The 72,089-nt window shown below is 41.4% G+C and overlaps 3 protein-coding genes across 8 annotated transcripts in view; 2 read left to right on the top strand and 1 right to left on the bottom strand.

Moving 5' to 3' along the window:
• The first annotated feature begins 1,644 nt into the window (after positions 1-1,644).
• Positions 1,645-31,191, top strand: LOC139572282 (nuclear GTPase SLIP-GC-like). 4 transcript variants are annotated; one of them, XM_071394942.1, is made up of 20 exons: positions 1,645-1,718; positions 5,555-5,630; positions 5,889-6,016; positions 6,375-6,426; positions 7,185-7,256; positions 7,439-7,541; positions 7,657-7,876; positions 8,624-8,860; positions 15,753-15,947; positions 16,076-16,251; positions 16,362-16,449; positions 16,538-16,631; positions 20,409-20,530; positions 20,631-20,807; positions 20,928-21,103; positions 22,394-22,511; positions 23,105-23,213; positions 23,394-23,566; positions 25,519-25,603; positions 29,986-31,191. In XM_071394942.1, exons 2-20 carry the CDS (start codon positions 5,564-5,566, stop codon positions 30,066-30,068), a joined length of 2,475 nt encoding a protein of 824 aa, XP_071251043.1. In that variant the 5' UTR covers positions 1,645-1,718; positions 5,555-5,563; the 3' UTR covers positions 30,069-31,191. The 4 variants fall into 4 exon arrangements, with proteins under 4 accessions (XP_071251043.1, XP_071251038.1, XP_071251050.1 ...); XM_071394937.1 differs by lacking the exon at positions 1,645-1,718 and adding an exon at positions 4,871-5,015; XM_071394949.1 differs by lacking the exon at positions 1,645-1,718 and adding an exon at positions 4,871-5,015 and having other exon boundaries at positions 23,394-23,527.
• Positions 31,192-31,218: 27 nt separating this feature from the next.
• Positions 31,219-60,118, bottom strand: LOC139572266 (centriolar coiled-coil protein of 110 kDa-like). Of its 3 annotated transcripts, none has more exons than XM_071394931.1 (16): positions 59,933-60,118; positions 59,757-59,792; positions 59,368-59,517; positions 54,120-54,310; positions 51,914-52,042; positions 49,146-50,418; positions 48,757-48,878; positions 48,175-48,325; positions 47,648-47,757; positions 47,311-47,427; positions 47,006-47,107; positions 46,731-46,847; positions 44,627-44,697; positions 44,399-44,464; positions 33,610-33,650; positions 31,219-33,430 (listed from the first exon to the last, which is right to left on the bottom strand). In XM_071394931.1, exons 3-16 carry the CDS (start codon positions 59,393-59,395, stop codon positions 33,384-33,386), a joined length of 2,565 nt encoding a protein of 854 aa, XP_071251032.1. In that variant the 5' UTR covers positions 59,396-59,517; positions 59,757-59,792; positions 59,933-60,118; the 3' UTR covers positions 31,219-33,383. The 3 variants fall into 3 exon arrangements, with proteins under 3 accessions (XP_071251032.1, XP_071251014.1, XP_071251023.1); XM_071394913.1 differs by having other exon boundaries at positions 33,591-33,650; positions 59,933-60,114; XM_071394922.1 differs by lacking the exons at positions 59,368-59,517; positions 59,757-59,792; positions 59,933-60,118 and adding an exon at positions 55,232-55,510 and having other exon boundaries at positions 33,591-33,650.
• Positions 60,119-67,680: 7,562 nt separating this feature from the next.
• LOC139572331 (SUN domain-containing protein 1-like) overlaps positions 67,681-72,089 on the top strand; it is a 39,386-nt gene continuing 34,977 nt past the window's right edge. The window contains 2 exon segments of the mRNA XM_071395033.1: positions 67,681-68,174; positions 68,664-68,758. Of these exon segments, the coding sequence (XP_071251134.1) occupies positions 67,734-68,174; positions 68,664-68,758 (536 nt within the window). The 5' untranslated portion in view covers positions 67,681-67,733.

A 72,089-nucleotide genomic window follows, 5' to 3' on the forward strand; every position in this document is an offset into this window, starting at 1 on the left:
GTAGGTACAGTTAAAGTGACTATGCATAGATAAACAGAGAGTAGCAGCAGCGTAAAATAGGGGGGGGGGGGCAATGCTGTTCAGGAGTCTTATGGCTTGAGGGTAGAAGCTATTAAGAAGTCTTTTGGACCTAGACTTGGCGCTCCGGTACCGCTTGCTGTGCGGTAACAGAGAGAACAGTCTATGACTAGGGTGGCTGGGGTCTTTGACAATTTTAGGGCTGTCCTCTGACACCACCTGGTATAGAGGTCCTGAATGGCAGGAAGCTTGGCCCCAGCGATGTACTGGGCTGACACACTACCCTCTGTAGTGCCTTGCGGTCGGAGGCTGAGCAGTTGCCATACCAGGCAGTGATGCAACCAGTCAGGATGCCTCGATGGTGCAGCTGTATAACTTTTTGAGGATCTGAGGACCCATGCCAACTCTTTTCAGTCTCCTGAGGGGGAATAGGCTTTGTCGTGCCCTCTTCACGACTTTTGGACCATGAACTTGAAGCTCTCAACCTGCTCCACTACAGCCCCGTCGATGAGAATGGGGGCGTGCTCGGTCCTCCTTTTCCTGTAGTCCACAATAATCTCCTTTTTCTTGATCATGTTGAGGGAGAGGTTGTTGTTCTAGCACCACACGGCCAGGTCTCTGACCTCCTCCCTATAGGCTGTCTCATCTTTGTAGGTGATCAGGCCTACTACTGTTGTGTCATCAGCAAACGTAATGATGGTGTTGGAGTCATGCCTGACCATGCAGTCATGAGTGAACAGGGAGTACAAGAGGGGACTGAGAAAGCACTCCTAAGGGGCCCCTGTGTTGAGGATCAGCGTGGCGGATGTGTTGTTACCTACCCTTACCACCTGGGGTTGGCCCGTTAGGAATTTCAGGATCCAGTTGCAGAGGGAGGTGTTTAGTACCAGGGTCCTTAGCTTTTTGATGAGCTTTGAGGTTACGATGGTGTTGAATGATGAGCTGTAGTCAATGAATAGCATTCTCACATAAGTGTTCCTTTTGTCCAGGTGGGAAAGGGCAGTGTCGAGTGCAATAGAGATTGCATCATCTGTGGATCTGTTGGGGCTGTATGCAAATTGAAGTGAGTCTAGGGTTTCTGGGATAATGGTGTTGATGTGAGCCATGGCCAGCCTTTCAAAGCACTTCATGGCTACAGAAGTGAGTGCTACGGGTCGGCAGTCATTTCAGCAGAGAATTGTAAGGGAATTCTGCCCTATGTGCACAAGTGACTACAGGAAACTTCTTTGATCAGAGGTTAATTTGTTTAATAAGGATTGCAACCTGGAGTATACACTTACAGTAATTTGTAAGCTAGACACTCAGCACAAAATATGGTGTTTTCCCTTTTTATCCCCTATGGTTCACTCCGCCCAGGGTGATGTCCGTTAACTTTACTACCATATAAGCTCATAATTAATAGTTGCTAATACAAAGATGTCTCTGCTAGGCGGAGTTCAGCTTATTGTTATTTGCAGTTAGTTTCCCAATCCTTCCTCCTATATCTACCATGTGCTAGCAGAAGTAAAACTGGAACATAGTGTAATATTTGTGTTGTGGAGAAATGATCAGGCAGGAGACGGGAGTACAGTTAGTTTTCGTTTAGTCAAAACCTCTCGTGCTCTACAGTTCCCTAACGTTAACTATTCTTTTCACCTCAATCCAACTAGACCTGAATCAAACAAGATGTAACCAGCAGCTAAACAATTGAATACTGATATGTGAGTTTTTATTAGAGTCAGTATATAGTAATGTAACGATATTGATCTGTCAGTTTCCCCCCAGCTAATTCCCTACTTTTACACTGACCACAATAAACAGCACGACAGGCTTCGCTGTCATTGTGCACAGTACACAAAACTATGCTCATCTTGTCTTAGCAGGATTTAACCCAATCAGTAAAAAGTACTATATTTTCTTAAGGAATGTAGTGAAGTAAGAGCAAAAGTAGTCAAAAATATAAATAGTAAAGTCAACTACAGATACCTAAAAAAAACGACTTAAGTAGTACTTGTATTTAAGTAGTACTTGTAATGTATTTTTACTTAAGTACTTTACACCACTGATGGTGACAGGTGTCCCAGCAGGGTCAGACAGCCAGGGAAGACCAGTCTACAGAGCTCAGGTGAATGTATCACTTGTCACAATATATGGATACAAAGTTTCTTCTTGATGATGTTTGGTATGGTTACATAAGACAGAAGGTTATGTAACCATGGTTGGTCAGATGGATGGGTTGACGTATAACACAAACATCTAGTTACTTAGCATTTTAGCTAATTAGCAACTTTGCAACTACTTAGCATGTTAGCTAACCCTTCCGCTAACCTTAAATACACTAAACCTTTTCTAGCATGAGAGCTACTTTCAAACAATGAAATATGTCTCGAACTACAGATTTCTTTCTAGCTTTCAAATAGGAACATTTTTATCTTATCCTCTCCCCTGGGTCCTTAGTGAACAAGAGAACGTTGTGCACTATGTTTTCTGTCAATATACCTGGTAAAATAATTAATAAACAACTCTAGGGTGGCCCTATAAAATCAGTGATTTTACCACCAAAATTCTGTTTTATATTGCCCCCCAGTTGTATTTTTCCTGGTTTTAGATTACAATTGTTCATAGAGAAACAATAACATTGGATGTCATGTTCTGAGTCCATGTCAACTCTTAAATCCTATTGCGCATCTGGCCCTTTAATTGCACATCTAGCAAGTGAGGAACTGGCTACACACGGAGTGAGAAACGCGCACCACACAGACAGACAGGGGAGATATTGCTGGAAATGAATGTTCAGATATTGTGTTAGGTTTTGCTTTTTAAGCCGATAGTGGCTAACCAGGGATAGGGTAAAGTCAATGTTGCGTTTATTACATAGTAGCTGGGAGCTTGCGGGTTCTGATACTTTGTTAGATTTGTTTAACACAGTTTGTGGTGCATAACGTGAAAATTGCATGTACTTCGAGAATTGTTTGGCGAGCTACAGTACTGTAGTGTACCAGTTGGCTGTAGTGTACTTGTACAGATATTGCAATGTTTTGACCAATTGGTAGGCTATATTTTATAGGTCACATTAAGAAGATAACAATCCATCATTAGTTTTTTTCTGTGTTCAACCAATGTGGTAGAATAGAAGGAGTGAGTACAACTAAAGTATGACGTTTGAGCGTTTTTGTTCTGTAAAACAATCCAGAGAGAAAATGTTGCTGTTTTATAGCTCATTTCCTCCAATTCTACACATATTGCCATGGGGAAGAAAGAAAAATGTCATTTTTTAACAAACTACATGCTGTTTTACACATTTCGCAATGAGGCTAAGAGAATTTTACATTTTTAAGCTTATTTCCTGCAATTCTGACTCATAGCCCTTCTAGACGTATATTTAGAACAAAAAGTAAACAAACATGCCCACAGTCATCAAGCTAAGTAAGAGATCATTATTAAATATGTTTAACCCAATCAGTCCCACCGTAACGCCGGCACATTTTTTAAAACTTTTAACACATTGTGAACATTGAGTGTTTGAGCTACAGATTTCTGGGTTGAACCATTAGATGTGTCTATTTCTTCCGTAGATACCAACCATTAGTCTGTGTGATTAACGGAGGCTGAGCTAGAGCGGGATTTGTGAAACAAGGGCGGATCCCAAAAGGGACTATGATGCCAAATACTGTCCCCGTGTCACAATGGGATCCGAGAAGCTATTAGCGTCCGTTTCTTATATTAACAGTGTGATAACCTAATGCGTTGAGTTTATTACAAAAACGTCCGTAGAGTCCAAATGGTTTGAGCTATAAAATATTAAAAGATATATATGATAAATATGAGACTCTCATAAACATGTTTTGCTCTGACACGCACAAGCTATACAAGTCATAGTGATGGGTCGTTCGCGAACGAGTCGGCTCCGGCTCTTGTAGGTGAACTCCGGCTCGCATATCAAAAGAGCCGAATCTATTTATAAAAATATAAAAGCATTTAATAAATGAATCATCAAACGATTTAAATGAATATAATTAACTCGTTCAAAAAACGAAAAAATAAATAAAATAATATAGGCCTAAATGCTCAAGCGCACACATTCGTTCTGACTGTCTGCTCAGACTAACGGCCTCACCTGTTGTTCCTGTCAATCAGACACACAGTGTCAACCAATGAACCAAAGATGCGCGAGGGAGGGCCGACCAACTCACTCACAGTCACACACTTAGCAGCCGGGGAGAGACGGGAAGGACAGCTGTGAAACTACAGCTGGAAAATGAGTCGGAAGCACAGTAGCATTTGGATGCATTTTAATAATGTAGACAATGTTAGAGCACAGTGTAGAATTTGCCAAAACAAAATCTCATATAAAGCCGGTTCCATGCACAACCTACACCGGCATATGCCAACTGTCCACAGGTGTTTATATACAGTCCTGTCCAAAAGTTTTGAGAATGACACAAATATTCATTTTCACAAAGTCTGCTGCCTCAGTTTGTATGATGGCAATTTGCATATACTCTAGAATGTTATGAAGAGTGATCAGATTAATTGCAATTAATTGCAAAGTCCCTCTTTGCCATGCAAATGAACTGAATCCCCAAAAAACATGTCCACTGCATTTCAGCCCTGCCACAAAAGGACCAGCTGACATCATGTCAGTGATTCTCTTGTTAACACAGGTGTGAGTGTTGACGAGGACAAGGCTGGAGATCACTCTGTCATGCTGATTGAGTTCGAATAACAGACTGGAAGCGTCAAAAGGAGGGTGGTGTATTTTTACTGGTTTTAGATTACAATTGTTCATAGAGAAACAATAACATTGGATGTCATGTTCTGAGTCCATGTCAACTCTTAAATCCTATTGCGCATCTGGCCCTTTAATTGCACATCTAGCAAGTGAGGAATGTGCAGTCTAATGTGCCAGTCTAGTGATGGTTCTGTTCTGCTGCATTTCCTGCTAATTTCATGGCAAAGTTTGCAATAACAAATAATCGATACAAATGATATACTTCCTCATTTTATAATTCTGCCAGGTAAGCCTACTCTGCAATTAACATTTAATTGAGAAGGTTTTGGGAAAGTATTTCTGTCAACACACAGGATGGTTGTCTTAACTCCCCAAATGTGCTCAGGAAAGGCGAAGGTCGAGTCATGCATACTCCGAAACATGACCCGCGAAGCTGTGCTGCTTCTTAACACCCGCTTGCTTAACCCAAAAGCCAGCTGCACCAACGTGTTGGAGGAAACACGTTCAACTGACGACCAAACTCAGCTTGCAGGCGCCCTGCCCGTGCGATGAGTCGAGTAAAGCTCCCCGGCCAAACCCTCCCCTAACCCGGACTACGTTGGGCCAATTGTGTGCTGCCCTATGGGACCTCGGTTACGGCCAGCTGTGACACAGCCTGGGATCAAACCCCAGACTCTAGTGACGTCTCGACACTGTGATGCAGTGCCTTAGACCACTGCGCCACTCAGGAGTCAATCTTGAGCAATCCGGATTGATTTATAGCTCTTTAACTAATTTGTCTTATTTAATTTAACAGTAATTTCTTGTTTCATTTACTATTCATAGGGTAGTGTCATGGACGACTATGTGAAAAGGAAGTTACAAGAATGGGTACTCAGTGAGTACATTGACAACTTTAAAGGTAAGGTAATTGGATATCACATAATAAATATAGGCTTCAAAATATGCACTTCAAATAAAGCGGGACCCACATAATAAATACCCTCTTCTAATACATAGCCAATCAAAACATGATAAACACACAACTGTTTAATAGTTCTGGCCATGTAAGCCTACTCACCATTCCAAACTAACTGCATTCCAAGTGCACCCCTGTCTGCCCTAATTAGACTGCAGACTCCTATTTTATTATGATTCCATTTTATAATTGTACTTTTAGGTCAACAAATTTCAGAAACAAATTTCAAGCTCCTACTTGGTGAAGAAAAAGCACAGGAGGCCTTGATTCCACCTTGGGGACCAAGGCTTATATTCAAAAAGAAACTTGAAGAATTATGTAACAACCAGGTATGTAACAAGCTATTTTATAGATTTAAGATGGCATAAGATGGCTTTGTTGAGCCTATAGGACCAAGTATTTTAAGGGATATGAATTAGTTATTTAAGTAATTTTTGTAATTTCTGTTAAGTTAAATTTGTGCAAACTACAAGGGTTAATGCAAGATTTTGGTAATTAAGCCCCAAGTTTTGCGAAACATTTCTAAGTAACATTAGTGCAATGACTGGAAGTCTACCGGAAAATGCTATCTTTAACAATTTTCCCAAATACAGTAGCATACACATCTCAAACTAAAGATTTCTATGACAAAACTATTTGAAGGTATTTTAATTAACCTGTTGATGATTATATTTGGTTGTTTTTCAGATTGAGCCCTCAACCAGCAAGATGCTATCTCCCTGTGCTACCTCTACTCCAGGTACAAAAGCTATTCAGCACATATATTGTGAATATATGTGTTTGTTTATCATTGTTTTGTATTATTATTAAATATATATATAATTGTGCCTTGTGTGTGATATAGCCCTTTACAAATTAAATAAATGTATATTATTATTGTTATTAATATTATTACTATTATTATCATTATTATATTGCTTAATATGATTAACTATTACAAATATAAAACATATTTGAATTAGATAAAATTGTAAAATCCTATTTCCCATGTAAATTAGCCTTCGAGTGATCAAAACATTACCCCTAATATATTTTCCCAATTAGAATGCTCAGAATTGGAGTGTACCCTTTCTCTCGTCTTTAACCATTAGTAAGGCTGTTGGACAGACTGCATGGGCAGGGGGATAATATTCATAAACTCTCCTAGGTTGTGATTGACAATAAGATGCTGTGATGTTGCATCTTGCCCCAATAAGCCAATAGTTAGCTGGCTGAACTCAGATTTTTGACACAGAGGAGGAAGCCAGTCATTTTCTAATCTAACTTTATTAATGTACAAGCAACAGTCATTTTTCATATTTTGATCACCCCTTGAACTGTTTCATCTAAACATCATCCAATTTGATGTAAAACAATGGTTTTGACTGTTGAGGACCTTAAATGCATGCCAATACTGAATAATACCAATATTATTGGCATAGCAACTACTGCACACACATACTGTACACACACACAATATTTAATCCATGTCAATATTGATGAACTGCTGATTTTCAGGCAAAAGGAACACTGATGAGGCTAATCCACCAATAACCAAACGGCTTTGTGGCACTTCATTGGGAAGAGCAGGTAGGAGGCTAATAATAATTTGCATATTAAATGTTGAAGTACCACACCATTTTTAGGTATTGTCTTACATTCTAAGCTTCAAGAGTACCTTTTTCCAGTGTGGTATTTCTCCTACTTTTAGAGTAATCTATTTTTGGTTCCATTAGAAGGTTTGTAATGTGTGTTTACTCTGCCTGGAATAGATGGCTTGACAAAGGAAAAACAGATCATGAAACGGGTCAAAGGCAAACTCCAAAGCAAACCTGCCGATCAGCAAAGTTCATTGAAGTTCAAAGAATTCCTTAGGCAAGTATTTCTAGTGGGGAGCAGTGAATTGCATGTAGAGATACAGTATATTACCTAAATCACTTCAATTATTTAAATTGAGGAGAACAATAACATTTTCTTTCACTTCTAACAGCCATAAAATCAAAGTGTTGGAGACTGACAAAAAAGAGGTAGTGGGTGTATTTGGGAAGACTGGGGCTGGCAAAAGCTCTTTGATTAACAGCATCTTGGATAAGGGAAATTTACTGCCCTCTGGAGACGTCAGTGCATGCACCTCAGTCATGATTCAGGTGGAGGCTAACATGACCAGGGACGGAAAATACACTGCAGAGATTGAGTTCATTACGCACGAGGTAATAATCTGTGTTTCATATGCCTTTATTTAAAGGTTGAGTACATCATTTTAGAAGCTTGCAGGATGCATTGCCTACCAACAACAGCTGCAAATCCCCCAAAACGTTTTGAAGTTTACTTTCCTTGCTTTGTCTAACTACACTATCTTGAATCTAGCAAATCATTTTTGTGGTGTGGTATTTATGTATTTATTTTTTCATAGCACAAACATTTGCTAGCAAGTTCCTCACATAGGCTTTAACCATAGGGGGAGCAGGAGGGGAGGCAACATTGGCACAGCGGGACAAATTCCCATGATTCTATGCTAGATTCCGACCAAACAATTAGTATGACAGCTAAAATGGCTTGTATGACAGCAAAAAAAAACATTTTCTACATTATGTCATTCCCTAATTATAAACTATTTACATATAATAGGAATTTGGGTACATTTGTAGACAAAATATCCTATTTACACGACTTTAAATCTCTTAATGGACACCTTGAATGTTTTATGCAGGTCCGGCCTTAGCTTTTTGGGGGACATAAGCAAGATTTGGTTGGGGGCAAAACATTTGAATTTCTATCCTGGGTCTTTAAACATGCCATTTTATAGGTTAAACATAATGTTCAAAGTGTTTTTGTTTTTCTCCCAATGAATTCCCTGTGTACTTTAGATTTTCTAGACATGAAGGGACATATTCACGTCTTAGATATAGCTTTTGTGAAGAAAGCATTTTTTCATGTATTTTACTTATATTCACTAGGAATGGGAAGAGGAGCTTCAGTCCATCTTAGCAGAGAGAAAATCAGAAGAGGGAAATGATGACGAGAAGGAGGACAGTGGTGGCGACACAGATGAATATGATGATGCTGATAAGATCTATGCATTGTACAGAGAAGATGGAAATGAGGCATCTGTGAACAATCTGATGGACAGCAGGCACTTCAAATCAATTCCAGAGTTTCTCTTAGGAAAAAAGAAAGAATTTAAAACATCTCAGGTAGGCATATTAGATTGTAATTATATAAAACCATACATCTTTGCAAGGAAGATAACACAAAATGCCTTAAAAGTAATTTTTTCACAGGTACCAGCTTGTGACCAGTCTTCGCTAAAGGACTTGTTGCACTTCCCTGCGCTGTAAAATTAGGCTTAGCACACATTTTCGTTAGCATATCGCTGGTACAAGAAAATTAGTATACTCTGGGGTCTGAAATTATTGACACCCTTGATAAAGATGAGCAAAAATGACTATAAAATGACTAATTCAAATACTGAGATATATTGTATGCTCAAACAAATTGGGAAATTATATTATTTTATACTAATACAATTGCTCAGAGAAATGTTTTTTCTCAAAAATTGTTTTATGAATTGGAGAACACATTGGGTGGGTTCATAGACCAATGCTTTCAAATCCTTGATATTCTTTGTCTGCGAAGTACAGTTGAAGTCGGAAGTTTACATACACCTTAGCCAAATACATTTTAACTCAGTTTTTCACAATTCCTGACATTTAATCGTAGTAAAAATAGGATCACCACTTTATTTTAAGAATGTGAAATGTCAAAATAATAGTAGAGAGAATTATTTCTTTCAGTTTTAATTTCTTTCATCACATTCCCAGTGGGTCAGAAGTTTACATACACTCAATTAGTATTTGGTAGCATTGCCTTTAAATTGTTTAACTTGGGTCAAACGTTTCAGGTAGCGTTCCACAAGCTTCCCACAATAAGTTGGGTGAATTTTGGCCCATTCCTCCTGACAGAGCTGGTGTAACTGAGTCAGGTTTGTAGGCCTCCTTGCTCGCACACGCTTTTTCAGTTCTGCCCACAAATGTTCTATAGGATTGAGGTCAGGGCTTTGTGATGGCCACTTCAATACCTTGACTTTGTTGTCCTTAAGCCATTTTGCCACAACTTTGGAAGTATGCTTGGGGTCATTGTCCATTTGGAAGACCCATTTGCTTTAACTTCCTGACTGATGTCTTGAGATGTTGCTTCAATATATCCACATAATTTTCCTACCTCATGATGCACCAGACCCTCCTGCAGCAAAGCACCTCCACAACATGATGCTGCCACCTCCGTGCTTCACGGTTGGGATGGTGTTCTTCGGCTTGCAAGCGTCTCCCTTTTTCCTCCAAACATAACGATGGTCATTATGGCCAAACAGTTCTATTTTTGTTAAATCAGACCAGCGGTTTTAGAGCAGTGGCTTCATCCTTGCTGAGCGGCCTTTCAGGTTATGTCGATATAGGACTCGTTTTACTGTGGATATAGATACTTTTGTACCTATTTCCTCCAGCATCTTCACAAGGTCCTTTGCTGTTCTGGGATTGATTTACACTTTTCGCACCAAAGTACGTTCATCTCTAGGAGACAGAACGCGTCTCCTTCCTGAGCGGTATGATGGCTGCGTGGTCCCATGGTGTTTATATGTTTGTACAGATGAACGTGATACCTTTTTTATTTCACCTTTATTTAACCAGGTAGGCTAGTTGAGAACAAGTTCTCATTTGCAACTGCGACCTGGCCAAGATAAAGCATAGCAATTCAACACATACAACAACACAGTTACACATGGAATAAACAAAACATACAGTCAATAATACAGTAGAAAAAAAGAAAACAAAAAGTCTATATACAGTGAGTGCAAATGAGGTAAGATAAGCGAGTTAAGGCAATAAATAGACCATGGTGGTGAAGTAATTACAATATGGCAATTAAACACTGGAATGGTAGATGTGCAGAAGATGAATGTGCAAGTAGAGATACTGGGGCGCAAAGGAGCAAGATAAATAAATAAATACAGTATGGGGATGAGGTAGATAGATGGGCTGTTTACAGATGGGCTATGTACAGGTGCAGTGATCTGTGAGCTGCTCTGACAGCTGGTGCTTAAAGCTAGTGAGGGAGATATGAGTCTCCAGCTTCAGTGATTTTTGCAGTTCATTCCAGTCATTGGCAGCAGAGAACTGTAAGGAAAGGCGACCAAAGGAGGAATTAGGCTTTGGGGGTGACCAGTGAGATATACCTGCTGGAGCGCGTGCTACGAGTGGTGCTGCTATGGTGACCAGTGAGCTGAGATAAGGCGGGGCTTCACCTAGCAGAGACTTGTACATAACCTGTAGCCAGTGGGTTTGGCGACGAGTATGAAGCGAGGGCCAACCAACGAGAGCGTACAGGTCACAGTGGTGGGTAGTATATGGGGCTTTGGTGACAAAACGGATGGCACTGTGATAGACTGCATCCAATTTGTTGAGTAGAGTGTTGGAGACTATTTTATAGATGACATCGCCGAAGTCGAGGATCGGTAGGATGGTCAGTTTTACGAGGGTATGTTTGGCAGCATGAGTGAAGGATGCTTTGTTGCGATATAGGAAGCCGATTGTAGATTTCATTTTGGATTGGAGATGCTTAATGTGAGTCTGGAAGGAGAGTTTACAGTCTAACCAGACACCTAGGTATTTGTAGTTGTCCACGTATTCTAAGTCAGAGCCTGCTGGACGGGCGGGCAGGTGCGGGCAGTCATCGATTGAATAGCTTGCATTTAGTTTTACTTGCATTTAAGAGCAGTAGGAGGCCACGGAAGGAGAGTTGTATGGCATTGAAGCTCGTCTGGAGGTTAGTTAACACAGTGTCCAAAGAGGGGCCAGAAGTATACAGAATGGTGTCGTCTGCGTAGAGGTGGATCAGAGAATCACCAACAGCAAGAGCGACATCATTGATGTATACAGGGAAGAGAGTCGGCCCGAGAATTGAACCCTGTGGCAACCCCATAGAGACAGCCAGAGGTCCGGACAACAGGCCCTCCGAATTGACACACTGAACTCTATCTGAGAAGTAGTTGGTGAACCAGGCGAGGCAATCATTTGAGAAACCAAGGCTGTCGAGTCTGCCAATAAGAATGTGGTGATTGACAGAGTCGAAAGCCTTGGCCAGGTCGATGAATACGGCTGCACAGTAATGTCTCTTATCGATGGCGGTTATGATATCGTTTAGGACCTTGAGCGTGGCTGAGGTGCACCCATGACCAGCTCTGAAACCAGATTGCATAGCGGAGAAGGTACGGTGGGATTTGAAATGGTCGGTAATCTGTTTGTTAACTTGGCTTTCGAAGAACTTAGAAAGACAGGGTAGGATAGATATAGGTCTGTAGCAGTTTGGGTCTAGAAGTGTCACCCCCTTTGAAGAGGGGGATGACCGCGTGGGAATCTCAGACGATACGAAAGAGAGGTTGAACATGCTAGTAATAGGGGTTGCAACAATTTCGGCAGATACTTTTAGAAAGAGAGGGTCCAGATTGTCGAGCCCGGCTGATTTGTAGGGGTCCAGATTTTGCAGCTCTTTCAGAACATCAGCTATCTGGATTTGGGTGAAGGAGAAATGGTTGGGGCTTGGGCTGGTTGCTGTGGAGGGTGCCGGGCAGTTGACCGGAGTAGGGGTAGCCAGATGGAAAGCATGGCCAGCTGTAGAGAAATGCTTATTGAAATTCTCAATTATGGTGGATTTATCGGTGGTAACAGTGTTTCCTAGCCTCAGAGCAGTGGGCAGCTGGGAGGAGGTGCTCTTATTCTCCATGGACTTTACAGTGTCCCAGAACTTTTTTGAGTTTACTGTCGTGGAAAATTTCAAGATGATGTTTTAATGCTTATAAGATTGTTATAATGCTTGTATTACATTATAATAGTTGTTACATTCGACAGAATAGAGTATTGTGTGTGTGTTCCACTGAGGATGGGCCTCTATGAGATAGCACTGACAGAGGAGATTTACGATGTCTTTGGGTGATAAAACCTAAAGAGCATTCCAGATAACATGAGGTAATGGTTCTGTGCTATGAAGTACCAGGAATGAGATTAGAACCTCGTCTTGGGGACCAAACTGAACGATAATTTATAGCGAATGCTATCTGGCTATGGGATACTCCTCTGTCTCAAGTAAAAGTCTTTCTTTGTGAACAGTTCCTAAGATCTGTGGTTCGTCATGTAAGTTGAGAGGGGTGTATCTTGGCTATAAAATATCTTTGTACTTTACTGTAGTCGCTTCTCAACGGGCCATTAGAGATAGCGCATCGTTGAAAATCAAAGGGCTATTGCAAAGCTCTTATTAAAAAATATGTAATTTAAGTAGAACTCTGACTGGTGTGTAGATTGTAACTCCTCATTTGGTAAAGCAGAAAAATGCCACCACAGTACTACAAGATGCAAATTTCTGTTTGAAAAAGCTAGCCTTAGCTTTCCTAACTGCCTGTGTATATTGTTCCTAACTTCTCTGAAAGTTGCATATCACGGGGGCTATTCAATGCTAATGCAGAACGCCATAGGATGTTTTGGTGCTGGTCAAGGGCAGACAGGTCTGGAGTGAACCAAGGACTATATCTATTCCTAGTTCTAAATTTTTTGAATGGGGCATGCTTATTTAAGATGGTGAGGAAGGCACTTTTCAAGAATAACCAGGCATCCTCTACTGACGGGATGAACCAGACAAATACCTTCAGGCATTTGGGTATTGCTTCCAGGGATGAACCAGACTTGTGGAGGTTTCCAGTTTTTTTCTGAGGCCTTGGCTGATTTCTTTTGATTTTCCCATGATGCCAATCAAAGAGACACTGAGTTTGAAGGTAGGCCTTGAAATACATCCACAGGTAACACCTCCAATAGACTCAAACGATGTCAATTAGCCTATCAGAAGCTTCTAAAGCCATGACGTCATTTCTGGAATTTTCCATGCTGTTTAAAGGCACAGTCAACTTAGTGCATGTAAACTTCTGACTCACTGGAATTGTGATACAGTGAATTATAAGTGAAATTATCTGTCTGTAAACAATTGTTGGAAAAATTACTTGCGTCATGCACAAAGTAGATGTCCTAACCAACTTGCCAAAACTATAGTCTGTTAACAAGACATTTGTGGAGTGGTTGAAAAATGTGTTTTAATGACTCCAACCTAAGTGTATGTTAACTTCCCACTTCAACTGTATGTTGATTTTGTGCTTGGGGAAATTGTTTTGCTGAAAGATCCATCCAAGTTTCAGCTTCCTGGCAGAGGAAACCAGGGTCTGCTTAAAATGTCCTGCTACTGGGTAAAGTTCATGTTGACCTTAACAAGGGCCCCAGGACCAGTGGAGGTCAGGGTTGGGCTCAATTCAGAATTTAATTGAGAATGCCTCAAACTGTAAATTCCAATTTTATTCTTGAATTTGAATTGAAGTAGTAATTAGTTAAGATTTAAAAGGATACAGAATTGCAAATAGAATTTGAACTAAAGGAAATAGAATTTAATTCAGTGAAATTCAATTAAATTCAAATACATATTCTATGCATGGTATTCTATGTTATATTAGGTGTAGTCTATACAAATATATAGTGCATTTGCAAAGTATTCAGACCCCTTGATTTGTTTCACATTTTGTTACGTTACAGCCTTATTCTAACATTGATTAAATTGTTTTTTCCCCTCGTCAATCTACACACAATACCCCATAATGACAAAGCAAAAACAGGTTTTTAGAAATTTTTGCAAATTGAATAAAAAAAAACTTAAATATCACATTTAGATAAGTATTCAGACCCTTTGCTCAGTACTTTGTTTAATCACCTTTGGTAGCGATTACAGCCTCAAGTCTTCTTGGGTAGGACGCTACAAGCTTCGGACACCTGTATTTGGGGAGTTTCTCCCATTCTTCTCTGCAGATCTTCTCAAGCTCTGCCAGGTTGGATGGGGAACGTTGCTGCACAGCTATTTTCAGGTCTCTCCGGAGATGTTAGATCGGGTTCAAGTCCGGGCTCTGGCTGGGCCACCCAAGGACATTCAGAGACTTGTCCCGAAGCCACTCCTGCGTTGTTTTGGCTGTGTGCTTAGGGTCGTTGTCCTGTTGGAAGGTGAACCTTTGCCCCCAGTCTGAGGTCCTGAGCGTTCTGGAGCAGGTTTTCACCAAGGATCGCTCTGTACTTTGGTCCTTTCATCTTCCCCTCAATCCTGATTAGTCTCCCAGTCCCTGCCGCTGAAAAACATTCCCACAACATGATTCTGCCACCACCATGCTGCACGGTAGGGATGGTGCCTGGCTTCTTCCAGACGTGACACTTGGCATTCAGGCCAAAGAATTCAATCTTGGTTTCATCAGACCAAAGAATCATGTTTCTCATGGTCTGAGAGACTTTAGGTGCCTTTTGGCAAACTCCAAGCTGGCTGTCATGTGCCTTTTACTGAGGAGGGACTTCCGTCTGGCCACTCTACCATAAAGGCCTGATTGGTGGAGTGCAGCAGAGATGGTTGTCCTTCTGGACGGTTCTCCCATCTCCACAGAGGAACTCTGGAGCTCTGTCAGAGTGGCCATCAGGTTCTTGGTCATCTTCCATTTTTGGTACCCTTCCCCAGATCTGTGCCTCGACACAATCTAGTCTCGGAGCTCTAAGGACAATTCCTTCAACCTCATGGCTTGTTTTTTGCTCTGACAAGCACTCTCAGCTGTCGGACATTATATAGACAGGTGTGTGCCTTTCCAAAATCATGTCCATTCAATATACCAGAGGTGGCCTCCAATCAAGTTGTAGAAACATCTCAAGGATGATCAATGGAAGCAGGATGCACCCGAGCTCAGTTTCGAGTCTCATAGCGAAAGGTCTGAAAACGTATGTAAATAATGTTTTTCAGTTTATGTTTAATACACTTTAGTACACAAATTTCAAAAAATCTGTTTTCGCTTTGTCATTATGGAGTGTTGTGTGTAGATTAATGAAGAAAATAAATATATATATTTTTTAGAATAAGTCTGTAACGTATTTTTTTGTTGTTGAAAAAGTCAAGGGGTCTGAATACTTTCCAAAGGCACTGTATATGCCATGTTTTGCTTTGAAAATAATCCGGAATTTAAAAACATTTTAGGCAGAAGAACTCTCTAGAGAACTTTGGTGCTACTTACGGAGTGACATACTGAGTACCGAACAACAATATTGGCCGCTTGTGAAGTCTGTGACCATCAAGATACCAAATGTCAAAGACCTTCTGGAGCATGTTGTGCTGATTGATCTTCCAGGCAATGGAGACTGCAACAAGAGTAGAGATGAGATGTGGAAATCGGTAATTATAAGAATGTATTATCATCTCATACACTGCATTTAAAACTACAAACAAACTCATTTACCTAACCCTGCAATTTACATATACACTTGTAGTTGAGATGCAAAAAAAATGTAATACTTCTTCAGGTTGTTGGAAGATGCACCACTGTGTGGATTGTGAGTGAAATTAATCGAACAGTGTCAGAGAAGGAAGCTTGGGAGATCTTAGACAGAAGCGTCAGCTACTTGGGACACGGTGGACAATGTCGAAGCATCAGTTTCATCTGCACAAAAACAGACAACATCGGTGTGGATTATGACATGTAATATTAAGATCACTTTTGTTAACATTACACCAACTATCATTTTTACAGCTTGAATAAATGTTGACTCAGAATTCATGTTGACTGACACAAGCATAATCTTATTTTAGGAAAAAAGAACGTGACAGTATATTGAGCAGAAATATGGTTGCCAAGAAAAAGGTGGAAGAGAAATTCAACAAGCAAACAAAAATCAAGGTAAATTACAGAGAAATTATTTCATGCTTTGAAAAAAAATCTTTATTTATTTTATTTATGCTCTTACTTTCTCTCACCAACCTTTCAGGAACAATTCAACATTGACAAGGACTTTTTCCAAGTGTTTACTGTGAGTTCCAAGGAATACCGGAAGAACAGTGCTTTACAGCCAGAAGACACAGGTACAGTAGTGTAGGAGGTCTACCTTCTTCCATTAATCTGCTACAGAGGCAACTGCACTAAGACATATCACACTGGGCACAAACTGGTTGAATCAACACTGTTTCAACGTAATTTGTTAACTTATTGTGAACTGTAATCTACGTGTAAAATACATTGGAATTGCAAAAAGGTGAGGGTGAAATTTCAACCACAGGGTTATGTCATCATGTTAACCTATTTTCAACATAGACATAACTTGGATAAAATATGTTGAATTTGTACCTTTGTAACAACATCAGATCTTTAACGTTATATCCACTATTAGAACAAACAACATGCTGGTCAGCACTTCCTACTGGAAAGTTGATCTATCTACAGTACATCTATCCTTTTGTTCTCCCATCCCGGGTTTTAACCAAGCCCAGTTTTGATATTTGTCACTGACTATAATCACTGTGCTTTCAAGAGAATGTTTGTTGAGGGATCTCAACACATTTAAAACTAAATAAGTTAATTGTTGCTATTTTTTTCCATTTTATGTAAAGTCATTCCAAAGGCTAGATTCAACAGAGCAACTTAGTTCGTAAATTCTAAGTGTCAGATTGTCCGTTTGTAAATTCAGAGCATTTTGCGCTCGGAGCATTCAGAGAGCACATTGGATGCTCTGGCCGAGGAGTAGGGTTGATCCGAGCGTTCTGACCTCACAACGGCGGGTCAAGCACGCAAGCTAACTGGCTAATGTTGGCTAGCTTGCTAGCTACTTCCAGACACAAATGAGAGAAAATCTCACTCTGATCATTTTATTCGCCCTAGCAGAGCTGGTTAGGGTGTTTTCATGTTATTCAGAGCATTGGTGACTGTAACTGTACTTCTGGCAACAATTGAATTAGGGTTTTTTGCTGATGTTTACTGACACCGCCCATATTCAATGGGTGTTGAGCGTTCGTAAATGTATCAGTTATTCTGCTCTCTGGCACACTCAGACGAGAGTGCTCTGAAATGGGAGTAGATAGCCAGAGTGAATTTACGAACGCACCCTTAAATGTAATCATAATTGATCAATGTAATCATATGTCATCAACTATGCTATTTAAGACTATATAGCATTTTCAAATGTTTGTCAACAGCTATTGTTTCAATTTAATCCATGATTAAAACCAATAGACAACATGTAGGCCTATAGTTTTTCAAGCTTTGGTTGATTTCAAATGTAATTTGAGTTTGTCAACAATGGATATGTTGGATTCACGTCTCCAACTTAACCAAAAATTCAAATTAAAGATTTAGCTAGTGGAACAGATGGAAATATTGTAGATCAGTAAATAGCCTATTAATAACTTGTCAACTAGTTAAAGGCCAAGTACAGTCAAAATTGTTTTTTTTCTTGTTTTTTATATCATATTGTACAACAGCTGAAAAAACAAACACAGTAAAAATCTGGAAAAAATTATTGATTGTACTTCATTTTAATGAAATAGATAAAGTAAAGATGTGGTCTATTTAGGGCTGTCAATATTAACACTTACATTTTTTGGACGCAGTTAATCGCATTTACACCCAAAAGTGTTTCTGCACGGACTCTTTGAAGCACAACACAACGAGCTTTGCTGTGCTGTATGCTCTCAGTCTCGGCAGCTAGCAACTGTTGTAGAGCTGCCTGTCTCTCTTGTGGTGCTTAAACATCCACTATGCATGCAGCTTTGAAAAACTATTTTGAAGGAAACTTGCAGAAAGTTAAACTATAAACACATTCCATTGTGTTAATTTAGATAACAGCATAAACTTAATGTCCACAGAAGTGGCAAGTGTAACATTGCTTGTCCAAATATTTATGTATTCTTAATTCCATTCCTTTACTTTAGATTTGTGTGTATTGGGTATATGTTGTGAAATTAGATTTGTGTGTATTGGGTATATGTTGTGAAATTGTTACATATTACTTGTTACATATTGCTGCACTGTCGGAAGTAAACTCAGCAAAAAAAGAAACGTCCCTTTTTTAGGATCCTGTCTTTCAAATATAATTCAGAAAAATCAAAATAACTTAACAGATCTTCATTGTAAAGGGTTTAAACACTTCCCATGCTTGTTCAATGAACCATAAACAATGAATGAACATGCACCTGTGGAACGGTCGTTAAGACACTAACAGCTTACAGACGGTAGGCAATTAAGGTCACAGTTATGAAAACTTAGGACACTTAAGAGGCTTTTCTACTGACTCTGAAAAAACCCAAAGAAAGATGCCCAGGGTGCCTGCTCATCTGCGTGAACGTGCCTTAGGCATCCTGCAAGGAGGCATGAGGACTGCAGATGTGGCCAGGGCAATAAATTGCAATGTCCGTACTGTGAGACGCCTAAGACAGCGCTACAGGGAGACAGGACGGACAGCTGATCGTCCTCGCAGTGGCAGACCACATGTAACAACACCTACACAGTATCGGGAAATCCGAACATCACACCTGTGGGACAGGTACAGGATGGCAACAACTGCCCGAGTTACACCGGGAACTCAAAATCCCTCCATCAGTGCTCAGACAGTCCGCAATAGGCTAAGAGAGGCTGGACTGAGGGTTTGTAGGCCTGTTGTAAGGCAGGTCCTCACCAGACATCACCGGCAACAACGTTGCCTATGGGCACAAACCCACTGTCGCTGGACCAGACAGGACTGGCAAAAAGTGCTCTTCACTAACGAGTAGCGGTTTTGTCTCACCAGGGGTGATAGTCAGATTCGCGTTTATCATCGAAGGAATGAGCATTACACCGAGGCCTGTACTTTGCTGAGATTAGAAGCACAAGCATTTCGCTACACCCGCAATAACATCTGCTAAACACGTGTATGTGACCAATAAAATTTGATTTGATTTCTATTTGATTAACGGGGGTCGGTGTGCTGCTAACAGCTTACAGACTGCCCCATACAGTGATCCTCTGTTACACAACACAGGTGACCACCATCCTTGACAACGTTCCAACAGGTTGAGCAAGCTAAAAGATACCAATTGGATGGCTCCATCCGCAACATTCCAAGCTAGCTATGGAGTGCACTTGCAGCACGTTCTTAACTTCGTTTCACTACTAGTTGTTATGGCAACGTTAGCTAGCTAGCTAACCAAACGTGAATTCCGTAGCTGAATGCCTTTAGATTCAACTCTAATTCCCCACAATGATTTTCATCAGAAGCTACTGTTTTTGTTGTAGTTCTCAGGTCAAAAGATTTAAGCAAATTATCCCAATTCGAGTAGTAGCAGCTTCTGAGTACATGTTGAGTATCATGAATAAGTAGCCTAGTCTAGATCTAATAGCTATATGATATTTTACATGAACTCAGACATGAACTCAGACATGGCTGATCTGTTGTTATTTCATTGTCTTAGTATATAGTTTATTTGGGGTTTCTACCTACAACCCAATGTGATGTTGGGGCGGCAGGTAGCCTAGTGGTTAGAGCGTTGGACTTGTAACCGGAAGGTTGCTTGATCGAATCCCCGAGCTGACAAGGTAAAAATCTGTCGTTCTGCCCCTGAACAAGGCAGTTAACCCTTAAATTTGAAATAACTTAATGTGCGCCTACCTGAAAGAAAAGGGTTCTACCTGGAACTAAAAATGGTTCTTCAAAGGGTTCTCCAATGGGGACAACTGAATAACCCCTTTGGGTTCTAGATAGCACAGTTTAGGTACCCTTCAATACAAAACATGTTTAGCCAAGAGTGTTCATCAGTGTAGTCATGCAGACCACAATTGCTCCACTAATACATACATTGTTTCAAACCTCTCTTTATATTAACATGTTTCAGAAATACCCAAACTTCAGGAATTTCTCAGAAATCTCAATGATCGTAGCACAAAGACTTCAGATTATGTTTCTGGAGCCTATGGGATCCTCTCTCTGATACAAGGAGCCAAAAGCAGCGACATGGTATTGTACTTCCAGCAGAACAAAATCATTTCTTCCAGTTTATATACTTATTTCGTTTAAATAACTGTAGTATATTAAAAGCTTTGAGTTTGGATTTCAGACAGACAGCAAAAAAGAGGTGTGCCAGGTTCTGGAAAATAACCTGAAAGAAGGGCTCGAAACCATTGGTCAAACTATGGATGAGGCTTATGAAGCTTTTGAACGATGCCTCTCAGAAGGAGTTCGACAATCAGTAGAAACATGTGAGAAAATTGCCAAGGATAAAGTGATAGAACCAGTAAGTCAGAAATGTACACATATTAAAAATATGAGTACTCATAACAGATTAAGTTGTTAGAAAATAATTGATGCTGTGTGCTGTAAAAAGCCTATAACATGTTTTCCATTTTGTTTCTAGAAGGGAACAAATGGCAGATGGTATCATAAGGTATTGAAGTCCTTATGCAAGAATAACGGAGATTACAAACCAATCAGAAAAAAGGGAAAGAAAAGTCAAAGGGAAAGAAACCTTAATGACAGTTTGGCCTCATGTATGAGAGATCTCAGCAATGAAACGTTCAAGAAATATTTCCCGTGAGTTATCTTTTATTATTATTATATCAGCAGTTATAAGATCAACAAAGAAAATAAAAACTAACACAATGTTCTTGCCAGTATCTATTTTGTTCATTACGTTTAGGCTATGTATTGTTCTCTGGGCCTATTGGGCGTTCTTGCTCAGATAAGGCTACTTAGGATACTTACTTACTCTTATTGGTCTCCGAGAAGCATAAAAGTGACAATAGTGTTCAACTTCAGCCTGCAATTCGAGGCGTTCTTGCATTCCTGCATGAACCCCCCTCGAGCACTACATCTTCATGCTTGTGTGACACTTTTGAATGGGTCAAAAGGGAAATGAATGTATTATCAGAGTTTTCGCCCCAGCCTCCCGTTTACCAGAGTCCTCCTTGCTAGCTAGCGGAATGCAGGGGCAACTGGTAGTTAGTGTCCTTCGCTCCCACCTGCCGAACACCTGCATTCAACGCCGTTAATAGAACTGCGGCAAAACAGTGCCCGACAGGTGGGGTCAAAGGACACTGTCTACCGGTCACCCCTGCCTCTCGCTAGCTACTCCGGCACACAGCAGGCGGGAGGCTGGGGAGACACTGTATGCTAGCTAACTAGCTAGCTTGCTAGTTAGCAACACCATGTGCTAGCTTGATAGTTAGGTAGCTAGCACACGGTTTCGCCCCTGTCTTCCGCCTGCTGTGTACCAGAGAAAACCATGCCCGACAGGCTGGGGAAAAGGACACAGTCTACTGGTGTGCTAGTCGTCCCTGCCCCCTCTTCTTCTGTGTTTATCGGCGGTTGGCATCCAACGTTGTGGTGCATTACTGCCACCAACTGTACTGGAGCGCCCCCGCCTCCCGCATGTGTACCAGAGTCTTTGCTTAAAAAGAGGAGTTCCTACGCAGAAATTCCTATGCAGAAATGCCCACATGCAGGAACGCCCCTGAATTGTGGGCTGCAGGTGCACCTTTCTCAACAGTGATACTGGCATGAGCATTTTGCAAGTTTTTATTTTCTTTGAAGATAGCATTAAATTGTTCCCACACATATGCAACAAGCAACCTCAGATGTGCAAGTTATTTTCCTATTTATAATATCAATGTAACTCTGAATTCAAACAACATGGAATGATAAATGCCTTATTCAATCAATAAACATTACATTTGGTCTATTTTGGTTTCACACAGTACAGAAATGGGGACCCTTGCTTTGTTGGTTTTGATTCCAAACATTCTTTTTCACAGCACGGTTACCGGCTTTGATTGAATACATATAGGTCCCTTATAGTTGTAATTAAAACGTACTTTATTTCAGAAATCAAGGCAAGGGCAGCTCAATCAATGATTTGATTGATAACTTCACCCTTGACACAAACAGTTTGGTTGAGGAGCACCCAGAAGTGTCACTGCATCTTACATTCCTCAAGACGGAGGTAGGGTGCGATATTTGTATTCACTCAAAACTACTGGAAAGGTTTAATTACAGCAAATCCGGCTTTCATTTCAGGCTGCTCCCTGATTTGGTGCTATCATGTGAACTCCATCATGACAAACATTTGTTTAGCATGACAAGGAGTGGCAAGAAGTGGCATGACTGCTAGGCTACTGTCATTTGGCCTAGAGACCTTATTCACCCAGAACGTGCTAACCAAATATGGCTGGTGCGGTAAATAGTAAAACGTGGAGTCTTTAGGGCGGATAATGATGACAATGTGCTAGCAGCTAATCTAATAGACAGGTGACCTTTTTGTAGGATTTTTTGTGTTTTAAATGCAGCACTTTCTACCCCTTCAGAAAATGAACGTTATTCAATGAATAATGGCCACCGCATGAATACAGTCTATTTATTGGCCCTCAATTTGTCATGTGATCCTTTCCCCCCAGAGCATCAAGCAAAGCTTGTCAAATTGCAGTTATGTTGCTAGTTGGATGTTATGATGATTCATATTATTATTATATTTAATAGTCAAGAGAATCCAAATACAGTTAACGACAATGTTGTTGAATAATATTTTCTGTCTGAAAGGAAATCAAATTGAAGGCGAAACTAAAGAGGGACATCCGTGAGAGGAAGAAAGAAATCTACAACATTCTCCCAAAGTCAATCAGTGACACAATGCGCCCATGCTATGAAAGTAGGTGTTGAGATTGATATTTAGTAATATGCTATACTATTCATCTATAGCGCACAGAAACCTTGACCTAGGATTGGAATAACATTTCAGATAACAATGTTTTTCTACAATTTGCTTCGCAGTAATTCAGTTGCAAATAAGGTCATACCTTGTTTGTGAAATGTGCTGTCTGTATTTTAGGGGCGGCACAGTATACAGGACCAGACACTCTGGAGAGTATGCGAAAGGAGCTGAGGAATCACTTGAAGACATTTAAGGAAGACATGTTCCACAAGGCCAAGAAAGAGATGCTGGATCTCCTCAAAGAAATGAAGGTTTGCCTTCCGCTTTACCATTCAGTGACAAATACAAAGGTACATCTATAGCATCCTTAGTCATGTAAGAGGTTCAGTATCAACTCAACAGGAGTTGATACTGTTGAGTTGATTCTTATGATTTTCTGTATCAAAAATAGAATTGGTGAAGAGTTTGTGTCCAGGATATGAGACAGCATTAGCAGCATGGCTATTCCAATAGCCTACAGGAACGACCCGTTCTTTCAATTTATATCATTGATTGGCAAGAGAGTTCCTTAAACTAGGTTTCCAGGTCTGAAGGTAGTAATGAAAACCATCAGTCCTGTGGGCCTCCACGATTGGACTTGAAATGCACTGATTGTCCTTGAGATGCCCTTGATTTTAGAGCAGGTGCCTACACTTTTCTGAAGGGAGTTTCTGGAACCAGCAAAAGAAAGGAAAAAATGCAGGTTGACGTTTATTGCCATGAGTTTTGTCCTGGAGGCAGAACTGAGCCATTTCCCCTTAGATCAGCTACAAAGTCAAAATTGGCGATATCCTTTGTGACCAACTTCTTATTGTTTGTTTTTTCTGTGAGGGGTTCAGATCCCAGACAGGCAATAATATTCCAAAAGTATATATATAAAGAAACCAAAAACACTAGAGAAAACATAAAACAATAATTATTTGTCCTGTCTGTCCCATCTCCCCTTCACAGTAGGTGCGACCCATTCCTATTCCTCCCTCCCTCCCTCCCTCCCTCCCTCCCCTCCCTCCCTCCCTCCCTCCCTCCAACCCCACCTTTGTCTCCCCACCTCCCTCCCTCCCTCCCTCCCTCCCTCCAACCCCACCTTTGTCTCCCCACCTCCCTCCCTCCCCCGCACGGGCTCGTATTGTGGACATATCTATGCGTAAAACAAAACATAATGGGTAACTCATCTTATGTTTGTAAAATTGTTTGTGGGACCAAGGCACACATGAATAGAATCATAGAATATAGAATCAGCCTGCATACATCAATATTCGATACAGATATAAAAAATACAATTGATACATTCAATCATGATTACGTTACATTAACTCATAATAAGCTTTTGACCTTTTCGTCTGCTCTATTGAATGTATCTAATGTTGTTTCCTTGGCACTGTTCACACAAGCTATGGAGAGCTCTAGTGAAAGGACGTCAAGGAAGTTTTGTAGCTATTGAGTTATGCTGAGCTTATGTGGAGGTTTCCATCTGGTTGCCAACATTAATTTTGCCGCAGTCAGTCCAGGCAACCATACTCATTTCTGGTGTTCTGTGAGAGTCAGTGAAGAGTCATCATTCAATAATAATATATTGGGGAGATGGCAGCACCAACTATGCTCGACACAGACCTGGCAACCTGTGACCAAAAGGTCTTCACACTGGGGCAGTCCCACAACATATGCATATAGGTTCCAATATTTATTTGAGAACACAACAGACAGTTTGGAATAGGAGCAAGTTTAAATTGGGACTGTTTCCGTGGAGTCAAATACAATCTGCGAATGAATTTGTAGTGTATTAGTGGACTATTCTAATTTCAGGAGGACATTGGGATATTGTTCCAGACTCTTTTCCAATCTGTATTTTGTTTGTAGTCTTTAAGATATGTATTCCATACCGTAACTATTCCCATTAGTTTACAGAGGGCTTCTAGTAGTATAGATTGGATACAAAACATCCCCTTGTATTCTGGCTACCTATCAACTCAGTGAGTGGGTGGAGTGGGAGTGGTTGACTCCATAAGTCCCATGGAGCTTTTTGGTCTTAATTGGCCAGTGAAATATTGGAACCTACCATATGACGTGACACAGCCCCAGTGGGAAGACCTTTTGGTCACAGGTTGCCAGGTGTGTTGGTGCTGCCATTCCCCATCTCCCCAATATATAATTGTTGAATGATGACTCTTCACTGAGTCTTCACTGACTTAGATACGTTCTTATGAACTACAAATATGTGGACCATAAATAATGTGTTACCTAAAACCTTTCTGTCCTACATCAGAAGCACATTGTGGAGGAGCTGGAGCGTGAACTACAAGAATCCATGAGCCAGTCACTCAAGACGCCTGACAGCTTGCTCGTCCCAGGTAAAGGGAAGAGACCATTGTGGTATATAACAACTGAATCAGAGAGGTGCGGGGGGCTGCCTTAATCAACATCCATCTTCGGCACTCAGGGAACAGTGGGTTAACTGCCTTGCTCAGGGGCAGAATGACAGATTTTTACCTTGTCAGCTCGGGGATTCGATCCAGCAGCCTTTCAGTTACAGGCCCAATGCTCTAACCACTAGGCAACCTGCCACCCCATATTGGCCACAGTCCATAGCTGTGGCCAATATACCACAGCTACGGACTGTATCCAGGCACTCCAAATTGCATTGTGCATAAGAACACGGATATATTGCCCAATATTCCACACCTCCTTGGGCATTATTGATTAATTGTTCAGTCAGCCAACCAAACTCTAACAATTCAAGACCATTGACTTCAATAGTCAACAAAGCGGATTAATTTGAACTTCTTCTTAAATCAGTAAATGCAGACACTGGGAAAAATATCCCAGATGAATCTCTTTTCATACAAGACTATCAACTGTTGAGAAATGACAGGTCCAGAGAGGGGATGAGAGGAGGGGGCAGGTCCTTCAGAAAGTATTCAGACCCCTTGACTTTTTCCACATTTTGTTACGTTACAGCCTTCTAAAATTGATTAAATACATGTTTGTCCTCCGCAATATACTGTACACACAATACACCATAATGCTGAAGCGAAAACAGGTTTTTAGAAATTGCTGCAAATGTATAAAAAAAAAATATATATGAAATACCTTATTTACATAAGTATTCAGATCCTTTGCTATGAGACTCGAAATTGAGCTCAGGTGCATCCTGTTTCCATTGATCATCCTTGAGATGTTTCTACAACTTGATGGTAGTCCACCTGTGGTAAATTAAATTGATTGGACATGATTTTAAAAAGGCACACACCTGTCTATATAAGGTCCCACAGTTGACAGTGCATGTCAGAGCAAAAACCAAGCCATGAGGTCGAAGGAATTGTCCATAGAGCGCCGATACGGGATTGTGTCGAGGCACAGATCTGGGGAAGGGTAACAAAACATTTCTGCAGCATTGAAGGTCCCCAAGAACACAGTGGCCTCCATCAGTCTTAAATGGAAGAAGTTTAGAACCACCAAGACTATTCCTAGAGTTGACCGCCCGGCCAAACTGAGCAATCGGGGGAGAAGGGCCTTGGTCAGGGAGGTGACCAAGAACCCGATGGTCACTCTGACAGAGTTCCAGAGTTCCTCTGTGGAGATGGGAAAACCTTCCAGAATGACAACCATCTCTGCAGCACTCCACCAATCAGGCCTTTATGGTAGAGTGGCCAGACGGAATCCACTCCTCAGTAAAAGGCACATGACAGCCCGCTTCGAGTTTGCTAAAAGGCACCTAAAGACTCTCAGACCATGAGAAACAAGATTCTCTGGTCTGATGAAACCAAGATGGAACTCTTTGGCCTGAATGCCAAGTGTCACGTCTGGAGGAAACCTGGCACCATACCTATAGTGAAGCATGGTGGTGGCAGCATCATGCTGCGGGATGTTTTTCAGCGTCAGGGACTGGGAGACAAGCAAGGATCGAGGGAAAGATGAACGGAGTAAAGTACAGAGAGATCCTTGATAAAAACCTGCTCCAGAGCGCTCAGGACCTCAGAATGGGGTGAAGGTTCACCTTTCAACAGGGCAACAACCCAAAGCACACAGCCAAGACAACGCAGGAGTGGCTTTGGGACAAGTCTCTGAATGTCCTTGAGTGGCCCAGCCAAAGGCCGGACTTGAACCCGATCTAACATCTCTAGAGAGACCTGAAAATATCTGTGCAGCAACGCTCCCCATCCAACCTGACAGAGCTTGGGAAGATCTGCAGAGAAGAATGGGAGAAACTCCCTAAATACAGGTGTGCCAAGCTTGTAGCGTCATACCCAAGAAGACTCAACGCTGTAATCGCTGCTAAAGGTGCTTCAACAAAGTACTGAGTAAAGGGTCTGAATACTAACGTAAATGTGATAAGTTTTTTATTTTTTATAATTTAACAAACATTTATAAAAACCTGCTTTTGCTTTGTCATTATGGGGTATTGTGTGTAGATTGATGAGGGAAAAAACGATTTAATCAATGTTAGAATAAGGCTGTAACGTAACAAAATGTGGAAAAAGTCAAGGGGTCTGAATACTTTTCGAAGGCACTGTATGTGAATCACAGTACGCAGACAAAGAGAAGAACTGACCTAGAGAAAGAAGAGTTTGAGTGTATGTGGCTTCAGCTTCGTCCTAAACCACTCCCCAGCTCAGTTTCAACTCTGGTAATGGGAGTACTCTAACATCCACCATGGGCAAATGTGAAAACACTTCAGCAGAACACTGGATTATCTCATAAACACCATCGATGTGATCAGAATGTCCTCTCCCCAAATGGGAATCATCCTGTGTGGAGACTTTAATTACCTTCCCATCAAGATGCTGACAAACTACCATCCAGACATGAAACAAGTAGTCAAAGACAAGACTTGAGGGGAGTCCATCCTAGATGTGATCATTATAAATCTGCCGGATCACTGCAACACCCCCACTGACTGTACTTGCTCCTCTCGGCTCTAGTGATCACAAATGCCCGCTCTTCTCCCCATACACAACATCAGGAGGGAGAAGCCATGTGCCGCGGAAAAAGGGACGTCTGGTAAACCAGAAAAAGAAAGGAGGCCTTGTACCGACTGGTCTGCCATATACTGTACAAGGTGGAGAGCATTGATGCAAAGGTGGAGACGTTATCCTGCATTCAAACTGCTCTTAATGTACGCATGCCAATTAGAAATAAGAAAAAAACAACACTGGACAAGCCGAGGATGACTGAACAAATAAAGGCTGCATCAGGAAAAGAAGACTTTCAACAGATGGAGGAAAACAATGAAATGGAGAAACTACAGAAACACCGTGCAAATGCTTATCAAGGAAGCAAAGAAAAACTACAACATTTCTTAAATCCAGGACCCAAAGAGGAAAAACAGAGGACTGGGATGAAAGAAAACATCAGGAGGGAGAATACAGGTCAAGGGAGTTGAAAACGACAATGTGGCTGATGTTTTTAATGGCTTCTTTGCTGAGGCTTGGACAAGCACCATATCTCTTGCCACCTTCCCCCTGCCCATGCCTACAAGGCAGGTTGAGCCATGCCTACAAGGCAGGTGCAGCATTGACCAGATAAAGCAAACTCTGACAAGAGTTTGTGGGCCTTATGTCATTCCAGCCTGGCTACTAAAAGAGCATGTAGAACATCTAGTCCATCATCACACACATAGTTAAAACCTCCTACTGGCAGGGGACTGTTCCTGCTGCCTGGAAGACTGACAATGTGTGTTCCATAACTAAAGTGTCAAACCCAGGTACAACAAGTGATTGGAGGCCCATCTCTCTAACTTCATGCCTTAACTTCATGCTTTATCATGAAATAACTCATGCCAACAGTCCTCTCTGAGTGCACAAATCAGTATCCCTACCTTCCACACACTCCTGGCTGACAGCTACAGACTCCAGAAAACCAACAATGGTGAGGGTGTTACTTGCTGACATCCAATGCCTTTGATGGAGTAGATCACGCAAAGCTCCTGCAACATCTGCCTGACATTGAACTGTGCCCAAGGTGAATAGCCTGGCTCCACAGCTCCACCACAGGAAGAAGGCAGAGGGCGATAGCACATTTATGCCCCTCACCCTATCTGTTTCTCCTTCACATGTCCACCTGCATACCCAGTGTCCAGAGCTGTCCCAAGCCATACCACTAATCAGTATCCAAGAGGACACTTCAATGGTCTTGGAGACAAAGCAGTTGGAAGAGTGGCCACATTCAACAACATGCTACTGAATAAGAGTCTGTGGAAATGTGGATAAATTTTTCAAGAGACCCTCCACAACCTGCACCACTCATCCTAGGGAGACAGGAAGTACCAGTGCTAACAACAACCAAGTATCTTTGTTTTCAGCTAGACTAACCTCAGTGGTGACACATATTTCGACCAATCAGTGAGGAAGGCCTAAAAACGCCTGCACATTCAACTGTTCTTGACAGAGATGGCCTACCCACTGATGATCTGGTCCCAGTATACACTACACGGGTCAGGCCTTGTTTGGAATACGGTGGAGTGCTGAATATAAACATCATGACAAAACATTTAACTGCATGTTGTGTAGAGGCAAAACTCCCAATTCCAAATTCATACTATACTACTTGTCAAACTATATACTTTCTACAGCCCAGTTTAAGCTGGTACTTATCTGGTGTTTAATTAACTAAGAAACTAGCAACCAATACTTTTGTGGTACTTACTGTACCTCAAATAATTAGGCACAATTAAATACCTGGTACCAAATGTTACATGGTGAACATTTAAGCTTATGTCAATGCTTCTTTGCAGATGTCTCTGAGGAATATGAAGAGATGAAGAAGTGCTATGAGAAACTGCACAGCAGCACCAATGCAGCAACAACAACTGCCTGATCAAGAAAAGCCTGTCTAAGACCACAGTCAAGCTGGGATTTGCAGGCTAATTAGATAATCATAATAAGTTTTTGTCTCAATATATTTTCGCTTCTATATCATAACCTATTTGATATGCACCACAAAACTAACCAAGCAGTACTACCGTATGCCTGTATTTTACCTTTATTTAACTAGGCAAGTCAGTTAAGAACAAATTCTTATTTTCAATGATGGCATAGGAACAGTGGGTTAACTGTCTGTTCAGGGGCAGAACGATAGATTTGTACCTTGTCAGCTCGGGGATTTGAACTTGCAACCTTTCGGTTACTAGTCCAACGCTCTAACCACTAGGCTACCCTGCCACCCTATGTTTAATATTAGTATTGTAAAGGTTATGGGTAGGAGTTACTGGGCTCCCGAGTGGCGCAGCGGTCTAAGGCACTGCATCTCAGTGCAAAAGGTGGTTTGAATCCTGGCCGTGATTGGGAGTCCCATAGGGCGGCACACAATTGGCCCAGCGTCATCCGGGTTGGCCGGGGTAGGCCATCATTGTAAATAAGAATTTATTCTTAATGACTTGCCTAGTTAAATAAAAGGTTAAAAATATATATATCCTGGATAATGATAAACGTTTGGATCAGCATGTTATTAATCTTGTATTTTTGCTATACTCCATGTTAAGATATGTACTTTTGTCACTTAGAATGTAAACTTTATTATAGAGCAATATTTCTCTAACTAATATTTCTCTAACTTTGTACTGGAAAGCCCATCGTTCTCATGCCTGAGGAATCACTTACCAGTCACCTGTCAGCAACAAAGAGCTGGTCCATGAACTGAATTTGAGAAAAGTTTAACACGGTTCTACTGGAATTGTTTTGTATTTTTTTACATAAATACTGTAGCCCTTTTCCATGAATATGGATAGGTACTGTATCTTTGTGTGATTTGTAACAATGTATGACATTTATATTGTAGATGTAACTTAATAATACATGTCTTTAGTCTGTACTATATTACTGGACTCTACAACAGCATGGTGTGTTTTCTGCTGATTATTCACTTCTGCTCACTCAATGTAATCTCTATCTCAGTTTGAAATGTCATGATTTTTCCCGCAATAAAAATGACTGCCACGGAATATATTCACTTACATGAATACAACACAGACATTCAAATATCAATATTTAATATCATTGGTCATTCGGAAATAAATACATCAAGCACAGGCTGTAAACAGGAAAAAATACAAAATGTTTTGTATTCAATACACAAATTGCTAATTAAATTAATCAAAGCCAGTCAATAACAACATCAGAAATCTGTCACTGCTACAAAAGGCCATGTATGGTGGTGTAGGGCTGTTTAAGCAGATACATAGTTACGCCAGTTATTAACATACAAATCCCCTTAGCAACTGACTCAGGGTCAGTATCCAACTCTTTCACAGAATGACACATTAATGACACCTTAGTGTATGCTGTATCCCACCCAGGATTGCCCTAGGTGGGACACATCAGCCCCTAGGTAGGATACATCAGCCCCTAGGTGGGATACATCAGCCCCTAGGTGAGATACATCAGCCCCTAGGTGAGATACATCAGCCCCTAGGTGGGACACATCAGCCCCTAGGTGGGACACATCAGCCCCTAGGTAGGATACATCAGCCCCTAGGTGGGATACATCAGCCCCTAGGTGGGACACATCAGCCCCTAGGTGGGACACATCAGCCCCTAGGTGGGACACATCAGCCCCTAGGTGGGATACATCAGCCCCTAGGTGGGACACATCAGCCCCTAGGTGGGATACATCAGCCCCTAGGTGGGATACATAAGCCCCTAGGTGGGGAAAGAAGACTTGCCTGGCTAATGCGTTTGTACGTACCACATGCTCTCCTCTCACTGTGTACCACCTGGGCCTGTGCATCAGCCAGGCTACAAGAAGACTGCTTTGAGATAAGGATGTTATAGCTACTGCACACTGGTGAGTTACTTTGGTTATCATCGTTAATGTTTTCTCTGTCAATCCTCTCATATACACTGGCAGCTTTCAGATATTCCAGATATCTCAGTCATGTTTGTTTGTGAAAGGCAGCTACATTTCTGTATGGGATATTCTAAATACTCTCCAGAGACATAGGTTTGTCTGTCAACTACAGCTCAAACATGCCAGGTAAACAGACCATCTGAAACCAAAGCATGTTTCTCTTGGTACAGTGTAAAAAAAGACAATAGTACATTCAACTGTACATTTTCTTTCATTTGGCTGTGACGTTTTGCAGCAAAACACATTGATATTTTAAAATTGCACATCACACACAAACCAATTTGAAATGTTCCAGACTTCACACAGACCATGTATTAAGGTGCTGAAGAGAGCGCTTTAACTCAAAAACTATATTAAGAAATAAATACTGTATGTTTAAAATACCTTTTTTTTACATGGCAACTATCTGTGACTACCAGCAGAGGGTGATGGCTACTATAGCAAGGGTTAAAGCTAGGTAATCACACAATGATCTCTATCGCTGAGGTGTGTCTGTGTCTGGAAAAGCCGCCGGTGTGTTTAACATTTCACAAACCTCTCGTCTTACGTTAGATAGCGCCACGACTATGTTGACGACTATGTTGAGGTTATCCAGGCTGCATCACATCCGGCCGTGATTGGGAGTCCCAAAGGGTGGCGCACAATTGGCCCAGTGTCGTCCGGGTTTGGCCGGGGTAGGCCGTCATTGTAAATAAGAATTTGTTCTTAACTGACTTGCCTAGTTAAATAAAGGTTCAATTTAAAAAGAAATAAACAATGAGAGGAGGAATGACGCCACCTGTCAGAAGACAATCCATACCTCTAACCTCTAATGGAATCTACTTCCTTTACTTTTGTCATGCTTCTTTATGAGTCCGTGTCCCTACTACATATCCACTACAGAAGGCCTCTAGCTACAAAGTCTTTGTAAGTTAAGCAGCAAATATAGCTATCTAGCAGCATTAATGCATTAATTATCTTGGCACAAGAGTGCACAGCAGCATTCAAACCTAAGGAATACATGAACTGTTCATAAGTTTGTAATAGTAGAAAAATCAGTGTAAGTATAGTAACAATCCATTTGGTAGGGTGTGCCCTGGGCAGAGAGCACTGGACTGAACCATCAGAGGGAGGTTAGAGGGAGGTTAGAGGGACTAGTAGCATTGGTGGTGGTGGTCGAACCATAGTGGAACATGGGGATGATAGAAGGCCCAGAGGTCAAGGGTCAGGTAGTGAGGGGTCATAGAGGGACTGAGGGAGGAACCAGTTAACCCAGGGAGTTCTGCTTTTTCAGGCTGTCTGAGCGCTTCACTCTGTCCTCAGGGGTATTTCTGGACCAGCTCCTGACAGACAGACTTAGATTGACAGACAGAGAGGGGGGAGAGATGGGGTGATTTTTATTCATTATAAATTATAGTTGTATTATTTATTTTGTATGCGTTAAGGAATTAAAGAAGAAGGGCAGAGAAATAAAGAGAGGGGGAGAAGTAGAGAAATGTTGGAGACTGTATTCACCCCTGTCGGTTTAGCTGACCTGGGACTGAGGCGTTCTGACCCTGACTTGGCTTCAGGATCCTGAGGGGGAGAGAGAGTGATGAGGTGAGAAATACAGAAAGGGTACATAGATAGTGTACCACTGACCTGTGCTGACACCTAGAACACTTTCCCCTATCTGGAGGATAAATATTTCATATGTACAGCTTTTTTTTAAGTATAGAAAGAAAGTAAGAGATGTGAAGTATAGGAGACAGTCAGAGATGTGAATTATAGGAGACAGTTAAAGATGTGAAGTATAGGAGACAGTAAGAGATGTGAAGTATAGGAGACAGTAAGAGATGATGTGAATTATAGGAGACAGTCAAAAGATGTGAATTATAGGAGACAGTAAGAGATGTGAATTATAGGAGACAGTCAGAGATGTGAAGTATAGGAGACAGTCAAATATGTGAAGTATTGGAGACAGTCAAATATGTGAAGTATTGGAGACAGTAAGATATGTGAAGTATAGGAGACAGTCAGAGATGTGAAATATAGGAGACAGTCAGAGATGTGAATTATAGGAGACAGTTAAAGATGTGAAGTATAGGAGACAGTAAGAGATGTGAAGTATAGGAGACAGTAAGAGATGATGTGAATTATAGGAGACAGTCAAAAGATGTGAATTATAGGAGACAGTAAGAGATGTGAATTATAGGAGACAGTCAAAAGATGTGAAGTACAGGAGACAGTAAGAGATGTGAATTATAGGAGACAGTCAGAGATGTGAATTATAGGAGACAGTCAGAGATGTGAAGTATTGGAGACAGTCAGAGATGTGAAGTATTGGAGACAGTCAAATATGTGAAGTATTGGAGACAGTCAGAGATGTGAAGTATAGGAGACAGTCAAATATGTGAAGTATTGGAGACAGTCAAATATGTGAAGTATTGGAGACAGTCAAATATGTGAAGTATTGGAGACAGTAAGATATGTGAAGTATAGGAGACAGTCAGAGATGTGAAGTATAGGAGACAGTCAGAGATGTGAATTATAGGAGCAGTTAAAGATGTGAAGTATAGGAGACAGTAAGAGATGTGAATTATAGGAGACAGTCAAATATGTGAAGTATTGGAGACAGTCAAATATGTGAAGTATTGGAGACAGTAAGATATGTGAAGTATAGGAGACAGTCAGAGATGTGAAGTATAGGAGACAGTCAGAGATGTGAATTATAGGAGACAGTTAAAGATGTGAAGTATAGGAGACAGTAAGAGATGATGTGAATTATAGGAGACAGTCAAAAGATGTGAATTATAGGAGACAGTAAGAGATGTGAATTATAGGAGACAGTCAAAAGATGTGAAGTATAGGAGACAGTAAGAGATGTGAATTATAGGAGACAGTCAGAGATGTGAATTATAGGAGACAGTCAGAGATGTGAAGTATTGGAGACAGTCAAATATGTGAAGTATTGGAGACAGTCAAATATGTGAAGTATTGGAGACAGTCAGATATGTGAAGTATAGGACACAGTCAGAGATGTGAAGTATAGGAGACAGTCAGAGATGTGAAGTATAAGAGACAGTCAGAGATGTGAAGTATAGGAGACAGTAAGAGATGTGAAGTATAGGAGACAGTCAGAGATGTGAATTATAGGAGACAGTCAGAGATGTGAAGTATTGGAGACAGTCAAATATGTGAAGTATTGGAGACAGTCAAATATGTGAAGTATTGGAGACAGTCAAATATGTGAAGTATTGGAGACAGTCAAATATGTGAAGTACTGGAGACAGTAAGATATGTGAAGTATAGGAGACAGTCAGAGATGTGAAGTATAGGAGACAGTCAGAGATGTGAAGTATAGGAGACAGTAAGAGATGTGAAGTATAGGAGACAGCCAGAGATGTGAAGTATAGGAGACAGCCAGAGATGTGAAGTATAGGAGACAGTCAGAGATGTGAAGTATAGGAGACAGTAAGAGATGTGAAATATAGGAGACAGTCAGAGATGTGAAATATAGGAGACAGTCAGAGATGTGAAGTATAGGATACAGCCAGAGATGTGAAGTATAGGAGACAGTAAGAGATGTGAAATATAGGAGACAGTCAGAGATGTGAAATATAGGAGACAGTCAGAGATGTGAAGTATAGGAGACAGTCAAAAGATGTGAAGTACAGGAGACAGTAAGAGATGTGAATTATAGGAGACAGTCAGAGATGTGAATTATAGGAGACAGTCAGAGATGTGAAGTATTGGAGACAGTCAGAGATGTGAAGTATTGGAGACAGTCAAATATGTGAAGTATTGGAGACAGTCAGAGATGTGAAGTATAGGAGACAGTCAAATATGTGAAGTATTGGAGACAGTCAAATATGTGAAGTATTGGAGACAGTCAAATATGTGAAGTATTGGAGACAGTAAGATATGTGAAGTATAGGAGACAGTCAGAGATGTGAAGTATAGGAGACAGTCAGAGATGTGAATTATAGGAGCAGTTAAAGATGTGAAGTATAGGAGACAGTAAGAGATGTGAATTATAGGAGACAGTCAAATATGTGAAGTATTGGAGACAGTCAAATATGTGAAGTATTGGAGATTGTAAGATATGTGAAGTATAGGAGACAGTCAGAGATGTGAAGTATAGGAGACAGTCAGAGATGTGAATTATAGGAGACAGTTAAAGATGTGAAGTATAGGAGACAGTAAGAGATGTGAAGTATAGGAGACAGTAAGAGATGATGTGAATTATAGGAGACAGTCAAAAGATGTGAATTATAGGAGACAGTAAGAGATGTGAATTATAGGAGACAGTCAAAAGATGTGAAGTACAGGAGACAGTAAGAGATGTGAATTATAGGAGACAGTCAGAGATGTGAATTATAGGAGACAGTCAGAGATGTGAAGTATTGGAGACAGTCAGAGATGTGAAGTATTGGAGACAGTCAAATATGTGAAGTATTGGAGACAGTCAAATATGTGAAGTATTGGAGACAGTCAAATATGTGAAGTATTGGAGACAGTAAGATATGTGAAGTATAGGAGACAGTCAGAGATGTGAAGTATAGGAGACAGTCAGAGATGTGAATTATAGGAGCAGTTAAAGATGTGAAGTATAGGAGACAGTAAGAGATGTGAATTATAGGAGACAGTCAAATATGTGAAGTATTGGAGACAGTCAAATATGTGAAGTATTGGAGACAGTAAGATATGTGAAGTATAGGAGACAGTCAGAGATGTGAAGTATAGGAGACAGTCAGAGATGTGAATTATAGGAGACAGTTAAAGATGTGAAGTATAGGAGACAGTAAGAGATTATGTGAATTATAGGAGACAGTCAAAAGATGTGAATTATAGGAGACAGTAAGAGATGTGAATTATAGGAGACAGTCAAAAGATGTGAAGTATAGGAGACAGTAAGAGATGTGAATTATAGGAGACAGTCAGAGATGTGAATTATAGGAGACAGTCAGAGATGTGAAGTATTGGAGACAGTCAAATATGTGAAGTATTGGAGACAGTCAAATATGTGAAGTATTGGAGACAGTCAGATATGTGAAGTATAGGACACAGTCAGAGATGTGAAGTATAGGAGACAGTCAGAGATGTGAAGTATAAGAGACAGTCAGAGATGTGAAGTATAGGAGACAGTAAGAGATGTGAAGTATAGGAGACAGTCAGAGATGTGAATTATAGGAGACAGTCAGAGATGTGAAGTATTGGAGACAGTCAAATATGTGAAGTATTGGAGACAGTCAAATATGTGAAGTATTGGAGACAGTCAAATATGTGAAGTATTGGAGACAGTCAAATATGTGAAGTACTGGAGACAGTAAGATATGTGAAGTATAGGAGACAGTCAGAGATGTGAAGTATAGGAGACAGTCAGAGATGTGAAGTATAGGAGACAGTAAGAGATGTGAAGTATAGGAGACAGCCAGAGATGTGAAGTATAGGAGACAGCCAGAGATGTGAAGTATAGGAGACAGTCAGAGATGTGAAGTATAGGAGACAGTAAGAGATGTGAAATATAGGAGACAGTCAGAGATGTGAAATATAGGAGACAGTCAGAGATGTGAAGTATAGGATACAGCCAGAGATGTGAAGTATAGGAGACAGTAAGAGATGTGAAATATAGGAGACAGTCAGAGATGTGAAATATAGGAGACAGTCAGAGATGTGAAGTATAGGAGACAGTCAAAAGATGTGAAGTACAGGAGACAGTAAGAGATGTGAATTATAGGAGACAGTCAGAGATGTGAATTATAGGAGACAGTCAGAGATGTGAAGTATTGGAGACAGTCAGAGATGTGAAGTATTGGAGACAGTCAAATATGTGAAGTATTGGAGACAGTCAGAGATGTGAAGTATAGGAGACAGTCAAATATGTGAAGTATTGGAGACAGTCAAATATGTGAAGTATTGGAGACAGTCAAATATGTGAAGTATTGGAGACAGTAAGATATGTGAAGTATAGGAGACAGTCAGAGATGTGAAGTATAGGAGACAGTCAGAGATGTGAATTATAGGAGCAGTTAAAGATGTGAAGTATAGGAGACAGTAAGAGATGTGAATTATAGGAGACAGTCAAATATGTGAAGTATTGGAGACAGTCAAATATGTGAAGTATTGGAGATTGTAAGATATGTGAAGTATAGGAGACAGTCAGAGATGTGAAGTATAGGAGACAGTCAGAGATGTGAATTATAGGAGACAGTTAAAGATGTGAAGTATAGGAGACAGTAAGAGATGTGAAGTATAGGAGACAGTAAGAGATGATGTGAATTATAGGAGACAGTCAAAAGATGTGAATTATAGGAGACAGTAAGAGATGTGAATTATAGGAGACAGTCAAAAGATGTGAAGTACAGGAGACAGTAAGAGATGTGAATTATAGGAGACAGTCAGAGATGTGAATTATAGGAGACAGTCAGAGATGTGAAGTATTGGAGACAGTCAGAGATGTGAAGTATTGGAGACAGTCAAATATGTGAAGTATTGGAGACAGTCAGAGATGTGAAGTATAGGAGACAGTCAAATATGTGAAGTATTGGAGACAGTCAAATATGTGAAGTATTGGAGACAGTCAAATATGTGAAGTATTGGAGACAGTAAGATATGTGAAGTATAGGAGACAGTCAGAGATGTGAAGTATAGGAGACAGTCAGAGATGTGAATTATAGGAGCAGTTAAAGATGTGAAGTATAGGAGACAGTAAGAGATGTGAATTATAGGAGACAGTCAAATATGTGAAGTATTGGAGACAGTCAAATATGTGAAGTATTGGAGACAGTAAGATATGTGAAGTATAGGAGACAGTCAGAGATGTGAAGTATAGGAGACAGTCAGAGATGTGAATTATAGGAGACAGTTAAAGATGTGAAGTATAGGAGACAGTAAGAGATGATGTGAATTATAGGAGACAGTCAAAAGATGTGAATTATAGGAGACAGTAAGAGATGTGAATTATAGGAGACAGTCAAAAGATGTGAAGTATAGGAGACAGTAAGAGATGTGAATTATAGGAGACAGTCAGAGATGTGAATTATAGGAGACAGTCAGAGATGTGAAGTATTGGAGACAGTCAAATATGTGAAGTATTGGAGACAGTCAAATATGTGAAGTATTGGAGACAGTCAGATATGTGAAGTATAGGACACAGTCAGAGATGTGAAGTATAGGAGACAGTCAGAGATGTGAAGTATAAGAGACAGTCAGAGATGTGAAGTATAGGAGACAGTAAGAGATGTGAAGTATAGGAGACAGTCAGAGATGTGAATTATAGGAGACAGTCAGAGATGTGAAGTATTGGAGACAGTCAAATATGTGAAGTATTGGAGACAGTCAAATATGTGAAGTATTGGAGACAGTCAAATATGTGAAGTATTGGAGACAGTCAAATATGTGAAGTACTGGAGACAGTAAGATATGTGAAGTATAGGAGACAGTCAGAGATGTGAAGTATAGGAGACAGTCAGAGATGTGAAGTATAGGAGACAGTAAGAGATGTGAAGTATAGGAGACAGCCAGAGATGTGAAGTATAGGAGACAGCCAGAGATGTGAAGTATAGGAGACAGTCAGAGATGTGAAGTATAGGAGACAGTAAGAGATGTGAAATATAGGAGACAGTCAGAGATGTGAAATATAGGAGACAGTCAGAGATGTGAAGTATAGGATACAGCCAGAGATGTGAAGTATAGGAGACAGTAAGAGATGTGAAATATAGGAGACAGTCAGAGATGTGAAATATAGGAGACAGTCAGAGATGTGAAGTATAGGAGACAGTCAAAAGATGTGAAGTACAGGAGACAGTAAGAGATGTGAATTATAGGAGACAGTCAGAGATGTGAATTATAGGAGACAGTCAGAGATGTGAAGTATTGGAGACAGTCAGAGATGTGAAGTATTGGAGACAGTCAAATATGTGAAGTATTGGAGACAGTCAGAGATGTGAAGTATAGGAGACAGTCAAATATGTGAAGTATTGGAGACAGTCAAATATGTGAAGTATTGGAGACAGTCAAATATGTGAAGTATTGGAGACAGTAAGATATGTGAAGTATAGGAGACAGTCAGAGATGTGAAGTATAGGAGACAGTCAGAGATGTGAATTATAGGAGCAGTTAAAGATGTGAAGTATAGGAGACAGTAAGAGATGTGAATTATAGGAGACAGTCAAATATGTGAAGTATTGGAGACAGTCAAATATGTGAAGTATTGGAGATTGTAAGATATGTGAAGTATAGGAGACAGTCAGAGATGTGAAGTATAGGAGACAGTCAGAGATGTGAATTATAGGAGACAGTTAAAGATGTGAAGTATAGGAGACAGTAAGAGATGTGAAGTATAGGAGACAGTAAGAGATGATGTGAATTATAGGAGACAGTCAAAAGATGTGAATTATAGGAGACAGTAAGAGATGTGAATTATAGGAGACAGTCAAAAGATGTGAAGTACAGGAGACAGTAAGAGATGTGAATTATAGGAGACAGTCAGAGATGTGAATTATAGGAGACAGTCAGAGATGTGAAGTATTGGAGACAGTCAGAGATGTGAAGTATTGGAGACAGTCAAATATGTGAAGTATTGGAGACAGTCAGAGATGTGAAGTATAGGAGACAGTCAAATATGTGAAGTATTGGAGACAGTCAAATATGTGAAGTATTGGAGACAGTCAAATATGTGAAGTATTGGAGACAGTAAGATATGTGAAGTATAGGAGACAGTCAGAGATGTGAAGTATAGGAGACAGTCAGAGATGTGAATTATAGGAGCAGTTAAAGATGTGAAGTATAGGAGACAGTAAGAGATGTGAATTATAGGAGACAGTCAAATATGTGAAGTATTGGAGACAGTCAAATATGTGAAGTATTGGAGACAGTAAGATATGTGAAGTATAGGAGACAGTCAGAGATGTGAAGTATAGGAGACAGTCAGAGATGTGAATTATAGGAGACAGTTAAAGATGTGAAGTATAGGAGACAGTAAGAGATGATGTGAATTATAGGAGACAGTCAAAAGATGTGAATTATAGGAGACAGTAAGAGATGTGAATTATAGGAGACAGTCAAAAGATGTGAAGTATAGGAGACAGTAAGAGATGTGAATTATAGGAGACAGTCAGAGATGTGAATTATAGGAGACAGTCAGAGATGTGAAGTATTGGAGACAGTCAAATATGTGAAGTATTGGAGACAGTCAAATATGTGAAGTATTGGAGACAGTCAGATATGTGAAGTATAGGACACAGTCAGAGATGTGAAGTATAGGAGACAGTCAGAGATGTGAAGTATAAGAGACAGTCAGAGATGTGAAGTATAGGAGACAGTAAGAGATGTGAATTATAGGAGACAGTCAGAGATGTGAATTATAGGAGACAGTCAGAGATGTGAATTATAGGAGACAGTCAGAGATGTGAAGTATTGGAGACAGTCAAATATGTGAAGTATTGGAGACAGTCAAATATGTGAAGTATTGGAGACAGTCAAATATGTGAAGTACTGGAGACAGTAAGATATGTGAAGTATAGGAGACAGTCAGAGATGTGAAGTATAGGAGACAGTCAGAGATGTGAAGTATAGGAGACAGTAAGAGATGTGAAGTATAGGAGACAGCCAGAGATGTGAAGTATAGGAGACAGCCAGAGATGTGAAGTATAGGAGACAGTCAGAGATGTGAAGTATAGGAGACAGTAAGAGATGTGAAATATAGGAGACAGTCAGAGATGTGAAATATAGGAGACAGTCAGAGATGTGAAGTATAGGATACAGCCAGAGATGTGAAGTATAGGAGACAGTAAGAGATGTGAAATATAGGAGACAGTCAGAGATGTGAAATATAGGAGACAGTCAGAGATGTGAAGTATAGGAGACAGTCAAAAGATGTGAAGTACAGGAGACAGTAAGAGATGTGAATTATAGGAGACAGTCAGAGATGTGAATTATAGGAGACAGTCAGAGATGTGAAGTATTGGAGACAGTCAGAGATGTGAAGTATTGGAGACAGTCAAATATGTGAAGTATTGGAGACAGTCAGAGATGTGAAGTATAGGAGACAGTCAAATATGTGAAGTATTGGAGACAGTCAAATATGTGAAGTATTGGAGACAGTCAAATATGTGAAGTATTGGAGACAGTAAGATATGTGAAGTATAGGAGACAGTCAGAGATGTGAAGTATAGGAGACAGTCAGAGATGTGAATTATAGGAGCAGTTAAAGATGTGAAGTATAGGAGACAGTAAGAGATGTGAATTATAGGAGACAGTCAAATATGTGAAGTATTGGAGACAGTCAAATATGTGAAGTATTGGAGATTGTAAGATATGTGAAGTATAGGAGACAGTCAGAGATGTGAAGTATAGGAGACAGTCAGAGATGTGAATTATAGGAGACAGTTAACGATGTGAAGTATAGGAGACAGTAAGAGATGTGAAGTATAGGAGACAGTAAGAGATGATGTGAATTATAGGAGACAGTCAAAAGATGTGAATTATAGTAGACAGTAAGAGATGTGAATTATAGGAGACAGTCAAAAGATGTGAAGTATAGGAGACAGTAAGAGATGTGAATTATAGGAGACAGTCAGAGATGTGAATTATAGGAGACAGTCAGAGATGTGAAGTATTGGAGACAGTCAAATATGTGAAGTATTGGAGACAGTCAAATATGTGAAGTATTGGAGACAGTCAGATATGTGAAGTATAGGACACAGTCAGAGATGTGAATTATAGGAGACAGTCAGAGATGTGAATTATAGGAGACAGTCAGAGATGTGAAGTATTGGAGACAGTCAAATATGTGAAGTATTGGAGACAGTCAAATATGTGAAGTATTGGAGACAGTCAAATATGTGAAGTATTGGAGACAGTAAGATATGTGAAGTATAGGAGACAGTCAGAGATGTGAAGTATAGGAGACAGTCAGAGATGTGAAGTATAGGAGACAGTAAGAGATGTGAAGTATAGGAGACAGCCAGAGATGTGAAGTATAGGAGACAGCCAGAGATGTGAAGTATAGGAGACAGCCAGAGATGTGAAGTATAGGAGACAGTCAGAGATGTGAAGTATAGGAGACAGTAAGAGATGTGAAATATAGGAGACAGTCAGAGATGTGAAATATAGGAGACAGTCAGAGATGTGAAGTATAGGATACAGCCAGAGATGTGAAGTATAGGAGACAGTAAGAGATGTGAAATATAGGAGACAGTCAGAGATGTGAAATATAGGAGACAGTCAGAGATGTGAAGTATAGGAGACAGTAAGAGATGATGTGAAGTATAGGAGACAGTCAGAGATGTGAAGTATAGGAGACAGTCAAAATGTGAAGTATAGGAGACAGTAAGAGATGATGTGAATTATAGGAGACAGTAAGAGATGATGTGAATTATAGGAGACAGTAAGAGATGATGTGAATTATAGGAGACAGTAAGAGATGATGTGAATTATAGGAGACAGTAAGAGATGATGTGAATTATAGGAGAAAGTAAGAGATGATGTGAATTATAGGAGAAAGTAAGAGACGATGTGAATTATAGGAGACAGTAAGAGACGATGTGAATTATAGGAGACAGTAAGAGATGATGTGAATTATAGGAGACAGTAAGAGATGTGAAGTATAAGAGACAGTCAGAGATGTGAAGTATAGGAGACAGTAAGATATGTGAAGTATAGGAGACAGTGAGAGATGTGAAGTATATGAGACAGTAAGATATGTGAAGTATAGGAGACAGTCAGAGATGTGAAATATAGGAGACAGTCAGAGATGTGAAGTATAGGAGACAGTAAGAGATGTGAAGGATAGAAGACAGTCAGAGATGTGAAGTATAGGAGACAGTAAGAGATGATGTGAATTATAGGAGACAGTAAGAGATGATGTGAATTATAGGAGACAGTAAGAGATGATGTGAATTATAGGAGACAGTAAGAGATGATGTGAATTATAGGAGACAGTAAGAGATGATGTGAATTATAGGAGACAGTAAGAGATGATGTGAATTATAGGAGAAAGTAAGAGATGATGTGAATTATAGGAGACAGTAAGAGATGTGAAGTATAAGAGACAGTCAGAGATGTGAAGTATAGGAGACAGTCAAAAGATGTGAAGTACAGGAGACAGTAAGAGATGTGAATTATAGGAGACAGTCAGAGATGTGAAGTATAGGAGACAGTAAGATATGTGAAATATAGGAGACAGTCAGAGATGTGAAGTATAGGAGACAGTAAGAGATGTGAAGTATAGGAGACAGTAAGAGATGTGAAGTATAGGAGACAGTCAGACATGAAGTATAGGAGACAGTCAGAGACACGTATGTGCAGTCAGTAGGGGGCAGCACTGTTCTCTACTGTACCTGTTAGTGGGAGGGCTCTTCGGCTTCTTCTGTACTTTCCTGGCTTGTCCTGGAGACTCACCCACCCTGAGAGAACAGAACGATACACATCAGAATAACTATGCTTTTATCTCAATAATGTCAGCCAAATAAATATATTTGTGATATTTTATCATAGTCTGATCTCCTGGTACAAATTCAGATAAGGCATCTGGTTTGATTACAAATCCATCATCTAACCCGTCCCACCTCTTCTTCCTGTCCAGTGACCTCTGTGTGGCAGCAGACAGCACTCTGTCATTAGGACTCCTGGCTTTCTCCTATCGAGAGAGAGAGAGAGAGAGAGAGAGAGAGAGAGAGAGAGAGAGAGAGAGAGACAGAGGAGAGGACACACACACACTCACACACACACACACAGCAGATTGTCAGATACAGTTACACATCAGAATCATGAACAGTATGTTTTAAGCCAGGGTCAGTATGTTTTAAGCCAGGGTCAGTATGTTTTAAGCCAGGGTCAGTATGTTTTAAGCCAGGGTCAGTATGTTTTAAGCCAGGGTCAGTATGTTTTAAGCCAGGGTCAGTATGTTTTAAACCAGGGTCAGTATGTTTTAAGCCAGGGTCAGTATGTTTTAAGCCAGGGTCAGTATGTTTTAAACCAGGGTCAGTATGTTTTAAGCCAGGGTCAGTATGTTTTAAGCCAGGGTCAGTATGTTTTAAGCCAGGGTCAGTATGTTTTAAGCCAGGGTCAGTATGTTTTAAGCCAGGGTCAGTATGTTTTAAGCCAGGGTCAGTATGTTTTAAGCCAGGGTCAGTATGTTTTAAGCCAGGGTCAGTATGTTTTATGCCAGGGTCAGTATGTATTAGGCCAGGGTCAGTATGTATTAGGCCAGGGTCAGTATGTATTAGGCCAGGGTCAGTAAGTATTAGGCCAGGGTCAGACAGAGATTGTGTGACAGATGAATCAAGGTTTTTCCATGGAGCTCATATATTGACGGACAACAGAGAGGAAGGAGCGTCTTTTACGTATGTTTTTGAACATCAAAAGTTTAACTAATCTCTAGTTTTGATAGATGAAATCGGACGTTTTCATTTGAAGATTTTCTTTCCAAAACGCTATACATCCATTTTGAGAAATGTTCATTGTTTAAAGAAATTATGAAAGAGATTGGTGTGTTTTTTCACTATCTAATCATGGCATTCAATGACAGACATGTATTTGTTTGAAATCTCACTTGATGGTTTCATTTCAGAGACAAATAATAATGTTTTTTTTTTAAACACAATTTGGGGCAGCAGGTAGCCTAGTGGTTAGAGACAGGTAGCCTAGTGGTTAGAGACAGGTAGCCTAGTGGTTAGAGACAGGTAGCCTAGTGGTTAGAGACAGGTAGCCTAGTGGTTAGAGACAGGTAGCCTAGTGGTTAGAGACAGGTAGCCTAGTGGTTAGAGACAGGTAGCCTAGTGGTTAGAGACAGGTAGCCTAGTGGTTAGAGACAGGTAGCCTAGTGGTTAGAGACAGGTAGCCTAGTGGTTAGAGACAGGTAGCCTAGTGGTTAGAGTGTTGGACTAGTAACCCAAAGGTTACTAGATCAAATCCCCGAGCTGACAAGGTAAAATCTGTCATTCTGCCCCTGAACAAGGCAGTTAACCCACTGTTCCTAGGCCGTCATTGTAAATAAGAATTTGTTCTTAACTGACTTGCCTAGTTAAATAAAAAAATATCTGCCTCACTCTCAGGTTTTACACAAACAAATATATATATATTTTATAAAGAACTGTACAAGTGATACATTTGTGACATCCATATTTAAAAACATTTATGAATCAATATCAATATGAGATCTGTATGTGAAACATTAACATTTTATTCATTTAGCACATGCTCTTATCCAGAGTGAATTACAGTTAGTGCCTTCATCTTAAAATAGCTAGTCACAGTCAAATATACACTATACGGACATTGCATTCCAGTTAAACAATGGATATATAGTGTTTTGCAAAAAACTAATTTTAATACACACAATCTATGAATTAAAAATCATGAAGGTAGCTAAAAGTACTAATTTCTGGCGAAAAAACACAATATAGCGTTTTGGAAATAAACTCTTCCTTTGTCTCTGCCAGGCTGCAGCCTTAGGATCTAGGCTCTGCTTTAAAAAGTGAAATAATGTTTAGTCACTTTTTCTGAGGGAGTTTACACTTGTTTTTGTGATTTTTTACTGTGAGAGTGACAAAGTTTAAGTCCTTCTGTTATGATTGGCCTATTTGTGTGACTGACAGTTAAAAGTCCCACCCAGTGTGTTGTGGTTGGTCTAAGTCTGTGATTGAAAGGTGAAACGTCCAGTCAGGTTACCATTTCTCGCAGCTTCTTCTCTGTGCGGACCTCTCTGTCCAGCTGCAGCAGAGCCAGCCTCTCCTCCAGGGGCATCTCAAAGAAGATGTCATGGACGTCATATCGAGCCGCACGCAACTGAGGGGACACACACACAATATAATCAATACTCGTACTCATCCGGTTCGACCGACCGACCGTGTGTGTGTGTGTGTGTGTGTGTGTGTGTGTGTGTGTGTGTGTGTGTGTGTGTGTGTGTGTGTGTGTGTGTGTGTGTGTGTCTCTCTGAGTGTTACCTGTGCCCTGACTCTCTCCTGCAGAGACAGGTCCTGTGCTGATATGGAACCTCTCTTCTGTGGAGCTTCAGTCTGGAACGAGCGGATGAACTCTTGTGTGTCCTAAAACCACACACACACACAGACTTAAAAATGATACCATTTAAATGATTAATTATTAAAGGTGATCGTCTTTAAATCAGACTGTTTCAGTTCCATTATGATTCAGTTGCTATTCCCCTACATACCTACACTATATAGTAGTATATACATCTACACTGTGTATACAAGTGTGTTTCTGTGTGCAGATATAAGAGTGCTCTCACCTGAACGGTCTGGCGCAGCTGTTTCACCTTCTCTGTCTGGAGCAGTCTGCGGGTGAGGAAGCCACAACTGATGGCTCCCAGACGACACAGCGCCCTCTGCTGTTCAACTGTCACAACCTGAGTGAGGAGCAGTAGCATAGTGCAGGAGTAGACACATGGAAATCAACTTACACTCAGTCAAGAGAAGATTTTATTATATTAAATATATTGTTTGATAAAACAATGAAACACACATATACATCGAACATGATTCTGGAAATGGAGACACAAGAAGGAGCACCAACAGTTGGACACCACACACATATGTAGAAGCACACGCACACACACAAACAAGCACCTGACTGAGCCTTCCCCGGGGCTTGCTGGCCCCCCAGGTGGGCCCCCACAGGTAGACAGGAGGCTGCATGGAGGGAGAGGGAGCACTGGAGCTCAGTGGAGAGGAGAAACCTGGAGAGAGAGGGGGGGGAAAGAAACCTTTTACACATTACATTCACACAGAAACAGGTAACTAGGCAATAAACAAATCACGTTACCAAGATGGCTTTACATTTCTGAGACCTACAGAGGAACCATTGTTGCAGTATATGCATTTATTGTGTCAACAGTTCGGTCTGTATTTTATTGATGAATTTGCACATAAAAAAGACAATACAATATGAAGATGAGAAATAAAAGACAAAAGAAATGTACAAGCTGAGGAGAGTTAAAAAACTAAAACGCCGTACGGGTTTTGTAAAGCACCTCCCTATTTCAAAAAGTAATAGAAAACATAGTTATATTTCCCAATGCTTCAACCCAATGACATCTAGCAAGGTAATGGTTTGTGTGTGTGTGAGTTATTCTTCCATGCCACAGTCCACCTACCCATGCTGTGTACACTGTGTCTAGGTGACCTATCAGTAGCACTCAGGGTGGGGCTAAGGCCAGGGCAGGAAGGGCTGAGGCCACCACCGTCCCCACTCAGGAGCCGGCCACACCCCTGCTCTCTCAGCCTCTTCCCCTTCTCATCCAGCTCCTAATAAAGACACAGAGAAACACACACACACACACACACACACACACACACACACACACACACACACACACACACACACACACACACACACACACACACACACACACACACACACACACACACACACACACACACACACACACACACACACAGGAGCGTTGTCCCATGACAGATGTGTAGTCTTGAGGATTGAACAGTCACTTCTCTACAGCAGCCAAACAAGGACTGACAGGCCATGACATCCAAGAAACAGCTTCCCAAATCCCAGACTGTAGCTTTAAAGTTTAATTCTCTGTGTGACATTCTGTCTGCATATACTATATATAATATCACAAACTAGGAAGGAATGCTGATAGTTGTGGAAGAATAGTGACAAATGTGGCTTTTGATCCATTGAGCAGGGTCAAAATGCCATGGTTCCATGTCCTGACCTGACAGAGGCGCTGTTGTTCTCTCTCCTGTTCAGCCATGAGAAGAGACATCTGCAGGGCATGCTCCTCCTCCAGACGCCTCTGCATCTCCTCCAGAGCACTCACACGTCGCTGGGTCTCCTCTGAAACACACACACACACACACACACACAAAAAGAAAAGACACATAAACGCACGGACAGTCGTACACATACAAGTGCACATACCACACACACACATGCATGAACGCACACACACACACACACAATTATTTTCAATGATTGCACGAAAAGTAGTGGACTTTACATTCAAGACAAATTAATCACAGAGTACAGACTGCCCTGTATAGTTTTCTTCATAACACTCTCTTATATCATACACACTACGTCACAACGATCTCTCTCTCTCACCTGTCTTACTGTCCTGCTCCTCTAAGGAAGAGCTGGGTGTGATCCGTCCATCATGGGGCCCCTGAGGCCCCTCAGGCTCCAGACTCATCTGGCAAGGAGAGAGGTCAGGGGTCAAGGGTCTCACGTGGGGCCTTAGCAGCGTGGCCGAGGGGTTCTCCACCTCATAGGACTGATTCAGGGGGAACGCGGGGCTCCTACGGCTCAGGGCCAAACGAGGCACACCCCCCATGAAGCGCGGGAGCCTCTCCTGGCTGCGGTCCATGCCAGGTCCTGAGGCAGAATGGGAGGAGTGGAGCTGGCTGTCTAGGGTGTGGCAGCGCCGGCGAAACCCGGAGCTGATGACATCATGATGCCCATGTGAACCAGTTCCGGAGGTACTGACTGGGCTGCAGCTCTTCTCCTGGACCGGGCTGGTGCCACACTGGCTGCCACGACGACTACTGCTACCGTCACTGACGCCTGACCCCCGTTCCGGTGACCTCATCACCCCTGTCGCCATGACAACAGCGCTCTCCTGGTGCCTCCCCACTAGCCCTCTGGGGATGAGGTCGGCCGAACCAATGGGGAAGGAGATCATGATGTTACCAGTGGACACTGGACGTGGTCGGCGGCGGTGGGGGCGGGGGCTCATGCTGGGTTCAGGGCTGGGCAGGAGGGCGTAAGGGTCGGGGAGGCCAGACGAGAGGCAGCTAAACCGAGAGCCATATGGGTCACACACAGCCTGGTACTGGGCTTGAGCTTGGGCAGGATACTGACTCTGGTGCTGGATGTGGGCCTGGATCTGAGGTGGGTTTAGGGGACTGTGGCGCAGGCTGTACCCCTGTTCAGGTTTCATCTCTCCCAGAGGACTGCGGCTCTCGTTCTCCTTGTCAGAGAGGCTCTCCACAGGTGGGGTGGTTGAAGTGACCCGGCCGATGACTTTTGACCCCCTCTGGGCCTGCTCTCTCTCCACATACTCCCTCGACCTCCTCAGAAGGCTCTGGAAACTCATATCCTGACCGCCCCCTATCTCCTCCTCTCCCCTCCTCATCTCCTCCTCTACCTCCCACCTCTCCTCCTCTACCTGCTTCTCTCTCTCCTCTGCCCTGTACCCATTCAGGACTATGGGGGACTCAGGTTGAGGAGTGGTGGGCCGATCCGTAATGTGTAGCCCAACCACACCAGCGCCCCTGGGTAGCCCAGGAGAGTCTGTGACCAGGGTGTAGCCATTCACTGTCTCAGGTTTTGGGGAAAGGCAATATGGCGGAGTTGGTAGATCCATTTTACTGTCCACCTGTAGTAAGAGAGGCAGAGAGAAGAGGGGAATTAACACAAATAATCAGATATGGGCTGCGTCCGAAAAAGCACCCTTTTCCCTTTATAACATGCACTACCCAAGAAGACTCGAGGCTGTAATCGCTGCCAAAGGTGCTTCAACAAAGTACTGAGTAAAGGGTCTGAATACTTATGTAAATGTGATTTGCAAACATTTCCCCAAAACTATTTTTGCTTTGTCATTATGGGGTATTGCGTGTAGATTGATGGGAAAATCGATTTAATCAATTTTTTAATAAGGCTGTAACGGAGCAAAATGTGGAAAAAGTCAAGAGGTCTGAATACTTTGTGAATGCACTGTAAGTGCATATTATGTGTGTGTGAGCAAATCAGTGTGTGTTTGTATGTGTGTGTGAGCAAATCAGTGTGTGTTTGTATGTGTGTGTGAGCAAATCAGTGAGTGTGTGTATGTGTGTGTGAGCAAATCAGTGTGTGTTTGTATGTGTGTGTGAGCAAATCAGTGAGTGTTTGTATGTGTGTGTGAGCAAATCAGTGTGTGTTTGGATGTGTGTGTGAGCAAATCAGTGAGTGTGTGTATGTGTGTTGGAGTATCAGTGTGTGTTTGTATGTGTGTTGGAGTATCAGTGTGTGTTTGTATGTGTGTTGGAGTATCAGTGTGTGTGTGTATGTATGTTGGAGTATCAGTGTGTGTGTGTATGTGTGTTGGAGTATCAGTGTATGTTTGTATGTGTGTTGGAGTAGCAGTGTGTGTATGTGTGTTGGAGTATCAGTGTGTGTATGTGTGTTGGAGTATCAGTGTGTGTATGTGTGTTGGAGTATCAGTGTGTGTGTGTATGTGTGTTGGAGTATCAGTGTGTGTGTGTATGTGTGTTGGAGTATCAGTGTGTGTGTGTATGTGTGTTGGAGTATCAGTGTGTGTGTGTATGTGTGTTGGAGTATCAGTGTGTGTTTGTATGTGTGTTGGAGTATCAGTGTGTGTATGTATGTGTGTTGGAGTATCAGTGTGCGTAGTGTGTAGGGCCCTGTGAGTGTGCATAGAGTCAGTGCAAAAATAAGAATAAAATACAAAGGTCAACTCAGATAGTCTGTGTAGCCATGTTGTTAGATACTGTATTTAGCTGTTTAGTAGTCTTATGGCATGGGGATAGAAGCTGTTCAGGAGCCTGTTGGTGTCAGACTTGATGCACCAGTACCGCTTGCCATGAGGAAGCAGAGAGAACAGTCTATGGCAGGGTTCCCCTAGCTAGTGGTTTAACTTGGCCCCCCCCAAATTTCTGAGCAAAAAAAAATGTTTGTTGAATTTTCATTGTTGGAGATAAAAAACAAACTGTAAAAACACAAGGAAATCAACTCCAAGTGATTGTAATATGGGAAATCTGTTCCCACAACCATCCGCTCAAGAAAATAATTGGCCCGGCGGCTAATCTAGTTGATGTTCCCTGGTCTACGGCTTGGGTGGTTGGAGTCTTGGGAAATGGTTGTCTGAGACTGACCTGAGCATTGTCCAGGATGTCCTGAACCCTGGTCAGCAGGCTGCTGCTGCGTAGTGCCTGTCTGTCCACCTCAAGCTGGGCAGCCCTCTGTCTGTACTGGCACATCTCGCTGCGCTGCTCCACACTCAGCTGAGGATGGATCACAATAAACACACACAGTCAGAGAGACACACACACATACATGCATACATACATAGTCATATAAAGACAAACACAGACAGGCGCGCATGCACCAACACACATTCTCGCCTGGGTCTCTCGGAATCCATGTGACAATTTTTAAATTACACTAAGCACCTTTTTTTCTATCTAGAACCTTAAAGGGTTCTTCGACTGTCCCTATATGTTACATCTGCTCCTGCCACGCCCTCTACTTCTCATCCTGTGTCTCCCTAACCTGCCGCCACTCCCCTAGTGCTCTCTCCCTCTTCCTCTGTGTGTGTGTGTGATTGTGTGGTCGGAGACAAGTGTACTGGAGGCAGACCAGATCCCCACCAGCTGCAACCTGTTCCATAATCAAGACCTCTACAAATAGCCCTGCCACTTCCACGCTGCCACATCGTAACCTCTGTTTTAGCCGTTTGTTCCTGCTTAGATCTTGTTTTCGTGTTATACCTGTTTTCTCTTGCCTGACGCTGTTTTCCTCTCCGTTACAGTTATGCCTGCTCTGACTCTGGCCCGGCTCTGACTCTGGCCCGTCAATAAATACCTTGGTTACCTCATCCCAGTCGCCTCGTCTGAGTCTGCTCTTGGGTTCACCTGTTCTGCTCCGTGTGACACTATAGGAGAACCATTTGAAGAACATTTTGGGTTCCATGTAGAACCCTTTCTACAGAGGGTTCTACATATAACCCAAAAGGATTCTACCTGGAACCAAAAAGGTTTCTCCTATGGGGACAGCTGAAGAACCCTTTTGGAACTCTTTTTTTCAAAGAGTGTAGAATACTTCTTCCTTAGAACACAACAGTCAAGTTCTGGAATGTGGGACAGAGCCAGAGTAGGCCTAATGACCTTCCCTCTAATCAGCTCTCAAATCTCTCTCTCTCTCTCAAATATCTCTCTCTCTCTCCAATTCAAGGGGCTTTATTGGCATGGGAAACGTATGTTTACATTGCAAAATTAAGTGAAATAAACAATAAAAATGAACAGTAAACATTACACTCAACTAAAGCTCCAAAGGAATAGAGACCATTCAAATGTTATATTATGTCTATATACAGTGTTGTAACAATGTTCAAATAGTTAAAGTACAAAAGGGAAAATAAATATACATAAATATGGGTTGTATTTACAATGGTGTTTGTTCTTCACTGGTTGTCCTTTTCTTGTGGCAACAGGTCACAAATCTTGCTGCGGTGATGTATTTAATCTAATAGATATGGAAGTTGATCAAAATTTGATTTATTTTCAAATACTTTGTGGGTCTGTGTAATCTGAGTGAAGTATGTGTCTCTATGGTCATACATTTGGCAGGAGGTTAGGAAGTGCATCTCAGTTTCCACCTGCCCACGTACACACAGATGCACACACACAAACCCACAAGGCATGCACAAACACACACCCCTCTCTATCCCCACTCTCACAAACATTTCCTTCACACAGCTCCTCCCAGTAAACTTAATCAGGCAGCAGTCAGATAACATGGATCAGACAACCTATGTACCCATCCCCATATTTTTACCAAAACAGGGACAAGGAAAATGCTTTGAACCATTGATTGTCCCTTTAATACTCTGTGATTTAACAAAATAAACAATGACGTGTTTTTTATGGTGTCTCTTTCGCTAAGACATGTGAACTACAAAATGTTTAAGCCAGATATTTGTTGTGTGTGTGGGCATAATGGTGTGTGTGTCCACTCAATGCCCATTGCTCACAATGCTACATTGTAAACCAAAGGATCATTGCATTTGGTTACCATGCAACTTGAGAGTTACAAAACCCCAGACAGGAGAATACCCACACATACACAAACTCTCCTGGGGAACCATTTTGTTGTCATGGAAGAAAGCAAAGTCACCCTCATGACAACAAACTACGCTCACTGGGCTGAATCCTAATTGGATATAAGTATGCTTAACTTAACTCAAACATTTGTGCACATTTACTACTACCTTGCCCCCAATTCCACCCCTGACCTTATGTTATATCTATGTCTATATAGCTCTCCGCACCTTCTGCCCTTTCCCCCAGACTATGTCCTTACCAAGGGTGAGAGCACAGCCCTTCCATGGAAGTGGATGAAGGAGAGAGCTTCCACAGGACCAGTTGGCTCACAGCCTGTCTGTTGGCCTTGGCTCTTCCCCTGGCTCTCAGTCTGTAGTCTGGCCAGGCTCCGCAGGCAGAAGTCCTCGTAACTCTCCATGTCCATGTTTGGGCTCCAGCCTCTCAAATCTGCTGCTTACAACAGAGACACAGTCAGATGAATAGTCATAAAGCGGTACAGTATCCAATGAGAGAGGGTATTTGACAAGACACTGGAGCCAGGTGATCGAGCCTGCAGGCTAAATGTCAACACAAGAAGAAGCTCTGCAGTGTGTGTGAACCATGAAGGCGTGGGGTTAGGCACTATCTGCTGTCAAGCTATGAACAACTGGAAGAGCCAGACAAACAAACCCAAGGAGGGCTCTGTCTTTAGTTACTGTATATCTCACACTCATCACATTCCACTCATGCTATTCTATTCTGAGAGGCATGATGAAGAATCATGTTTCTGATCAATATGATTGCTTTTAAGGGAATGCTTGTCAGCAAAGACAATGAAGGTGCACGCAAGCACACACAGACACAATATTTGATTTAAACCTGTAGTTAACCCACATTGATTGAGAATTAATGAGATCCTCATTATCAAATAAGCAACCGGATTGAATGCCCCACTGACCCAATATCTCGACCAGAATAAGTATGGTCAGATAATTCCCGCAACACCAGTTCCATTTTTCTGATAATGTGGTTATTTCATGGATGAATAGATGTAATGAAAAGTCACCTGGGTCCGTGTGTGAATATCCTGTCTTATTATTGGTTCCCCCAGAGTAGGTAAATAACAGCCACGGCTAGTAGAAGACACAGTAGCACTGTACGGTGTTATAGTCCACTCATTACATGGCATGATACAAATTACAGTCAAGCGCATCTAGCCTACACTTTGATACAATGTAGCAGAATAGACTGGCTGGCAAACAGTGAAGCCTCACTACATTTTGCGGCATGGTAATAGTATTTGACTCGTGAAGCAAGCCATGCTTCTACAGCTGTGCCCAGCAGTGGCTGACTGACAGCGGGTTTTGTCCGTGCCCATCCCTCTCCTCTTACCCTGATTTTCTAGCGTGACATCCACAACCAATGACTTCGTGTATCTCTTTTCTTCCCCTAAATACAAAGTTGAAGACAAATGAATATCTCCTGGCGTCGTTTGTCTTATGGTTTCTGTTGTTTATAGAATTTCAGAATCGTGAATTTCTCTTTTCTATCTCAGGTTTGCCTCAAATGGTCCTCATCACATCGACCTCTTCCGGTCGCAACAGCGCCTCCTAGCAACATAATTTAGGCCCAGTTCCATTTCTATCCCTAGCACCTTCATTTCCCCTAGCCTCAGCCTCCAATGTTGAAAGGTGTAATATGATTTTAATAAGAAACATTATGATGATGGCTCCACCAGGCCTAAATTGAGCCCAAATAGGAAATCCTGTCATATCCTTTTTGCAATAGACAACAAAGGGGAAGATCATAAATAGGCATTGGGGACTGAAATGGAACCCGATCCGTCATCATAATTATTATAAAATAAAATAAAATGTTTTTAAAAATAAAAATATATTAACAAATATCACCAAACAAAAGAGAAACAGTCATATGCAAACTATTTACATTGCCAGGAATCCTAAACAAACAAATCATATTCATTAATAATACAACAAGTTTTAATTGCCTTTTTGTTTTTCATTTTAGTTAAAGTAGTGCCATATTGTTTAAACTCATTATAAAGTGAAAAAAGTTTACGTTTTGAATTAGACCATTTGCATTTGTGAATATGAAATGTACCTAGAATTATTAGCAGTTGAATTAAATATACTACATCTTTATCTATGTCAGAATTTCTGAAATAAATCATTATTCAGTCATCATAATGATCTCTTGAATCTGTAAAAGTATTACACGGCTCACATTCAAATTGAGTGATTTGACAATGTAATTTACAAATGAAAGCAAATTTGAAATAGTGTATAATGAATAATCAATAATATCCAATTCAAATATTTCAATCCAACTGTGTTATTTCTTAGCTTATTCAGATATGGATTTTGTATGAGACAGAGAGATACGCAATATGGATGTTTCTGGAAAAGGGCAGATGGCTGAACACTTGATTCCGTTAAGATAATAGTTGTCACATCCTTTATCAATATATTGCATTAGTGGGTGAACCTACAAATTATTGCATTGTCAGTTCAGTATGGCAGAAATTACAATAACATAAAACAACATGAGATTGAGAAATCTCTTTATTCTTATTCTAAGAGAATTTTGGAGATTAAATTAACAGAGTTGGTACAGTTGAACATAGTTACATTAAAATGTGTTCATTGGTGATTTTAGCATCTAAATCTTGGTGGTGGGAAAAAAATCTAATGTTTTGTTGCATGCCAGAAAAGCCACTACACAACACGAAACAATACATGAATTGCACTATAACGGTGATAAACGGTGATCGCAAACTGTTAGGGCCTACATAAAGCTGTCCCAACAGCAGAGCTTTCTTTTCAGCAGCATGGAGTGAATCTTTACCACTTCTACACCTGGCTATAAGCGGAGCCTTGTCTGGCAGCGAAACAATTGATTCAGCCTCATTTACTGCCTTTAAAAATATGCTGATATGGCTGACTGCTGTGTTCGGGTCGAATTGGAAAATGTAGTTAATTTAATCTGACAGTCATAAGGTTCCATGACTTTGTCCACACAGGGCATAACTTTTGTACACCTGTGGTGTTCCCGGTCAAAAATGACCGGTCATTAGAAATTAATGGGTGAGCCTACAATTAGTGTATAAAATTGAGTTCAGGCACATGCCCATTCATCAGATGGTCTGGGAGAGGAAGTGTGTCCTCCACATACATGTGTGTTTGAGCACACGCACACACCTATTTCCCCTTCTTGGCTTCCATGGCAACCCCCACGGGAACCTTTTCCCAATATAATCTTTCCCCCATGGGAACCACACCTATTGGCATTCTCACAAACAATCGCAACATTGTTTCAATAATATATAGAACTTTTCTTGCAGCTCTGGTATATAAAGCTTTTTTGAGGCCTTGCTCACAATTCATTCTGCGACAGCACAATGACCAAACGATATACTGTGAGGCTCTTGATGATATCCTTGATGATGACACTGGTGAGGAGGAGAGAGTCCTTGTTAAACTTTGACACAAAGTAGTCTGTGATAAATAGCACAAAATGTTTAATTTGAGTATTTGTTATAGTCAAAATAATCCATACATTATGCTTTTTTTTAAACTCATAAACGAGTTGTATGAGCTCAGGTCCATGAGGCCTTGTAATATTCACAAGAACTTAAGTTGATAAAAAGATCTAACACGACATTAGGTGATAATATATGTATTATTATGGATTTATAATCAGCTATAATGGGGTGGTCATTTTGGACCGGGAACACAGAATTAATTAACATGAAACGAACACAACAGGAGAGTTAAAGAAATGTGGTTTCCCCTGACAATTGAGATGTAAAAACTATGTCATAAGGGGACAATTTCGATTAGGACATTATTGAGTGAGCTAGAATGGACGTAGTCAATATAACTATTTGTTCAGCACTTTTGAAATGTACAGTGACGGAATTCAGAACATGGGCTGTTCTTACAGTATTCTCCCTGTACACCATGTCAGAACCGTAGGACAAATAAAGGGGGCATATAAGCCGACAATGAAAGCTCTTACAATATTCAATGATTACATTTCTCTAAAACAGGCTACATGTGCACCACCAAGTCAGAACAGTAGGCTAAGTTATGAGGGGAAAGGGACCAAATTATTAGGGTGAGGCACATGGGCTACTAACAGCTTACTACACAACATATACTTAGTACTACTTTGTTAGCTACGGTATACATTTCTCCCTGGCACATTACATCATATATGCAGCAGCATACAATACATTTTTGGACTGACCTTGTTGTGCTGTGCTCACTTGAACAGGAAGGTGGTGTGGTGGTTCTTCTTGTGGGCAAATTGTGTCATCAAACGTTGTCATCAAAGTCTGTCATTCTTTGGATTTATGGTGCTTTCAAGACAACTGGGAACTCGGGGAGCTCTAGAAAGAGGCCTGAGTTCCCAACTTGGAATTCTGAGTTGGATGACCTTTCAAAACGTAAAACCTGATCAGATGCTCTTACATGTAGCAACATTGCCTGGTCTGATGCTCTTAAATGTAGCAAGAGTGCAACAGCAATGCCTTCCATGACTGTCTACTAGCCCTCTTGAACACACTTCACATGAATGAAAACAGGCATATCAATCCTACCAAAACACACACATATACATACATACACTATCATTCAAAAGTTTGGGGTCACTTAGAAATGTCCTTGTTTTTGAAAGAATAGCTACTTTTTTGTCCATTAAAATAAATACAGTGTAGACATTGTTAATGTTGTAAATGACTATTGTAGCTGGAAACAGCTGATTGTTTTATGGAATATCTACATAGGCGTAGAGAGGCCCATTATCAGCAATCATCACTCCTGTGTTCCAATGGCACGTTGTGTTCGCTAATCCAAGTTTATCATTTTAAAATGCTAATTGATCATTAGAAAAACCTTTTGCAATTATGTTAGCACAGCTGAAAACTGTTGTTCTGATTAAAGAAGCAATGAAACTGGCCTTTAGACTAGTTGAGTATCTGAAGCATCAGCATTTCTGGGTTCGATTACAGGCTCAAAATAGCCAGAAACAAAGTACTTTCTTCTGAAACTTGTACAACGCTGTGTACTACTCCCTTCACAGAATAGCGCAAACTGGCTCTAACCAGAATGGAAAGAGGAGTGGGAGGCCCCAGGGCACAACTGAGCAAGAGGACAAGTACATTAGATTGTCTAGCTTGAGAAACAGACGCCTCACAAGTCCTCAACTGGCAGCTTCATTAAATTGTACCCGCAAAACACCAGTCTCAACGTCAACAGTGAAGAGGCGACTCCGGGATACTGGCCTTCTAGGCAGAGTTCCTCTGTCCAGTGTGTGTTCTTTTGCCCATCTTAATCTTTTCTTTTTATTGGCCAGTCTGAGATATGGCTTTTTCTCTGCAACTCTGCCTGTACGGAACTCCTCATTGTGCACATCTGAAGAGTTGTCACACATTGTCCAATAACATTATAAACGTCCATTTGTAGGAAATATTATTCAAGATACGGAACACAAATTCACATTATTACCTAATAGGTGCTTGCAGGACGTTTTCATATTTTCTTTGGAAAGTTGACAATTTTTGTGGAAAGGAGCAGTTCCACACACAGCACCAACCGACTAGCTCCTCAATAACATCCCGTCTGTACTCTGCTATGTCTTTCTTCTGCTCTCAACTTCTGGAAGAAGAAAAAAAAGAGCATGAATCAATGATTGCAATAACTCTATTTCTATATCTGAGGATCAAGCAAATGCCTTCTGTTGTCACACTGTGGTTAAATGTAGCAAGAGTGTAGCAACAGTGCCTGGTCTGATGCGCTTCAATGTAGCAAGAGTGCAACAGCAATGCCTTCCATGACTGTCTACTAGCCCTCTTGAACACACTTCACATGAATGAAAAAAGGCATATCAATCCTACCTTGGGCTGTAGTCAAGCAACTCTCACAATAGGTATCTGCAGAAAGAGAGCACAGATACATAAGAGCCATATACAGTCCAGTACTAGATGTTAGTAGGTAATCATTTAAAAAAACAAATTCAGCAAATGGACTTGTCAGAAGACACATTTTTAACAAAGGTGTGCAGACTACTTACAGTGATCCACATCGTCAGGCTGTACAGCAAGCAACTCAAACAAACATACAAAGTGCAACAAGTTCCTCATACTATGTAGCAAATTGTCTATAATCCTGTCAAACGTGATCCTATCTTCTACAAGAGAGTGAGATAGTTGTATTCATACAACCTATGCAACATTCTAGTCATGTGACCTCAGCTAGGTAACAAGAAACAATAGGATCAGCATCACCAACATTCCTCATATGACATGTGGGCTGCCCTACATATTTTATCTCATAGTAGGCTAGAAAGTTTTCTCCACAAGTCTTTCCATTGTCATATAACACAAATGGATTCACAAAACACAATGATTTACTCTGTATAACTGGTTATCTGGCCTACCTCTTCAAGGGATAGTGTGCTGATCGTTTTTTTGTGTCATAGGATAGGATACAGTGCACTCTCTACTGCTGGTCAAAATGATATCACAGTATGCCTATATAGGTCAGTTTAAAAAGAGTACGATTTTATATTAAGGTACTCTTTATAAACAGTGTATAACGGATATGTAATGGGGTTATAAGTTACAGGTAGTTAATTAGTTTATAAATAACAATCTATGTATAAAAAACGTATTGTTATTTACAACAACAAAAAACTGTGTTGACAGAGACGAAAAAGAGATGCTAAACCAGTCCAGCCAGCGGCGCTATAGCTCTGGCTGCACGTGGCTTCCTACAGCTACTATATATGGGCATTTTTACCTAAAAAGGATTGTGATTTGAAACGCGGTTAATTATTGCTCTCCTCCATGTGATGTCAGTTTGAGCAGCGGAAAATATTACTCTGCCAGTAGGGGAAAGGGCAAACCGAACGTTAGATACTTTTTAGGCAGGCTTGCCATGCACTGACTTGGTAGCAACATTTTACTTCCTTGAACCTAATTTGGTGGATAACTGAACAGCCAGACAGACCGTCGTTCATCTTCACAACAACCTTTGGATTTGACAACCAGCGCCGAGTAAGTTACAGTAAACGTGAACTATTTTAGAAATAGTCCCACATTCAGACTAGTGGTCTACGACCAGTAATTTATATGGGACGTGCGAAATGTATGCATAAGTGTTGGATTATACGTGCAACTAGTAATGTACTTAGAAAACAGAAAAGTAACGTTAGAATACGAGAAGGTATAACCACAATATTTGGTATGACGTAAACTAGCTCGCTACTAAGCTAGCACATCAAGGCTGCACGACCAACCACCACCATGGCTGCATGCACTTGATTTCTTTCTCCTGATTTCGTAATTATTGACCAGTGCACCAATTATCTAAACTGGAACGGTGTGTGCATCATTGACGTTTATGTTGACAGGGTCTAACTACAATATGTTTTTCTCATCTCCAGCTGAACTAGATTTACTTTGAATTTAACATCTCGCGGTAACCCCGCCTACTGCTTCCCCTGTCTTCTCCTTCGAGTTTTTATTGGCGGATCGCAACCAACTAACAGATGCATATACTGCTAGCTACTGTACTGGAGTGAGGCCGGTCACGACCAGGCTACTGTACTGGAGTGAGGCCGGTCACGACCAGGCTACTGTACTGGAGTGAGGCCGGTCACGACCAGGCTACTGTACTGGAGTGAGGCCGGTCACGACCAGGCTACTGTACTGGAGTGAGGCCGGTCACGACCAGGCTACTGTACTGGAGTGAGGCCGGTCACGACCAGGCTACTGTACTGGAGTGAGGCCGGTCACGACCAGGCTACTGTACTGGAGTGAGGCCGGTCACGACCAGGCTACTGTACTGGAGTGAGGCCGTTCACGACCAGGCTACTGTACTGGAGTGAGGCCGGTCACGACCAGGCTACTGTACTGGAGTGAGGCCGGTCACGACCAGGCTACTGTACTGGAGTGAGGCCGGTCACGACCAGGCTACTGTACTGGAGTGAGGCCGGTCACGACCAGGCTACTGTACTGGAGTGAGGCCGGTCACGACCAGGCTACTGTACTGGAGTGAGGCCGGTCACGACCAGGCTACTGTACTGGAGTGAGGCCGGTCACGACCAGGCTACTGTACTGGAGTGAGGCCGTTCACGACCAGGCTACTGTACTGGAGTGAGGCCGGTCACGACCAGGCTACTGTACTGGAGTGAGGCCGGTCACGACCAGGCTACTGTACTGGAGTGAGGCCGGTCACGACCAGGCTACTGTACTGGAGTGAGGCCGGTCACGACCAGGCTACACCACTATGTTCTCTTATTAATAACTAACCCATCCTTCTGAACAAAAACCTAAAACTGTACTCTGTCGGATTTAAATGTCTATTCAGAGCCCAGCTCTGGAACCTCTTAATTCACTATTCCTTGTAACATTTCTGCTGTAAAGTCCTGGAGATCCAGAAATATATTTGCCCTCTTCACAATACTGTCTAACTTCTTAGATTTCTTTGTTGTTGATTTTTTAAATTAGTTTGAGTAGTGCAATTTGTCACTTGTGCTATATACGCAACAAAGTCCACCTTCTTCACTGTTAGTGTGTCGGGATCCTTCTCCTGCATGGCATTCACTGCAGACTGTGGGACATCCACTACCATCTCATCTCTATTCACTCCTTCAGCTATTTTCACTGCCTCCACATAGGAGATCTGCTGGATAGCCTTGATCCTGCTACTGCAACCTCCATCCTTACAGGGCACTCTGGGAACTCGGGAATGTGATTCCCATCACAATTACAGCAACATGCTTAATCTGACTCTTCAACATATTTATTCCTTCGACAAACACTTGCCACGTGTCCAAACTTTTTACAATTGTAACACTACAGCGGCTTCTGTACATGCGGTCTCACCGCATATCTCACATACCCAAGTTTTACATAAGTTGGGAGAACCACTTCATCAAAAGAAAGTAAAAATGATAGGCTTTGCTCTTTCCTTCCGTCTATCATTCGATTCAAGCGATGTGCGTCAACCACTCCTGGCATGTTATCCCTAAGCCCCACTGCCTCTATGTCCAAAGAGACACCAGAGATGACACCTTTTGCTCCCCCTGTCAATCTTCCAAAGCCCTTTGATTGGTTCAAATGGCTTGGGTGACAGGGTACATCACCATGTAATACACTATCACAGACAGTAGGTGGTGCAGTAGTCCTATGAAGGAGGAGAATGATGCTGGACCACTTTTTTGGCATGGAGATGCAGACTTGGCTGCATGCAATGTGCCACTGCCCTGTTGCATATATCCTGTTGTATTGGTCTCATGTGACTATTTTCTAAATCTTGATCCAAAAGGTTCCATGGGGGCCAAATTAGTTATTGATGAGGCTCAACTTCTCCGCTGATCCTGATTTGATATTTGGGTTGTAATCTGCTCTGTAAACAGGCCACCAGTGAAAATGATGTGTTAGACTTCATTGAGTTACGTGTTTTAGGATTATTAAGCCTTTATTTGACATATGATATAAATTTAAAAGCAGTACTGTAACTGATTTTGCTGTATGTATGTATGGATTCACTTGCATTGGTTAAGATTTGAGTTTGGCCCAACATGAATGTTTTTGACCACAGAGAAAATACCACTCTGTCCTGTGGTCATCCATTTACATGAATAGTGATCCCTCAGCTGTAGGAGTTCTGTCCTGGAGAGGTGATGGGGGAACAGCTGGATTATGAATGTGTTATGAACGTGTATGTGTATCTGAATGAGTAGATTGTGTTGTGCAAATGATGATACATTGAATGTGCAGTAGCAGTAGTTTCCCAGATTGCACTACACTGTCCAGTTATAGATTATTTCTAGTTTTGTATAAGAGACCTAGTCATATAGTTATTGAGCTCTTTAGTCCTGTGACAAAAACAGGGCTTTATTTTTTGTGTATTCTGTACCTCCAGTATTTGTACTCAGTGATTTTGATTGATTTGATACTAAATCATATTCAGTATTACGCTATAGTTTATCAGTATATCTATTGTTCAACTCTCATCCGATGGGAGAAGTTACAGTAGTGGTGGGATGCAGCAATTTCATTTGACTCCAATAGGTTCAGTGTGCGCCATAAACTGACAATAGCGGGTCTGGGAGTGGGAGGAACATCTCTGCTGCGATCCTTCTTGCTTTGTTACGTCTGGGAAGCCATTTTGGAATTCTGCTTGTAGTGCCTGATAATTACGTACACACACGCACTGTCAACTTGCAAACTTTTGTGTGTGTTCACGGATAAATATTATTTTGGTATCTGGGTTAGGATCATCGAACGCACCATACCTGGAATAGACGCCTCGACATGAGGTGTGAAGTTAACGCATCTTGCGAGACAGAAATGTGTGGATCTTTTTCAACTGGATTACGCTCATAAGAATATCAGATGGACTCTTATCTGACGGGCAAGTAGAAGTTACACGCGATATTATTGGAATTATGTTTTATCTAACGTTTTTTTAGTAGTCATAAAATGTACTATAAATTAACGCGCATTTTATTTCCCAGTTTGTAGTGCTTCTCTGGCTCCTTTCTCCAGAATTCCGTTTTGACAGCGAACAGAACCCCGGGCCTGTTTCATTATTTCACATGTTAACTGCGAGCTTAGGCTCAAACGTTTGCTTTATATTACCCTCAGTATCCGCGCAATGAGAGCCTACGTTTGATATGTATGTTATAAACGCAACGTTAATGTCAGTGCATGGACGGGTGTCTGCGTTGTCTAAATATTGCCTTCTAAAATTAGCATTAGGCAATACGAGACTCACGGAGTTTATGGGTCACTTGGACATGCATCATATTTGTAATTTAGGCATTTGCTGCTCCAATTGCACATATTGAAATGGAAGTATAAATTTGGACATATCCAAAACCCGACTTGTGCAGAATCAACAATTCGATATCGTTATTTTTTTTAACCTAGCGCGTCACATACTGTTCTGTGAAAAGACCGTTTTATAAAAAACATGCATGTTGTGAAAGTGGCAATTTTAAAAAGGTTTCTATAGAGCTCCACAGTGGAGGTGTCATAATACCGATAAAACCTAGTGGTCAAACAGGGAAATAGTGTCAATCGTTTTTCCACCATTCATTTTTTCCATTGGGGATTTTAGAAACACTTAATAAGGGCTGTAGCTGTGTTCGAATACCCATACTGTATACTACATTCTTAATGAGTATATACTACATACTATTAGTTCATTTTAGTATACTGTAAACAAACTATCGTTTCAGTTGAGTGCTCCTGAAGTTGATGTTGCGATGCAACCTCTTGCTAGCTTGTTAGCATAACCAATGACTAGCAAAACATTTTACGATTTCGGGTGTGTTCGTAAATTCAGTCTGGAGTGCCAGAGTGTGATATGGGTGTTTGTAAATCCAGAGCATTGTCAGATTGTCAGTTCGTAAATTCAGAGCGTTTCACTCTCGGAACATTCAGATGTCACACTGGACGCTCAGGCCGAGGAGTATGGTTGATCGTTCAACGGCAAGCTAACTGACTAACGTTGGCTAGCTACTTCCAGACTCAAATGATAGAACACCTCACTGAACATTTTACTCGCCCTAGCAGAGCTGGTTAGGCTGTTTATGTTATCCAGAGCATTGGTGACTAACTGAGCTGCTGGCAACTATTTAATTACACCTGTTTTTGCCAATATTTACTGACACCGGCCTTATTCAACAGGAGAGTGCTCTGAAATCAGAGTAGATAGGCAAAATTAACAATATCCATAGAAACGCACAACTGAATGATGTGAATAATCAAGTCAAACGTTGGGTAGTTAGTTAATATACTGCCTGGCAAGTTCGATGTAGTAGACAACTAACGTTAGGTAACTAGCTAACATACCGGTAAAGTACATACTGCTGTAATGCTATGTGGTTCGTAAGGATAGCGTAACTAACAAATTGTCAGCCAACATAACGTGTAACTTATGTGAAAAGTTATTACTTTATTACATTGCTTAACATCTGTCATAATTAGTTCAAGCAATGAATTTGTATCCGCTCTCATCGGACTTCGGCTGCATATTTTCCACCATTTTCTTCAAATCTGAAAAATGAAGCCACAGCCATTTTCTGAAGAATTGCATTATAGGCCGTAAAAGCACGAAAACAGTGTCCACTGCGTGTATACCTCGTATTTTGGCGAATTTAGTACGGGAACTTTTGGCATACTATGACCAATAAGGATACAATATACTAAATTCGCGTCACAAATAGTGAGGTTAGTATGAGTATTCGAACACCGCTTGTGTTTCATGTAGGCTTACCCTGGCATGACGTTTATAACCATGTAAATCTCTCCCGGACAAGGTTACTTTTTTATCTAAACTATTGGTACCATTTCCCTGTTTGACCGCTCGGCTTTATGGGTATTATGACTCATACTGTGGTTCTCTATAGCAGGGTTTCCCAAACTTGGTCCTGCCCCCCTCCGTGCACGTTTTGTTTTTTGCCCAGGCACTACACACCTGATTCTAATAATCATAGCTTGGTGATGAGTTGGTTATTTAAGTTTGGGGAACCCTGCTCTATAGTGTGTGTGTATATGGGTGGGTGGGCTAGTGAGTGTGCCTGTGCTGTTTGTGTTCAGCCTGTCTCTCGAGTATAAGTTCATAGGTCGTGCCCTTTGCAAGATTTTACAAGCTAAGCCTGGGAAGGGTTTTGACAAGAAAGGATACAGGTTTTGTCAGATTTGACATTTCGTAGCAGGTTAGGAGAATTTACGCAGCAGATTAGGATAGTTAATGTAGCAGGTTAGATAATTAGGTTAAGGTTAGAAAAAGAGTTAGGGTTAGCTAAAATTTAAATAATAATCAACTTTTTATGTGAATTTGACAAAAGCTGAATCCTTTCTACCCATGACCCCTGGGAAGATGGCTTGTAAAAGCAAAAATGGAGGATGACCAATTGCTCTTTTATGGTGGTTGTGATACATTGGCTGGCAGTTAAAACATGTTTCTAAAGTTGGTTCCCATCTCAGCAATCTCAAAATAATTCAGTTTTGAACACACAGGAGGGCTTATATTGTTATTTTCCTGAACTTGGAATGTCCAGTAACTTCTGCATCCTGAAGGATTGCCAAAAACAGGCCACCAATCCAACCAACTAATCCAGGTAGAATTAAAGACGCCACATGGGTTTTCATGATTATTTATCCCTGTTTTGGGCCTTTGGATTTACAAATAGATTTGACCTGTGGTTAAGATTACCAGGCTGTAGGCCCTCTGATTTGTCATTCCCCCAAATCTGGCATCTGTTCCCTCTATAGTGCTCAGTCTTATTTAGTACAACCTCTATAATAGTATATTATAGGTTGCAGGGGTGCTTCCTTAGCTACTCTAGTATCAGCACGGCTCAGGTTTGTTGTAGGAAGATATGACGTGGGTAGTAACTTGCAGGGCCATCCTACTGTAAGTTATCAGCGGAAGCGGAGTCATTCAAACCAAACCGGCTGAATTATGTAACCATTGAATTCTGTGCATATTTGAGAGGCAACCGTTCCATTGCTGTTTGAGTTTACTTCAAGGCTAGATGTTGTAGATCCATATTTAAAATCAATACATTAGTGTTTCAGCTCCATTTATTCATTTCCCTCTGTTTTGAATAGACTAAACTAATCACCACAACCAAATTCATCCCTGTCATGTTCCCTATATAGTACCTGTTAGGTTACTATATATTTGACTGAGGGTTTAAACAGGTTTCATGTTAGCCCTCTCCTGACCCTTCACGGGGTCATGTTCAATTGAGTAGCTTATAGATTACTGTGTCCCACGCGTGCCATCTTCCTGGTGTTGCGTCTGGGAGTGTGCAGGGCTCACAATGTTGCAGACAGAAATGTAGGCTAATGTATAGAACTGGCAAAATTCCCACAATTATATCTACTCCTCTCCTACACAAACATTCTGTAATGTTATTTGCACCGCACCCTCCTGAACAGGCCCCAGGCATCTACCTGGCTAGGTGTGTCCCGTCCATTACCAGGGTTGGGCCTATAGCTCCACCTCTGTATGTGCTACTCTCTGAAGGGAGAGAGCCTGTTTTCCCCAGTCGGTCTGGTATTGGGCTGGGTGCTGTGCCTGAGAGGGAGTCAGTCTGGTATTTTGGCTGGGTGCCTTGCCTGAGAGGGACTCCCATTGTCCCCTGTCCTGTCTCCCCTGGTCCCCGTCAGCCCACAGCTGCTGAACTACAGAAAGAGAAGAAGAGTTCCATTCATTATCCAACACTGCTGCCTGCCTTCCGAAGCGCAAGTCGTCAACAGGCCGCAGACATAATGCAAGTGAAGGAGGTTGGCCAAGTCTATTCTACAGAGCAGAGCAGGGCTGTAGTATTGTGTGCTAGGGGAAATTATAATGTGTAACTGCTGTCATTACTCGCCTGTCTGCCTGGGCTCTGGGACTCTCCAGAGCAGCTACTGCTGCCTAGGTTTTCTTGGAGTGAAGCCAAGTAGATTGGGTCTAATGTGGGATTGTGCTGTGGAGGCACAGAGAGAGATTGACTTAATATTCACCAGAGAGGTGTAGTATGTCTGTGGAACAGTTTGTTTGTATGCTAACTAGTGAGTATTTGTAGGACTATGCTATTGCTCTGTGGGAAAGTAAATCAACTTGTTACTGGATCTAAACATCACTAGTGTCGAGAGACAAGCTGAACAATTCAGTGTGTGTGTGTGTGTGTGTGTGTAATGCATGCCTTTGCTGGTGTGTTAGAATGATAATCCCTCATCTATTGTGCTATGGCCTAAAGAGCCCTCTCCCTTCCACCCTGACTCTTGCAGTCTGATTGGAGAATGACCATGGATTTCTCTCGTCTACACACATACACTCCTCCACAGTGTGCTCCAGAGAACACAGGATATACCTACTCCCTCAGGTGAGAATGCTGGCTGCGCTACGTGTATGGAACAATTGCATGAGTATTTACTTGAATTGAAATGGTATAGTACATATCCTGTTCCTCTGTAGAACAGGCTAGAGGTTTCATACTGTGTCTTATCCAAGGTTCAGGGAGCTATCTGTTCCTCTGTAGAACAGGCTAGAGGTTTCATACTGTGTCTTATCCAAGGTTCAGGGAGCTATCTGTTCCTCTGTAGAACAGGCTAGAGGTTTCATACTGTGTCTTATCCAAGGTTCAGGGAGCTATCTGTTCCTCTGTAGAACAGGCTAGAGGTTTCATACTGTGTCTTATCCAAGGTTCAGGGAGCTATCTGTTCCTCTGTAGAACAGGCTAGAGGTTTCATACTGTGTCTTATCCAAGGTTCAGGGAGCTATCTGTTCCTCTGTAGAACAGGCTAGAGGTTTCATACTGTGTCTTATCCAAGGTTCAGGGAGCTATCTGTTCCTCTGTAGAACAGGCTAGAGGTTTCATACTGTGTCTTATCCAAGGTTCAGGGAGCTATCTGTTCCTCTGTAGAACAGGCTAGAGGTTTCATACTGTGTCTTATCCAAGGTTCAGGGAGCTATCTGTTCCTCTGTAGAACAGGCTAGAGGTTTCATACTGTGTCTTATCCAAGGTTCAGGGAGCTATCTGTTACTCTGTTGCTCTTCCCGTATTCAGATGGCCTCCAGATGTGTGGCGAGGGTTATCATCAATCTTTCCTTTCTACACAAGTTAGCTATTCTTCCGTGACTCACATAAAAATAGTATTTGTTATTGAATCCCGTCGCCCTAATGTGGTTATGTCCACTGACTACAGTCAGAGCCTCTGTCAGATCAGTCAAGTCATTACCACAGCCGTGGAGAATGAAAGGGTTCTGCTGCCTCAAATGATCCTGAGCTTGTTTCTCATTCACCTCCCGTTTTTCAGTGTTTGACATCTCTTTCCAAGAGTGAAGCACCATTAGGAGTCCTGAATGAGATTGTGTTGCATTCAGAAATCTTACTGAATTGATTGTCTTTGCTTTCACTTGAGTAAAAAGATATTTGAAGTACATTTGAGAATACATTTTACAACAGTTGGAGTGAGGAGAGAATGTTGAAATTGTAAAGATGTATTTTAATTTGGCTTCTATTTCTAGCTAAATATTTGCAGTCTTGATACAAATATTTATCCTTGACAGTTAATACATTGAAGATCTTGGTGCATTCTTTCTGATGAGTTCCAGAGTTGCTCACAAGAACAACCGCCGTGGTTGTGGTTTCGATGATTCAACCCGATGATTCAGTCAGTGTGTGCGCTTGTGGTTCAGCATTTCTGTGTGTAAGGCTATGTGTTATGAGGGAACAACACAATGAAAATGGTAGCATAGCGCCTTTTGTAGTTTTCTTAGTTTGGACTAACTATCTCTTTCTTAGCTTGGTGCTTCCTTTGTTTCCTCTCATGGTACAGTATGTCTCATGTTAGTCACACTGTTCTCTCTCTCCCACTGAATTTTCAAGGAAGAAACTTTTCATGTTGTGCAGGTTATTTATTTATTTCTGGATAAAAAAGGGGGCTTAGGTGGTGGGTGTGGCAATGGACGCGGCAAAGGGCACAGTTAGACTTCAGCTCGGCTGGATTTTAGGGAACATATGAAAGGCCCCCATCTAAGTGGTGTAGCAATTTTTTGTGATCTCTCTCTCTTCAGCACATCATCTCTGGGGCCTGGGCATGAAACTGCTTGCAGGTGTGATTGTCACTGAATATGCAGGTGATTTGTGTGAAGTTGGAATGTTGTTTTTTTACACTGTCACTTTTGACACCTCGTGTAAAGAAATGGGGGGGGGGGTGCTGGAATTTGTGTAAAGAAATGGCAGTGCTGGAATTTGGGTCTTTACGAGGAGAAATTATGTTGTGCTTCTTGTTGAGAGAGAGAATAACAGTGTAACACACTCGTGTACGGAGCATGTTCTAACACAACCACTCCCATTAGATTGACTACCATTCTCTACCCTCGCTCTCCTTTGAAAAATGCTAAGGGCATTCCTATAGAAAGCCCTTCAGTCAGCTGACATGTTTAGTCCTCTCCTCTCCCTGAGTTGGACTAGGCCCAGACCACAGGCTGTCCTCCAAGGCCTGGCTTGCCTGACAACTAGATGACATTTACATACATCCCTTGTAATTGCCTTTAATATCTCACTGTTCTCACAGGCATGTAGAAGAGGTGGGAGTGCCTGTCTCATAATTGCTCAGTTTAACCTCTTGATAAGCTGTGGAGCCACGTTGACTCCCCTCACTGTGAAGGTATAAGGCAATCCCAGAAGAAAAAAGATCATAACCAAGCAACACTTTCCCTGCATTGAAAGCTCTCCCACAGCTGTGTCCTACCCAATAGAATCACACTTCATAGTTCAAATTCTAACAGCCCGGCTACTACTACCACATCTTCTGACTGTGGGAAAGGCTGTTTTGGTGCCGGACCGGTCCCAGGTCGTGTGTGGAGTGAGGCGGAGACCGATTTAAAGGAAAAGGCTCTGGGTTCTCAGTCTCTCACTCGCACACACACACAATTGGAATGTAACAGGTAGGCCTAGCATGGAAGACTGGAACAAGACCGTGTGTCTCCATGGGCCGGTGAGAGTTGATCAACCATATAAATGCCTGGTGGCACTGATCTGAGAATTAGGTAAAGAGTCTCTCTTTCTTGTACATGAAAGAGTAATGTAGGCTAATACTTCACTTATTGAACAAACTGACAGAGAAGGCAGTTGACTCATGTACTGTAGCTAGGCATCAGAAATATCAGCCTATCAGTTTGAGAGCTGTCACACTGTAGTGTGTGTGTGTGTGTGTGTGTGTGTGTGTGTGTGTGTGTGTGTGTGTGTGTGTGTGTGTGTGTGTGTGTGTGTGTGTGTGTGTGTGGCTTCTTGTGGAATGGGGAGAGGGTCGCGCTGAGAGGGACAGGGTCAGGTGACAGCAACCGTTGGACCATCTGTTGTCAGAACTCAAAAGACTGGTAGACAAGTTGGAGAAAGGGAGGGAGGAAGGAATGAAAGCCCAACCAATCACATCCAACAATCTGAGAGGCCTTTTAGAAGCCCCACAGTGAGGGGAACAAACCTAGCCTGAGTGGACAGGAGCAGGAGGCCAGGATCCCATTCATTAGGCAACACTGTAGCAAAACATTTAGCTAAGGGCAAAGGAAAATCAGGCTTTTTATTGGACAAGTTAAAGTAGTCCTTCCTGTTTCAGTTCATTGTCTTCCGTTTGGGGCCTAATCAATACGACCCAGCAGAGACCACCATGCTACAGCCCACCAACCAAGGGTTAATTACCAGTGTATTC

This window comes from Salvelinus alpinus, chromosome 1 (assembly GCF_045679555.1).
Source record: "Salvelinus alpinus chromosome 1, SLU_Salpinus.1, whole genome shotgun sequence".
Classification (NCBI taxonomy): Eukaryota; Metazoa; Chordata; class Actinopteri; order Salmoniformes; family Salmonidae; genus Salvelinus; species Salvelinus alpinus.

Bases quoted from the DNA above. Each gene is read 5' to 3' on its own strand.
- LOC139572266 (XM_071394913.1), bottom strand. From the start codon at position 59,395: ATGAAAACGTCCTGCAAGCACCTATTAG. The intron at 50,419-51,913 runs GTCAGTCTCAGA...CTCTTACTACAG, and splicing joins ACATCCTGGACAATGCTCAG to GTGGACAGTAAAATGGATCT. The intron at 48,326-48,756 runs GTCAGGACATGG...TGTCTTTATTAG, and splicing joins AACAACAGCGCCTCTGTCAG to GAGCTGGATGAGAAGGGGAA.
- LOC139572282 (XM_071394942.1), top strand. From the start codon at position 5,564: ATGGACGACTATGTGAAAAGGAAGTTACAAGAATGGGTACTCAGTGAG. The intron at 7,257-7,438 runs GTAGGAGGCTAA...TGCCTGGAATAG, and splicing joins CACTTCATTGGGAAGAGCAG to ATGGCTTGACAAAGGAAAAA. The intron at 16,450-16,537 runs GTAAATTACAGA...CCAACCTTTCAG, and splicing joins ACAAGCAAACAAAAATCAAG to GAACAATTCAACATTGACAA.